Below are 72,089 nucleotides of genomic sequence, written 5' to 3'. Positions count from 1 at the left end.
AACTGTAGTGGCTACAAAATAAAAAAAGGAAGTCAACCACTTTAAATGTATCAGACTACGTATTTTCAAATTTGTAAGTATGAATATGATATTTAAAATTTTTTTTTATACAGAGCAAAGTCAAAGCAGAAACTTGACTGTATTCTCTATTCACTCTCATTGTCCATAATGATGGTTTCGTTTTCTGAAATTATACTATTCTTCTTTAACTTGTGTGAAAATCGATGTGTTTTATAGCATATTTTTAACTATTCCGTCACCAGGCAATTCTACCAAGGCCTAATTTGAAAGTAAAGCAATTCTATCACTTTGTCTGTGACTACTTCGTATCTTTCTCTTTCCTTTGTCTTTATTCCCTCTCAATATTTATCCCTCTCCCTTTCTCCTGCTCTCACACTCTCTCTGTATTAGTCCGTTTTCTTGCTGCTAATAAAGACATACATGAGACTGGGTAATTTACAAAGAAAAAGAGGTTTAACGGACTCACAGTTCCACTTGGCTGGGGAGGCCTCACAATCATGGTGGAAGACAATGAGCAAAGGGACATCCTACACAGCGGCAGGCAAGAGAGAATGAGAGCCAAGTGAAAGGGGAAACCCCTTATAAAATCATCAGATCTCCTGAGACTTATTGAGTACCAGGAGAACAGTATGGGGGAAACTGCCCCCATGATTCAATTATCTCCCACCAGGTCCCTCCCACAACACACGTGTGGGAGCTACCATTCAAGATGAGATTTGGGTGGGGACACAGCCTAACCATATCACTCTCTCTCTTTCTTTTACAGTGAAAAAGAAATAATTTATGTGGCATTAGAGGCAAAGCAAGCCCCTAGGGATTCAAAAGGGAAAGAGAACAAAGCTAGCAATCATCCATTACGTCATGTGAGTGTAACGAATCACAGTTTCTTTCTTTTACTTGCAGCAAACATGACCAGAATTGTAGAGAAAATAGTGCACTTAAAAATAATGACTTTAAGAAGAGTCATGTTTTTATCAGTTCAGTTGAAAAGACACAGTATTAGATTCTATAGTGGCAACTCCCTAAGGCAAAGAAAAGAAATTCCACTTTTGGAAACATTGAAAATATCGCTATTATTAAACTATTTTAGAAAATATGGTTGAGCCCTTCATCTAAAGATTCAGTTCATATCACTGCTATCTTAAGCGACTGCATTTGAGAGCAATGAATGATCCCCTAAAAAAGACCCAGTTGGCCCTGTTCCAAGTGGGCCATGTCATTTCAAATCACAGAATCTTAGAGCTAAGAGAATTTTAGAATGTATCTATTCCAATCTTCCAATAAATTAAAGAATCCATTCTGTAATATCTCTTGTAAATGCTAATTGCATCTCCATTTGAACTGCCCCCAGAATAGGAAACTCACTACCTTACAAGGTATCACATTTCAGTTTTTTGAATGATGTTAATTGTAGAAATGTCTTTTTTTAATTTTTTTAATCTTTAAAATTTATTTTAAGTTTTACTTTTTTAAAGTCTTTCTTATATTTAACTAAAATCTACCTTCTTGCAGCTTCTATTCTCAGGAAACGATCGTAAGCATCAGCGCTGGTCCCTCTGCCCTGCGAACCGTTCTAGAGTTCCAAATTCAGAGATACCCATCTGGCCAGCATAGGATAGGCAATGCAGATGCCAGAAGAGGGTGTGGGATGCAGGACACTGGAGAACAGGGATTCAGGACACTTTAGAATCTGGGTAGTAGAGAGTCACAGCTAGGATGATCATATAATTTATATATAAACCAAGACACATTTTTGTCTTTTTCTAATTTAATATTTTAAAATGTTTATGGGTGCATAGTAAGTGTATATATTTAAAGTGTACACGACATACTTTGATACAGGCATATGATGTGTAAAAATCACATCAGGGTAAGTGGAGTATCCATCACCTCAAGCATTTATCATTTCTTTGGGTTAAAAACAATCCAAGAATACTCTGCTAGTTATTTTTAAATGTACAATAAATTTTTGTTGACTCTAATCACCCTGTTGTGATATCAAATACTAGATCTTATTCATTCTTTCTATTTGTTTGTACCCATTCCATCCTCACTCTCCTCTACCCCACCCACACCCTTCCCAGACTCTGGTAACCACCATTCTACTCTCTAGCTCCATTAGTTCAATTGTTTTAATTTTTAGCTCCAACAAATTAGTGAGAAAATGTGAAGTCTGACTTTCTGTTCCTGACTTATTTCACTTAACATAATAACCTCCAGTTTATCCACGTTGTTGCAAATTACAGGATCTCGTTCTTTTTTAGGGATTAGTAGTATTTCCTTATTTATGTGTACCACTTTTTTTTTTATCCATTCATCTGTTGATGGACACTTAGGTTGCTTCCAAATCTTCTGCTATTGTAAATAGTGCTTCAGTAAACATGGGAGTGCAGATATATCTTCAGTTATTGATTTCCTTTCTTCTGGGTATATACCTAGCAGTGAAATTGGTAGGTCATATGGTAGTTCTATTTTTAGTTTTCTGAGGAGCTTCCATACTATTCTCCATACTGATTGTACATTCCAATCAACAGTGTACAAGAGTTCCCTTTTCTCCACATCTGCACCACCACTTGTTATTGACTATCCTTTGGATGAAAACCACTTTAACTGGGGTGAGATGATATCTCACTGTGGTTTGGTTTGCATTTCTCTGAGGATCAGTGATGTAGAGCACCTTTTTATATAGCTGTTTGCCATTTGTATACCTTCTTTTGAAAAACGTCTATTCAGATATTTTCCCCATTTTAAAATAAAATTACTACTTTTTTTCTAATTGAGTTGTTTGAGCTTCTTATATGTTCGGGTTATTAATCCCCTTTTAGATGTATAGTTTGCAAATATTTTCTCCCATTCTGTGGGTTTTCTTCACTTTGTTCATTGCAGAAGCTCTTTAACTTGATATGACCCCATTTGTTCATTTTTGCTTTGGTTTCCTGTGCTTGTGGGGTATTATTCAAGAAATCTTTGCCCAGACCAATGTACTGAAGAGTTTCATCAATGTTTCCTTTTAGTAATTTCACAGTTTCAAGTCTTAGATTTAAGTCTTTAATCCATTCAGATTTGAATTTTGTGTGTGGTGAGAGATAGGGGTCTAGTTTAATTCTTCTGCGTACAGATATCTGGTTTTCCAAGCACAATTTATTGAAGAGACTGTTCTTTCTTTCTGCAAAATATGTTCTTGGCAACTTTGTCAAAAATGAATTCACTGTAGATGTATGGGATTTGTTTCTGGGATCTCTATTCTGTTCCATTGGTCTATGTGTCTGTTTTTATGCCAGTATCATGCTGTTTTGGTTAGTATAGCTCTGTAATATAATTTGAAGTCAGGTAATATGATTCCTCCAGTTTTGTTCTTTTGGCTTAGGGTAGCTTTGTCTATTCTGAGTCTTTTGTATTTCCACATAAATTTTAAGATTGTTTTTTCTATTTCTGTGAAGAATCTCATTGGTATTTTATAGGGATTGCGTTGAATCTGTAGATTGCTTTGGGTGGTACAAACATTTTAACAATATTGATTCTTCCAATTCATGAACATGAAGTCTCTTTCCTTTTTAAGGTGTTCTCTTCAATTTTTCTCATCAATGTTTTACAGTTTTCATTATAGAGATATTTCACTTCTTTGGTTAATTCCTAGGTATTTAATTTCATGTGTGGCTATCGTGAATGGGATTACTTTTTTTATTTCTATTCCAGATTGTTCACGTTGACATATAGAAATGCTACTGATTCTTGTATGTCAATTTTGTATCCTGCAACTTTATTGAATTTGTTTATCATTTCTAATAGTTTTCTGGTGGTATTTAGGTTTTTACTAATATAAGATCATATTATCTGCAAACAACAATAATTTGATTTCTTCCATTCTAATTTGGATGCCCTTTATTTCTTTCTGTTGTCTGATTGCTCTAGCTAGGACTTCAGTACTATGTTGAATAACGGTGGTGAAAGTTGTCATCCTTGTCATGTTCCAGATCTCACAGGAAAGGCTTTTAATTTTTCCCTGTTTAGTATGATACTAGCTGTGGGTCTGTCATATACAGCTTTTATTATGCTGGAAGTATGTTTCTTCTATACTCAGTTTTTGGGTTTTTTTATCATGAAGGGATGTTGAAAATTATCAAATGCTTTGAAATAATTATATGGATTTTGTTCATTCTGTTTATATGATGTATCAATTTATTTATTTGCATATATTGAACTATTCTTGCATCCCTGGGATAAATCCCACTTGATCATAATAAATGATCTTTTTACTGTGTTGTTGAATTCAGTTTACTACTTTTTGGTTGAGGATTTCTGCATCAATATGTGTCAACGACTTTGCTTGTTGTTTTCTTTTTTTAATGTTTCTTTGTTTGGTTTTGGTATCAATATATTACTGGCCTCATAGAATGAGTTTGGAAGTATTCCCTCTTCTATTTTTCAGAGTAGTTTGAGCAGGATTGGTATTAGTTCTTCTTTAAATGTTTGGTAAAATTCAGCAGTGAGGTCGTTGGGTGCTGGGCTTCCTATACTGGGAGACTCTTCATTACAGCTTTGATCTCATTACTTCCTATTGGTCTATTCAGGGTTCAGATTACTTCATGGTTTAATCGTGATAGGTTGTGTGTGTGTAGGAATTTATCCATTTCTTCTAGGTTTCCCAATTATTGGTATATAGTTATTAAGTAGTCCACTAATAATTCTGTAAATTTCCGTGGTATCGGATGTAATGTCAGCTTTTTCGTCTCTGATTTTATTTATCTGGGTCTTTTTTTTCCTTAGTGTTGCTAAAGGTTTGTCAATTTTGTTTATTTTTTTTTTTTAAAAAAACCTTTTGTTTTATTACCTTGTGTGTTGCTTTTTATTTCAATGTCATACATTTCTGATCTTATCTTTATTATTTCTTTTCTTCTAATTTTGGGTTTGGTTTGCTCTTGCCTTTCTAGTTAAGATGCACCATTAAGTTGTTTATTTGACATTTTTCTACTTTTTTGATGTAGGTGCTTATTGTTATAAACTTTCCTCCATGTACTGCTTTCTCTGTATCCCATAGGTTTTGATACATTGTGCTTTCATTTTCATTTGTTTCAAGACACTTTAAAATTTTCTTTTTAACTTTTTCATTTACCCACTAGTCATTCAGGAGCATATTGTGTAATTTCCATTTGCTTGTATAGTTTTCTAAGTTCCTCTTATTAATAATTTTTAGTTTTATTCCCTTGTGGTCAGAAAAAATACTTGATATGATTTCAATTTTTTGAAATCTTTAAGATCTGTTTTGTGGCCTAACATGTGGTCTATCCTTGAGAATGATCCATGTGCTGAGGAGAAGAATGTGTGTTCTACAGTCATTGGGTGAAATGTTCTGCAAGTATTTATTAGGTCCCTTTGATCTATGGAACAGATTAAGTCCAATATTTCTTTTTTGATTTCCTGTCTGGGAGATCTGTCCAGTGCTGAAAGCTGGGCCTTAAAGTCACCAAATTGTATTGATTTCTTATCTCTTTCTTTAGTTTTAATAATATTTGCTTTGTATATCTGGGTGCTCCAGTATTGGGTACACATATATTTACAATTGTGATACTCTTCTTGAATTTGACCCCTTTATCTTTGTATAATGACTTTCTTTGCCTCTTTTTATAGTATTTTTCTTGAAATCTTTTTGTCTGATATAAATATAGCCACTCCTGCTCTTTTTTGGTTTCCATTTGAATAGAATATCTTCTTCCATCCCTTTATTTTCAGTCTATGTGTGTCTTTATAGGCAAGATGTGTTTCTTGCAGACAACATGTCACTGGGTCTTGTTTTTTTTATCCATTCAGCCACTCATTGTTTTTTGATTGGAGAGTTTAGTTCATTTACATTAAATGTTATTATTAATAAGGACTTGCTACTGCCATTTTGTTATTTGTTTTCTGATTGTTTTATCTACCTTCCTTCCTTCCTTCCTCTCCCTCCCTCCCTCCATCCCTCCCTCTCTCCCTCCTTTCCTTTCTTCCTGTTTTCCATTTTGTGAAGGTTATTTTCTCTGGTGGTATGTTCTAATTTCTTGCTTTTTTATTTTTTGTATATCTCTTGTAGGTTTCTTAATTTAAGGTTGCCATAAGGCTTGCAAATAACATCTTATAACCCATTATTTTAAGCCAATGGCAACACTGATTACAAAAGCAAAGAGAAAACTAATAAAAACTATACCTTAACTTCATACCCCCTCCTCACTTTTTAACTTTTTGTTGTTTCTATTTATGTCTTATTATACTATGTTTTAAAAAGTTATTGTAGTTATTATTTTTGATAGGTTCATCTTTTAGTCTTTCTGCTCAAGACATGAGTCATTTATACATAATTATAGTGTTATAATATTCTGTGTTGGTCTGTGTACTTACTATTACCAGTGAGTTTTGTACCTTCAGATGATTTCTTATTGATCATCAATAGCCTTTTCTTTCAGATTGAAGAACTCCCTTTAGCATTTCTTGTAGGGTAGATCTGGTGTTGATGAAATCCCTCAGCTTTTGTCTGGGGAAGTCTTTATTTGTTGTTCATATTTAAAGGATATATTCACTGGATACATTATTCAATGATTAAAATGTTTCCCTACAGTACTTTAAATATGTTATGCTACTCTCTCCTGGCCTGTAATGTTTCCACTGAGAAGTCTGCTTCCAGACGTATTGGATATCCTTTGTATGTTGTTTCTTTTCTCTTGCTGCTTTTCAGAATCCTTTCTATATCTTTGACTTTTGGGAGTTTGTTTATTAAATGTCTTGAGGTAGTCTTATTTGGGGTAAATCTACTTGTTCTATAATGTTCTCGTACTTGAATATTGATACTTTTCTCTCAGTTTGGAAAATTCTGTTATTTTCCTTTTGATAAACTTTTTACCCTGATCTCCCTCTCTACCTCCTCTTTAAGGTCAATAACACTTTTGAGGCTATTTTGTAGATCTTGCAGGTGAACTTCAGTCTTTTTTTCCTGTTTTCTGTATCTTCTGTGTTTTTTAAAGCCTGTCTTCAAGCTCACTAATTCTGTCTTCTGCTTCAGTTCTGCTATTAAGAAATTCTGATGCATTCTTCAGTATGTCAATTGAAATTTCTCTGCTCCAGAAATTCTGTTTGATTGTTTTTAATTATTTCACTGTCAAATTTATCTTTTAGATTCTGAATTCCTTCTCCATGTTATCTTGAACTTCACTGAGATTTCTCAAAACAGCTATTTTGAATTCTCTGTCTGAAAGGTCACATATTTCTGTCACTATGGGATGGGTCACTGGTGACTTATTTATTTCATTTGGTGAGGTCATGTTTTCCTGGAAGGTCGTGATGCTTATGTATGTTCATCATAGTATGAGTATTGAAGAGTTAGGTATTTATTATAGTCTTCACAGTTTGTACCCATCCTTTTTGGGAAGGCTTTCAAAGTGTTCAAAGGGAATTGAGTTGTGATTTAAGTCTTTGGTCACTGCAGCCATATCCACATTAGGAGGCAGCCCAAGCCCAGAAATACTGTGACCTTTGCAGACTCACACAGATACAGCCTTGGTGGTCTTGGGTAAGATCCAAGATAATTCTCCAGATTCCCATGCAGACACTCTCATTCTCTCCCCTTAGTTTCTCCCAAACTAATGGAGTCCCCCTCCATGCTGAGCTGCCAGGAGCTGGAGAAGAGATGGCACAAGCAACCGTGTAGCAACCACCACTGGGACTGCACTGGATCAGACCTGAAGCCAACATGTCACTGGCTCTTGCCTAAGGCCTACAGCAACCACTGCTTGGTAACCACCAATGTTCCCTCAAGGCCCAGGGGCTCTCCAATCAGCGGGTGGTAAGTCCTAACAGGCTTGTATCCTTACCTTCAGGACAGTGAGCTCCTCTCTAGCCCAGGGTGGGTCCAGAAATGCTATATGGGAGCCAGGACCTGGAGTTGGGAACTGTATTATTCCGTTTTCACACTGCTACCCACCTGAGACTGGGTAATGTATAAACAAGCAAGGTTTAATTGACTCACAGTTCTGCATAGCTGGAGAGGCCTCAGGAAACAAGGGGAAGGAAGGCACATCTTACATGCTGGCAGGAGGAAGAGAGTGCGTGAGGAAGTGCCACACTTTAAAATCATCAGCTCTTGTGAGAACTCACTCACTGTCATGAGAATGGCATGGGAGAAACTGCCCCCATGATCCAATCACCGCTCACCAGGTCCCTCCCTCGACATGTGGGGATTACAATTCAAGATGAGATTTGGGTGGGGACATGGAGGCAAACCATATCATAAACCTTAGGGATCTACCTGGTGCTCTATTCTACTCTGGCTGAGCTGGCATCCAAACATCAGGACAAAGTACTTCCCACTCTCCTCTTGTCTATTCTCAGGCAGAAGAAACCTCTTTCCCTGTGGCCAGCACCACCCCAGACTGGTGGTGAGCACTGCCTGGCTACTGCCAATGTTCACTCAAGGCTTAAGGGCTCTTCAGTCAGCTTGTGATGAATGCTGCCAGACCCAAGTATCTCCTTTCAGGGTAATAGATTCCCTCTGGCCTAAGGTGGGTCCAAAAATGCTGATCAGGAGCCAAAGGCTGGAATTGGAGGCCTCAGGAGCTCACTTTGTGCTCTGCCTCACTGTGGCTGAGCTGGTACCCAAGCTACAAGATGAAATCTCCTTTATGCTTCCCTATGTTTTCCTCAGGCAGAAGAAATCTGCCCCCCACCCCCCACCTGTGCCCCACCCCATGGCCACCACAGCTGGGAGTGTGATGGGTCACACCTGAAGCCTGCACTGCACTGGGTCTCATCCAGGGCTCACAGCGAGTACCGCCTGGCAACTGCTGATGTTTATTCCAGGCCCAAGGGCTCTTTGGTAAGCAGGGAACGACTCCTTCCAGGACTGGGTCCTCCCACTCAAGGCAGCAGGTTCCCTTCTGGGCCAGGGTGTGTCTAGAAATAACATCTCAGAGATACGGCCTGAAATGGGAGTCTCAAGACTCTGTCTTGTGCCCCATCCTACTGCGGCTGAGCGCTGGTATCCAAGCTGCAAGACAAAGTTATCTTTCCTTCACTCCTCTCCCCTCCCCTCCCTTCCCCTCTCCTTTCCTCTCCTCTCTTCTCCTCAGTGGAAAGAAGTAGTCCGTCTCAGAGCTGCAAGCTGAATTGTCTGGGGTTGAGGGAGGGGTGAAACAAGCACTCCCTTGGCCACCCCAGCTGGTGTCCCACTAGGTTGTGTGCACCCCAAGTCCATTGGCTCCAAACCCAGCGTAGCACCAGGATTTGCCTAGAAATTGCAGTCCTTGTTGCCTAGACTGCCTTTCAAGTTTATTTAGGACCCCAGCAGCTTTAGCCTGTGGTGGTGGGGCTAGCCAGAACTCACTTTCTAACTGCTGGGATGGGTTATTCCCCTCTGGCTAGGGTCGCTCTAAATGTTCCCTTTGTGGGCACCAGCCAAATTCTGCCCTGTATTGCTTTCTGCTGTAACAAGGCAGCACTAAATTCAATGCAAAGTCTCATAATCACTGCGCTCTCCTCTGAAGCACACAGATTCTCTCCACACCACGTGGCTGCTGCCAGTGATGCAAAAGTGGTGATGTCGGTGATACAAGACTGTCTTTCCTGCCTTCTTCAGTGCCCCTTTCCTTGATATGATATTCAAGTCAGGTATCGTGATTGCTCACCTGATTTTGTTTTTTATGAATGTGCTTTCTTGTGTGGATAGTTGTTCAACTTGGTGTTCCTTTTGGGGAGAGGTGGCTACAATTGCTGGAGGGTTCTATTCAGCCATCTTGCTCTGCCTTGTCCTCAACCAAGATATTTTGAGAGTGAGAGAGGTGTTACGAGCAATCATACCAGGACAAAAGGCATGAATTGATACTCCCTCAGGTTACATGAGCATACTATTTAAGAAAAATATTCCTGGGACAGAAACAATTACATGTGTTCACCAAAACATTTCATTTTCCTCCTGGAAAAAAAAAAAAAAAAAAAAAAAACCACTTTATTTGCTATCATTACCACTCCAAACATACACAAATACACACACTCACAAACACAGCAGATAGATACATTGAGTCATGACACATAGATTAGATAGATGATGATAGATAGATGATAGATGATAGATAGATAGATAGATAGATAGATAGATAGATAGATAGATAGATAGATGATAGATAGATAGATGATAGAGTTATGATTATAAGTCATGGGCAACTTGGTGTGAGCTGAAGTGATGTTCTCTGTTTCAGGCACAGCCATAAAACATCCTGAGTCATATTAGGACAGTCCCCATTGACCCCTTGATGATGGAAACATACAGTGAAACGAGTCAGGATTCTGAGTTTACTGCTTGGAAGAGAGCCACCAAGGAGAGCCACTGACCAGGAACCTCCTCATGAGACTCTGCATGAGCAAAAAATAAATCTTTGTGGTTTTAAAGCTCTGTGAGTTTCAGGTTATCTTTTATATTTTATAGTAGTTAGCATACCCTGAGTAGCACAGATCCGAAGCATGGAAATAACAAGATCAACCATTCCAGTTTCCATTTTTAAAATTCTACTTTATAGGGTTTATCCTTAGAAAAACCCTCTATCATCCTTAGGAAAATATTATAGGTGTACTACTCAATAAAGCAAAACTATTTATTATAACATGAAATTTAAAACAATCTAAGTGTCAAAACTATACATTGGTTAAAAATGTGGTAGATTTGTAGGATGAAATATTATGAGAACATTAAAAATGAAGAAAAAATAGACACATATTTTTTGACCAAGTTAGGCTATCTAATGCCTGACATTTACATCTATGCATAGAAAATGTATTGAAAATATATGTTCCAAAATGTTAACAGTGATTACTGTAAGTTGTGGATGTGATTTTTATCTTTTTGTTATTTTGTTTTCTAATATTAAAATTATGAATCCACATACACATATAATGTCTATAATCAGATATTTGCAAATTCTCACAGACAACAACTAGGTGAAATTCAAGAGTGGGCAGAATAGAGCCCTAGAATATTCAGTGCCAGGGAAATGGCCATTAGGAGCCATGGAACAAGAAACTACTTCTGCAAAGAAGAGGCACACAGGTACCTGTAACAAAGCAAACAAACAAAAAAGACTAAATGTGGAGCCGTTATTTCAGTCCCACCTGCTTTCACCTCTCTAAGAGCTGATAATGACCCAGTTTTTTAATTTGCTATTGATAACTACGAACAACTGAGTACCTGAGGGGTAAATTCAGAGACTACAATCAGACAGTTTTCTGGCAGAAGCATTTACCTGAAACTAACCTTACTTATGGGGTTAAGAGTAGAATGGCAGGAGAAAAGATTGGATATCATCTCCCTGCATTGCTAAATATCAGTAAGCTTATTTATTGCAACATGTTTTGATCCAAAATGATAATGCAATAAGTATCTCCCTTGAATCTTAAAGGGAAAACAGAAAATGACAGATTCCTCTTAAATTTTTTATTGTTCTCAGTTTAATAATACATCAACAGAAACAATTTTTATGCATTCAACATTCAAATCATGTCTCTTTAAGTCTCTTTTCAGACTAAAAATTGTATCTTTGCAATTTGAATACTCTAGAGAATAACATCAAAAGTTAACAAAAATGTATCAGTATTCCCAATTTGCAAACATGGTATGTAACTAAAGAAATATATTCAGGGTTTTGTCTGTCTGCTTATTTATTTGGCTGTTTTAAAATTGATCTTTATCTAGTTTCACTTCTTCCAGCAATAGGCCTTTTTTGTTTCCCATTCTTCTTTGTGACTTGTCAGAGGTTTTAAAGAGTGGTAATCCAGAAACAAAAGTCAGGGAAATTAAACACTCTAGAATTTCAATGAAGGATTTAGCAAATCCCCTTTTATAAATGTTCAGAAATTCTGGCAATTAAGTAAGAAGTACTATAGGCTGAATTTCACCACCAAGACATTTTTATAGGTATTATACCAATAGGCAACATGGTGAAACCCCATCTCTAATAAAATAAAAAAATTAGCTGGGTGTGGTGATGTATGCCTATACTTCCAGCTGCTTGGGAGGCTGAGGTAGGAGGATCACTTGAGCCTGAGAGGTTGAGGCTGCAATGAGCCATGATTGTGCCACTGTACTCCAGCCTGGGTGAAAAAGCAAGACCCTGTCTCAAAAAAGAGAAAATATTATAGCTATGCTATATTTCAGTCTTTGGGGATATTGTTAACATATATCATGATTTCTGATTGTACAATAGATCATACTTCATTCAGGAATCTCATTATGTAAAGCATTTCAAACCACAAAACCATGTTCTTTAAAGCATGAAGTTTATGAGGGGTTTTTGTTTGTTTATTTTTATCTCTTTTTAAAATCTTATCTCTGTAAGAGAAAAGAAATGAAAAGATGTCCCATGTTCATGGGTTGAAAAAATTAATATTGTGAAAATGTCTATACTACTCAAAGCAATCTACAGATTCAAAGCAATTTCTATCCGAATTTCAATGATATTTTTCGCAGAAGTCGAAAAAAAAATTCTGAAATTCACATGGAACCCCAAAAGGCCCCAAATAGCAAAGCAATCTTCAAGCAAAAAGAATAAAGCTGAAGATATCACATTACCTAATTTCAAAATATACGACAGAATTATAGTGACAATGACAGCATGGTACTGCCATTAAAAGCAGGCATACAGAACAATGAAACAAAATAAAGAGCCCAGAAATAAATCGACACATTTTACAGCCAATTGTTCTTAGACAAAGTTGTCAAGAACACACAATGGGGAAAGGACAGTCTCTTCAATAAATGGTGTTGGGAAAACTGGATATCCATGTATAGAAGAGTAAAATTAGATCCTCACATTGCACTATCTACAAAAACCAAGTCAAAATGATTAGAGACTTAAATGTAAAATCTGAAACTATAAAACTACTAGAAGATAACATAGAAAAAAACATCTTAACATTGGTGGGTGGGCAAATTTTTTTTTGGATATGACCCTAAAGGCACAGGCAACAAAAGCAAAAAAATATACAAATCAGATTTCATCAAACTAAAAAGCTTATACATAGCAAAGGAAATAATTAACAGAGTGAAAAGGCAATCTATGGAATGGGAGAAAATATTTACAAACTGATAAGGGATTAATACCTGAAGTCCATAAGGAACTCACAAAACTCAATAGCAAGAAAACAACCCAGTTAAAAAGTGGGCAAAGGAGCTGAACAGACATTTCTCAAAAGAAGACATACAAATGACCAACAGGTATATGAAAAATTGCTCAACATTTTTGTTGAGCATTATTGCAAAAATCAGAGAAGTTTCTCTAATGATCAGGGAAATGCAAATTAAATTCACAATGGGATATCACTTCTCAACTGTTAGAATGACTGCTATCAAAAAGACAAGATAGCAAGTGTTGGTGAGGATATGGAGAAAAGAAAACCCTTGTGCACTGTTGGTGAGAGTGAAAATTGCTATAGCCATTATGGAAAACAGTATAGAGTTTCATCCAAAAAATTAAAAATAGCACTACCATGTGATTCAGCAATTCCATTCTTGGGTATATAGCCAAAGGAAATGATATCAATATCTCAAAGAGATATCTGCACTCCCATGCTCATTGCAGTACTATTCATAGTGGCAAAGATAGGGAATCAACCTAAATGTTCAATGACAAATAAATGGATAAAGAAAATGTCTCATATACATTTACAATGGAATATTATTCAACCTTAAAAAAGAAGAGGCCGGGCACAGTGGCTCACGCCTGTAATCCCAGCACTTTGGGAGGCCAAGGTGGGTGGATCATGAGGTCAGGAGATCGTAACCATCCTGGCCAACATGGTGAAACCCTGTCTCTACTAAAAATACAAAATTTGCAGTGGCTCACGCCTGTAATCCCAGCTCTCAGGGAGGCAAGAGGCGGGAGGATAGCTTGAGCCCAGGAGTTCGAGACCTGCCTGGGCAATATAGCGAGACCCCGTTCTCCCGGAAAAGAAAAAAAAAAAAAATTAGCCGGGTGTGGTGGTGCGCACCTATAGTCCCAGTTACTCAGGAGGCTGAGGCAGGAGAATCGCTTGAACCCAGGAGGCAGATGTTGCAGTGACCTGAGGTCATGCCACTGCATGGCAACCTGGGTGACAGAGCGAAACTCTATCTCAAAAAAAAAAAAAAAAAAAACACCATGCAAAGTGAAATAAGTCTAGCACAGAAGGACAAATACCGCATGATCTTAACTTTTCTCCACATCATCACCAGCACCTGTCTTGTCTTTTTGATAGCAGTCATTCTAACAGTGGAATCTAAAGAAGTCAAGTTGTAGAAGCAGAGAGTAGATTAGTGGCTGTCTAGGGGCTGGAGCATGGGGAAAATGGGGAGATGTTGGTCAAAATGCACGAAGTTTCACTTATACAGGATAAATAAGTTCTAGAGATCTAATGTACAGCATGGTGACTACAGATGATATCACTGGGTTGTATACTTGAAATTTGCTAAGAGAGTAGCTCTCACCACACACACGCACACACAAAATAGATATAACTATGTGAGATGATAAGTATGTTAATTAGCATAGCTGCGGTAATCATTTCACAATGTATAAAGCATGTTGTACACTAGACATATATACAATTTTTATTTGTCAATAATACTTCAATAAAGCTGAAAAAAATCCTGTCTCTGAATTATTGTAGAGAAAGTTACTATAGTCTGCACTTCATATAAAGTCTTGGTGGCCAAATGTTTTCAACAAGGATGGAGGAAACAGGGTTATGTAGATCACCACTGAGTGATCTCTCAGTTTCCTTGTGTGTAACATGATTTGTTGTAATAAATTGTATGTTTTATAAGGTATCAATTATTTTAAAAGCGTTTAAATGCAATTGTGCAAATATCTGTAGTGTATCTAAATATGTACACTTTTCAATGATTTTACTCTTTTGAAGTTAAAAAGGTCTTATGTCCAGAAATAAATTCATTCTCAGATATTTTTAATTTCAAATTTATTTCTAATAAAATTCAGTGAAACATTTTCTCCAAGCTGCTTTACATAAACAATTCCCATTGATTATTTCACTGGAAACAGTGCAGGCAGTTATACCCTCTGCAGCATTTTGGGGGATGATGGGGACAGGGGTTCTTCACTGACAAGGCATTGAGTCATGAATCTGAACAGTACTTCTTGTCTGGACACCAAGATGAATGAATTAACAGAACTGGGGCTAGAAATCCAAAAAATATATATCTTCAAGCAAGTCCAAAGCTATAGCATCCCTTTCAGGGCCAAACTGAGACATGTGGGCACACAGGGCATGCTAATAATTTTGCACTGCTTCCAACTGATAGTCTTTGAACATGGAACATATATGAGCAGACAGGCTGAGCACTGAGAGAAGCAAAAGCAGAGAAGTGTTGGTTCAGATATCAGACTCTCCTTCAAACTGCAGAGCAATTCAGGGTACGTTCCCCACTCAAGGAACAAACATTCTCTAGAGGGCATTTTAGAAGAAAATAAATGTTTCTTTGAAAGCATTTTAGAGACCATCAAGTGATCATTTCCTACTTGAACATGCCTCTGGAGGTCACACTTCCCATCATTTCTGGTCAATGAATATTATTTAGCACCTACTTTGTTTCAGGCACCCTGCTTAGCTGGGGCTGGAAGGGTAAGGGAACAGCTTATCATATTATGTCTTCCAATCATCTGCAATTCCTCCCTGAGAGGAGCTCTGGAAAATGCAATTTGCTACAGCTCCCAGCATTTTTAGTCAGCTAGAGTGGTCTCACAGACATTTTAGTGCCCCTGGTGCTAGCTCTGCCGACCTATTCCTTATTCTGGCTCTGAGCATACTACTTCTCCATAGACAGAAATAGCTTGACCTCCAAGAAACCATTCTTATATTTCCTCTCTGCCAAACTAATTTAAATAGCAACACAGGAATGGGCCATCATTACTGTGTTTTACTAACAACTTGGAGTTGGCTTAGCAAAGCTCTGTGAAGTCAGGTGGCAGGGATGGCATCTGAGGTGTAGGAGGGCCTGAGACCAGGGTTCCTCAAGCCTGGTGTGATTGGGCCATGTGGGCTGTGAGGGTTTGCAGACTTTCACTGAATCTTTTTCCCAGGTAACATAGAAAGACAGGTGGACCACCAGGATTTTATGCAAGCCACTGTTTAACTCTCCTACCGTAAGCCGTTCCTTTGACATCTGTATTGCTGGGGAAAGACTTCCAATGGGTTTATAGATTCGAAATCTGTAACTCAGGAATGGTACAACAAATGGGCCAATAAGAAAAAAGCATAATGCCTGTTCCACCTCCTCTTATTCCCAACGAGTTCAGAACAGATAAACAGTGACTTGTAAAACAGGAGTTTTAGAGGTGGTAGAAATGCCTTTTGCTGTATCATATTGTCTCCTTCATGGGCATAATACCAACTGACACTATTTGCTGAGGTTGAACCAATTCCTGAGGCTTGCTTTTGTGGCTTCTCCTGCAGAAGCAATCCTTTGGTACACAAATGTATTGTTTTGTGGTTTCAAGTACAATCCTTCACTCACTATTTTAACCTTAAAGCAATGGTTAATTTACTCCACTGAGACCATATGCTAATTTTAGCAATTTTTCACTACCTTGATTTAATGTAAGAATCGTAAAATAAGGTTTAAAATTTCCAATACAAAAATTATTTTCAGTCTGTAGAAGGAGGCCATTTTTTACGTTAGTTTGTCTGTACTTCTTGGCTTACTTGAAGAGAACAAAAATGCAGCACACCTATAAACGAGTAAAACTGGAATTTCCTCCTTCTTAAGAAAGTAAATCACAAGCATTCTTAAGCCCCAGGGAGGTGTGTTATGTATACATTTTTGGCTGTAACATAGCTGTACTATGGAACATTAATTTAAAAAGCAATAGGACCTTAATATTATAGTCAAACAATCTGTACCTAACTTGCTTTCTCGTTTTTGCACATCATGCCTCAGCCCCCTCTAGTATCCCTCTCTTCCCTGATTCTAACTAAGGCTCCATGTTTACTGATGTGAGTTTTGTTTTTTTTTTCCTGATTTCACATTCACCACTACATTTAACTTGAACTAAGAGGTTAAATATGCCACCTCCTCACATACGTGCCCTCAAAATGTGAAGATTTAAAGACTGGGCTGGGCTTATGAATCAGGAATGCAAATTATCAACCAAATGACAACTGTTAACTGAAGTCTCAAAGAAATTTTGCCTGTTTAACAGCTAGGTAGCTAATAACCATACTTATGTAAACATGCCTTGGGTTTTTTATTTATTGTTGTATATAAACAGGGATGGGGACAGCGCGAGAGAAGTTTTTCAATGTGGTAATTATTTTTCAGTCTCTTCGTTGTTCTTCTACACGTTGTGATACTCTGCCTCCCAAATTCTGGAAACAACTCTAGTGATTTGATAGGAAGGTCGTTCATGCAAACAGATGGAGTATTTGAGAGAATAAATAAAAATATTTGGTGAAATTTCTATGCAGAAGTAGCATACCTTCTGTGAAACATCAATAATGGTTTGATAGTTAATATTAACATTGTGAAATTATCAATTATCAATAATATCCAAATTATTTTTGCTTTAAAATAAGAAAAAATTATTTGATTCTTTGGAGTTGGGGAGGTAGTAGTTAATATATTTTTTAATTTAATAAAACTTATATGCAACTGACACATGACCTCTGAAAATAAATAAAGCAGCCAAATGATCTCTATATCCTTCTGGTGCTGTTGGGTAGACGCCAAAGTGCAGTGCAGCTGGTAGAAATGCGTCTGTGCTCGCCAAATATCATTGCTGCATATTCACTCATGAATGCAGAAGCTCCGGCACATCCAGAGACTGCTGGACAAATAGGCCAGACCCACACTGCTTGCACAGACATTTAGTTTCAATCACATATAGATTCCTTTACATTGATGTGTATTTGTGTGTGTGAGAGCACAATATTACTGAACCAAATTGTTCACTTAAAGTTAAATCTTCACATGCATTTACCACAGTACCATATATGCAATACAGTAAGCACCCAGTAAATACCAATTAAGGTTGATGAGATGGATGGATATAAAAAAAGATTGACTACTTCCATGATGTGGAAAATGGTGTAATCGATACATTAGCTATGCAAATCTGAAAAAAATTATACTTCTGTGAACGTCTATGCACACAACTGCTCAAGTTACAGTTGGAATATGACATAAATGTCAAATGATATTGTTAATTTTCAAATTTCACAATGAAAGTAAAATATCTGAAATTCATAGTTTCTAAAACTGCACCAAAATATAAGAAATAAAAGATACAGTCCTGACTTTGTAATTATTGTGCTACCAATATGAAAAAATGGTATACACAAAATGCAGTTTTCAAATAGGTTTTATTACCATCTGAGAAATTTGTATGCTTACATCTCTGTGGTGCGAGGGACAGAAATGCTCAAATATTTCAGACCATTGAAAATTCACATCCAATATACAACAAAAAGAAAAGATTAAATTGTGAATTAAGAGTAAGAGAAATAGACTTTGTGAAGAGGAAAATATTTTTCTAGATTGCCAGAGCATGTGTGGTTTGTACCACAATTTCATGTTTTCCTCATACTGTTTACAACGTCAGATTTTAAAGACAATGTGACTGTATTCATTTGTTTCCATAGATTCATGTCATTACCACATAGTATTCTAGAAAACCTTTTATATGCAATTGTCTGTGAATTTATAACCAATCGTGTAATGAGAGAATTTTAAATACATATGCTCATTTTAAATAACATTTCTGGATTTAAATATATATGGACACGTGAGTAAGATGCTTATAACCTTCACTGTGATCTGGCTAAGGGTTTAGTGTATTTAACATGGAATAAATGCTAGTTGTGTGCTCAGAAATACACAAATGACTACAACATGCATCCATATTTAATGATGGAGTCCCACTCTTTGCAGCTATAAATAACTTGTCTGCAAGAAATATGAATGAATGGAAAGAAAAAGCTTGTGTTTTGCAACTTGATGTGTACAGGATCCCAGCCATAATCACTTATTCCAAAATCCGTATCACTGCAGAAAAACTTGCTTCGTGAAGAGCACACAGCTTCTGTGTGCAAGTAAGACCCTTGGGTTAGCTACTCTGGAAGTTCAAGTTACACTGCTTCATTTGCCTGCCTTTTCACTGCTTTCCTTCAGCTATGTGAACTATTTCATTTTGACATTTTAAATATCAACCTCCTTAAGATAAAATATGAGTGGGTCCTTTGGAGTGCTTCCTGGCGTGGATCCTCTTTACAAAATGGATGTGCTTTAATAATAGATATTATTCTAAAGCTACCACTGGGCTCCCACCTTTAGCAAATGTCTGAAAGAATTACAGACCTTTATTTTGGTAGTTGCCAAGCTGAGCACTGACCAACTTGGAGGGGGAAGGAGAGGTGGAGGATAAGTATGCCATATATTTACTTAGTTATTTATAAAATGGAAAGAAGAAATATTGGATAGAACCTAATGTATTGCCACCTATGACCAAGTTGCTGCTGCTATCCAAGTCAGCTTTTAAAACTAACAGAAGCAATATATTTTAGTCTTTTCATTTGCTTTTGCCTGGTATTTCTGTGAATGTTCTCCTGTGTTAACCATAGAATCATCTCCTAATGCCACACTGGGATGTCTGGTAATATCTATAATTTAGAACAGCATATGAAGAATAACAGACTATTGACGTTGTTCATGAAACCCCTATTACTATACATTCCAAAATACTATATGTAGGTCCTAAAGAAACAGTGGCTGGAGACAGCATCCAGGGTTTCCAACGTGAAGATGACAGATTGCTCTAATACAGACATGACAGGCAGTGTAATTTCTAAAAAATCTAATCTCATGCTGCATCTGAAAGGAGTATACAGGAGTTACCCAGCGGCCAAACAAAAATAAAAAATAAATAAATAAGAGGGAAAAATAAAATCTTATGAAGCATTTTTTTTTCCCACAGCATTTTTCTGAAGCAATAGCAAAGAGAAAAAGCTATCCTGACATAAAAAATAGATCTAAAACATGCAGTGGCTGAGGAAGGTGGTGAAAATGCAATTGAACACCAGGCAGCTAAAGAGACAGGGCCAACACTTTTGGAATAGCAAGCAGTTTGGTTAAACAATAAATGACACATAATTGAAGACTGCTCCAAAGAGCTTGCCTCTGGACTGTGCTGTCTCCATTTACTGAACACATGCCTGCCATTGGTCTGTGCTGAGCAGACCTGGCACTCAGGTGACCTGACTTTGACTTTGAGAGTCCCCTAAGAAAACATCTCAACATCTCACTCTGTCTCCTTTCTCCTGCTGTCTTGACACCATAGGTTAAAACTGGAGGGTTTTCATATTAACTTGCTTTTCATTTTGAAATATAGAATATTTTGAAGCTGTATAAAAATATTATGTCAATTTCCTATTGTAAATACTACAGGCATAGACATTTAAAACAGACATACGGATCATGCTTAAATGGATATTTTAAGTGCAACTATTGGAGGGAAAGTACTCATATCAATAACACTGCTTACAATAAAATTCCCAAGCTTTTTTTCAAGGAGAATTTGGGGTTAACTAGCATAAGGGGAGATTGCAGAGAATGCAAGAGCCAGGCATTACAGGCAGGAACTATGTAACCCACTGCCCCTGCTCATGCATCTGGTGGATCTCTGAAACTCAGACTTGCATTTTAAAAGCTGTGTCTTTCCTATAGCCATCATGGGCTGACACCAGGGCCTGGTGGCATCACATGCACTGCTAACAATTGGTGAGACTGTGGGAGGATAAAATGAAACCCACAGACCTATCAACCTCTTTAACCACCAGGCCTGCAAGATGCTCATAGTTGAGATTGTATCTTCTCATCTGTCTCCTTGAAGTGAAATTATTTTCATCCAAAAGAAAAAAGTATTCAGTGTTCATAGTGAGGAAAAAGTGCCTGGTGGAGCGTGTTTTTATTTAAAAAGAAATTAATTCCTAGCCAAAAAAAAAAAAAAAGAGGTGAATCAGTTAGTTCTGACGGAGATAACAAGAAGTAGCAACAAGCTACTTAAAAAGTTATTAAAAGAATATACTTTCCCCCAAAATTATACCTTAAGTTTATTTTTGATTCCCTTTCCCTAGTGTGGTATTTTCATTAACAGTGGAAAAGCCAACCATGAAGTCCCAGAGACAAGCTTCCTTTCAGTTTCTTAATTCAACTCAAACATACACTGAGGCTAAGGTACCTGGCAGAGTGGAGGAGATGGAGAAGAGGCCTTCACAAAAGGGTAGGAAAATCTGCAGGAGAGGATAGGCATGATTAGTGACCTCTCAGCCAGGCAGAACCCCAGCCAGTCACAGGGAAGCTCTCTTCATATCCTGATGTGTCATGACTAAGCCTGTCTCTGAACTATTAAGCTGGTTCCCCATTGGGTTCCTGTCGGCCTCAATGAAGGTGCTCAAAAGCAAGTTCCATCAAGAGCAAGCAGCTGAGAGATGAAGGAGAAGCTAAAGATGCTGTTCATCCGTAAGCCAGATGAGCAATACTAGAATATATAAGATTCAGTCTCAGCCACTTTTCCAAAAATAATAATATCAGAAAGGAAATTGTCTTCACATTTCACAGACATAAAACTTAGATTATCCTATTGGGAAGATTAAATATTGTAATGATACAATTCTTCCCAAAACAATTTATATCTTCAAAATGCAGTCCCCAAACAAATCCCAATGGAATTTATTTTGTAACTTTGGAAAGCTTACTGAAAAATACATCTGAAAAAATGAACAGTGAGGAACTATCCAAAATAATGAAAAAGAAGAATTAAATATTGAAACAAGAGGACTTACCCTGTTATAAGAGCCAATAATTTAAATGGATAGGTAGGTAGATGGATAGATAGATAAATATACTTACATACATGCATAGATACAAAGATGCATAGGTGCTTGGATAATAGATACACTCTGAGCTGGATTGCCAGTATTCAATGTTCAAAAAAAATCTATAAAAATTGGAAGAAAATGCTACTAAATATTGACCTGATCTCAGGATATGGGGAAAAAGTTTTAAACATAAAAGCAGTTGGAGAGTTTGCATCTTGGAACTAGATATCTGCACATTACATGTTCTTTATTGTCATAAAGAATAAAAATAATACCGGCCAATCACTAAAAGGGTTTGAATAATCCAGTGGAAATGCGTAGCTTGCTAACGAGTGTAAACTAGCCACAAAGAGTGCAATTTCCACGTTCCTGAGAATATAACTAAAACCCAAGCTTCTCATTTGTTTTTCAAATTTGATAAAGCATTTTTATGGCTTGACAGTCACAGACCAGTTGGCTATTTAGCCTTTGGGTCATGTATGGAGGATGCGAGTTGTAGGATTCCTACTCTGTAGTAATGTTAGATACCTGAAGGTAAGCAGAGCTTAAGGGCAAGGCAGGAGAACTTCCTCCCACTGAGGAGGAAGGCCTGAGACAAGGTGAGGGAGTGGGAGTGGAGCCTGCTTCCCAGAGGAGGGCAGTGAGTAGGTCAAGCTGGCCGAAGAGCAGGGAGTTGAGAAACAGGGAAGAGAAGTGTGGCAAGGGAGGCAGAGCAGACCTCGGGGAAGGAGGCAGAGGGCCAGCTTAAGCTTTCGGGCCTTTATTCACCGTCAATGGACAGGCTCTGTTGGTTTTAGAGGGTAGAGCCAGAGTGGAAGTGAAATTATGAGGGTTTCCTCCAGAGTCCTTTTCCAGTATTTTCCCTCCCCTTCTGTTACCTGTCTTGTTTTGGCTCAAAGCAGCAATGACTTAAGAAAATCCGTTTATAACTATCAGCATTTTCAATGATCCAGCAAGATACTTCTCTGCTTTATTTTAAAGATCTTGGATGATGACTTTTATCAATGGCCTAAATATACAGCCCTTGAATAATATGCTCTATTCTCTGGAACACTATTATCTTCTGTCACAAATGCAGTATTTCTCTTCCTGTTCAGTATATTCACTAAGATTTTACATGTATTTTATCATGTTCATCTTTTTATTTTATAACTTACTTCCCCCGCTCCCCAATCCTTAGTCCTAAATATCTAGGACTTAAAGTTTGCATAGTTATCTTTCCTACCAACCATACGTGTCCTTCTCTCCTCTTTCTCTTTCTATAGCCTCACTTATATAGCTTTACATTCTTAAGTGAGATTAGATGTGCACAAATATATATATATACACACACACACACATTTTATCTTTTCAGATTTCTTTTCTATTTGGATCTCTGCCAACCCTATATCCCCATTTTACATTTCAGTGAATTAATTCAGGGGCTGAAATTGTTCTCCCTGGTGTTTTATGTCTTCTGTCTAGCTCAAATTCACTAGTGAAGTATAAAAACTTTATCTTTTCCTTTAAAAAAGAAGAATTGGTGGGTGATGCAAAGCATGTTTAGGAACCAAGGCAGCAGTAAACAAGATAGGCAGCAACCTGCTACCTTCTAGGGATCAGCTCTGTGGGGTGTCCCTAGTCCCTGCTAGGAAGTGGTCTCCCCCGCATTCCCCACCTTCCATCTAAGGCACTTCCTGGCCTTAGATGTTCCTTGAGTGATTCGTGATTTAGGAAATCCCTTCTCAATCTTCCCACACTGCTTCAACCCTTCATTCCTATCAAGTGAAGAATTTGTGGTCTACAGTTTTTCTCTTTATCGTGGTGGATAATTCAAATACTACATAAACATGTAAAGAAAAGACTATAATATTAATGAGAATTGATTTTAAAGAATTAACCCAGCCTCTCTGTCACTCATCAATATGTCCAATTGTCAGCTTGACTTTACTTTTATAAACATGGTTACAATTGCTACCATCAAAAATACTTTGCATAAGTACAGCTAATGTAGCTGTAGGGCAATATTTAGTGTAACAGCTGGTCTTAAACACACACAGGTATTTGAAAGAGTAGAGGCTGAAATACTAGTGTATCAAGCGTTGCCTCTCTTTCATAATCCCAGATGGATTCCTGGCTTGGTAATTAAAGAAAATAATATATTTTACCTGATCTTAAACCTTCATTTTCCCTGAATTAAATAGACAATTTTCTTCTCAGTCTGAAGGAAAGTCCTGCAGTTTCCAACCTATTGTGAACAACATATGTTGGTCTTTACATGCTCAAAGATAGGCACACGCAGGCTGAAAGAGCCAATGGAAAGACCCAGAATTCTTATTTCTGTAATCATGGTTTGGTACAAACAGGATGCTATAGAAGTTTTGTGTGCACAGAATTCTGCTTTTGGAATAAAGCAGCTCAGACGACAAAAGAAAGACATCAATGTGTAGAAGCCAATATAATTTAGATTGGCTAATTCTCAAAATACATTTCCTTAAATTATTTTTGATTTAATAGCTCCCTATCTAATGTCAATGAATTTCTTAATTTTCTTCTAGCATTGAAACAAACTGAAATGAATTTGGTTGTCTTTATTCTGCTTGTGTATAAGGAAAAAACATTCTTAATTATATATTTGTATATATACACAGAAAAGTTTCCATCATGCTCACCGGAAGAGATGTCCCATCTTCAACTGCACAGAAAGGCAAAAACTAGAATTATGTCATATGTACAGTTATTAATCCAGGTTGGCAATTTAGAGAGACAGTGTGGTCTAGCTGATAGAACACCAGATGGTGAGGCATGGGACCTGGTTTCTATTCCCAGTTTTTTCACTGTTAGATGTTTGGCAAGGGATTTCTCTCTGTGTCTGTCTTCCCGTGTCAAAGTGTTTATAATTCCTACCCTCTTTTGTCCTCACAGGTACGATATGAAAGGCAGCCCAGAAAATGGCTAAGGATTCTCAAATAGGTATTAATAAATATAAAGGTGTTTTCATGTTGAAGTGTTATCTGACTTTCTACCTCACTCTCATTGAGCTCCAAATGCTTCCTCACCACAGCAGGTGGGTAGCTAGTTTGCTTGTGGTTGTTGACAAGCTCGGTCATGGTAACATTGGCTCAGGCTTGAAAATAGCTTTCAAAACTCTTTAGCCTTCAAATATGTCTCATTTATTTACTTTGTACTGTTTCCCTGATACCTTCCTAAGTCCGTTCTTTTATGTTAATATCCACCTTCAACAACTCAACCAGGGCAAGGAAAGCATCTTTATTTTGCAGTCAATGCTAAGTTTATTGGCTTTTGCTAAGTCTGTGGGACTGCGGTGGATACAATAGGGAACAGAGAAAGTCTAATACATCTTTCTCCATGAGAAATGATACAGTCAAATTTGGGAAGTAGACCTAACACAGATGAAACAATTAGATTAATTACTTGGTATTAACTATAAAATATGACAAGAGTTTACAGAAATAAAAACTGTAGTGGACTAAAAGGAAGGCTTCACAGAGTGTATGGAACTTGATCTGGGCAAAATTAATAGGATTTGGGTCAGAAAACAGAACAATAGAGGGCCATTCTGGAAAGCCGAAGTAAATACAGGAAGGCAGAATTAATTAAGGATTAGAGGGAAATGGGTTTCACATAGATGCTATAGCTCCATTATAGAACACCTGGTTAATTATGGAAATTTTTATGCTCAAGGTTTTAAATAACCTTTTGGAAGTTTTCAAAAGAAGAATATCCTGATGAAAGGATTGATTTGGGCAAATTAGCCATGAAATGAATATTATGCAGGATGGCCTTGGGAAGGTCTGGATGTTGGCAGACCAAGGGAAGGAGAAGTGAAGTAGGAGGAGAATATTCAAGGCGCATTTTTAAAAAAGAAATGACCCTATGATTAAGAGCTGGTTTAAATAGAATAAAGATGCTCATAAGAAAGAATGGGCATGAGTACCAAGAATTCCAAGGTAGGAAGAATAGCCTTCCCACATCAAGGGTATGATATTTTAGTTAATAGCGTGAGGGGTTGAGTGATCATAGATACATGGAGAACCAAACTGATGGATTTGGTGAGAAAACATGACAATTGGCATATTCAGAGAGGGACATTCCAAGGGAAGTGTTCATCTGAGGAATGGTGCTATGTAATGGTCTGGAAAGGAACCACACAAGAACGCAGTGACCAACGTAAAGTAGACAGGGATTTGCAGTCACTGTGAGACGTAGGAATCTAATGTGAAGTCATTTGGGGGTGTATTAGTCAGGGTTCCCTAGAGGGACAGAACTAATAGGATATATATATATATAGGATATACATATATAAACTAATAGGATATATATATATATATGAGCTAATAGGATATATATATATATATAAAGTAGAGTTATTAAGCATTAGCTTACATGATCTCAAAGTCCAACAATAGGCCTCCTGCAAGCTTGGAGGAGCAAGGAGAGCCAGTTCAATCTCAAAACTGAAGAACCTGGAATCCGATGTTTGAGGGCAGGAAGCATCCAGCATGGGAGAAAGATGTAGACTGGGAGGCTAGGCCAGTCTTGCTTTTTCATGTTTTTCTGCCTGCTTTATATTCGCTCGCAGCTGATTAGATTGTACCCACCAGATTAAGGGTGGGCCTGTCTTCCCCAGCCCACTGACTCAAATGTTAATCTCCTTTGGCAACGCCCTCACAAACACACCCAGGATCAATACTTTGCATCCTTTAATCCAATCAAGTTAACACTCAGTATTAACCCTCACAGGGGGTAATTGCAGGGGAAAGACTCATATAGGTTCCATGAAAAAAGCAATCCAGAATGGAAGAGAGGGAAGAAATGTCTTTGGTTGAAATTCTCTTAATATTAGTATTGGATTCCTACTAAGTTGCTACCTTGGTTTTATTGGAGATAATTTAAATGTCCTTTAGACCTTGCCCATAAGAGACAGAGTTTATTTTGGTGCGAACACTGGCTGAACTGATTTTTTGCTGCAAGAACTAGTGAGTAGGGTCAACAGCTGGCAAGAAAATTCTATGGCCATATGATGGCCAATCATCCATCCACCCATTCATCTATTTCTTTACTTATTCACTAAGCACGTCTTACATTCCAGAAATATACTAGTATAGGAAAACATGACACTGCTCTCATGGAGCTTAAAGTATATGGGATTCGTTTTTACAAAAGCTTAAGTAAAGACTGCTATGAAAATATGTAGCAGTGGACACTGTGCTAGCCCAGAGTTTCAGGGAATGGTTCTATGAGAAAATGTTATTTGTAGTAATTATTAGAAAAGAGGGTTAATATAAGAAGAGGAATATATAGCAAATCCTGAGACTATGATAAGAAATAAATTCTAGGTCTCTATGTGCGTCTAAAATCTCTGTGCTTAATCTCCATTAAATGCGTATCTATGCATATAAGCTAGTTTCTGCAGGCAATTGACTTCAGGCAGGAGCATGGCAAGACATCTTGGAGAATCAATACGAAATAAGGTGACTTCTCAGAGATCAGAAATACAACTACAGTAAAAGTTTAGATTCTAGGAAATACAGCACAGCAGCACTGGGAATGAACAACACAGGGAAATGTGCTCTAAAGATTTCCAGAGAACTAGGATAAGGAATAGACCTTATGAACAGGGCATTCCACTTCTGTCTAAGTCCCATGATACAAGGTCAGTGCAGCTTTGCCTGGAGGCAGAATGATGGCTATCAAAATTTGTTTTAGACATGTGATAGAAACAGCACTGGCAAAATGCATGAATATTATACTTAATTTAAGGAATACTAGGCCTCTAATTTTTATTATTTCACTTTTATTCATTTTAATGTCACTTTTCTAATTACCAAAATAATATTGAAAAAAATCACCAGCTTTTGCTAGAGTCAGCTATATCTTTGTAAATACCTGATTATATTCTTCCCTCTGCCGTGTGTGTGTGTGTGTGTGTGTGTGTGTGTGTGTGTGACAGAGAGAGAGAGAGAGAAAGAGAATAGCACATTTCACATTTGAGATTTTGCTATATATACTGATTTACACTTCTTGAGTATATTTTGGTAATCATAATTGGGGAAGAGAAAAATATAGTATCTTAGCAGCTGTCATTTGAGTTCCTTTTAGAGAGAATCTACTGTCTATTGGAAAATTACCTTGATAAGCCACTGGTATAGAAGATGAGATCTGGAAGATATGGGTGTTAGCAGAAGCCAAGATTTTAGATATATGCATAATAAAATGAAAGTATTATTATCCTATGCAGTGCAGAAAGAAAAAAGCCAGAGCATAGAGAAGGAAGAGGTAAGAGAGAGAAGTTAAAGAGATGTTGAGACAAGGATATGAAAAAATGCTCAATATCACTGATCATTACAGAAATGCAAATCAAAACCACAATGAGATACCATCTCACACTAGTCAGAATGGCCACTATTAAAAGTCAAAAAATAACAAATGCTGGCCAGGTTGCAGAGAAAAGAGAACAATTATACATTGTTGGTGCGAGTATAAGTTAGTTCAACCATTGTGGAAAGCAGTATGGTGATTCCTCCAAGAACTAAAAACAGAATTCCCATTTGACCCAGCAATCCCATTCCTGGGTATATACCCAGAGAAATATAAATCATTGTATCATAAAGACACATGGATAGGAATTCACAATAGCAAAGACATGGTGTATTAGTCCATTCTCATGCTGCTAATAGTGACATACCAAGACTGGGTAATTTATAAAGGAAAGAGGTTTAATTGACTCACAGTTCCCCAGGGCTGGGGAGGCCTCAGGAAACTTACAATCATGGTGGAAGGGGAAGCAAACATGTTCCTTGCATGGCAGCAACAAAGAGAAGTGCAGGGGAACTGCCCTTTTTAAAACCATCAGATCTCATGAGACTTACTCACTATCATGAGAACAGCATGGAAACGCCTACCCCCATGATTCAAGGAACTCCCACCAGTTCACTTCCATGACAAGTGGGAATTATGAGAGCTACAATTCAGGATGAGATTTGGGTGGGAACACAGTCAAACCATATCACATGAAATCAGCCTAAATGCTCATCAGTGACAGGTTGGATACAGAAAGTGTGGTACATATACACCATGGAATACTATACAACCATAAAACAATTAGATCACATCTTTTGAGGAATATGGATGGAGCTGGAGGCCATTATCCTTAGCAAACCAATACAAGAACAGAAAACCAAATAGCACATGTTCTCACTTACAAGTGGGAGCTAAATGATAATAACTTATGAACATAAAGAAGAAAACAACAGACACTGGGGTCTACTTGAGGGTGGAGGATGGGAGGAGAGAGAGTAGCAGAAAAGATAACTACTGAGTACTGGGCTTAATACCTGGCTGATGAAATAATATATACAACAAACCCCTGTGACACAAGTTTACATATGTAACAAACCTTCACATGCACCCCTGAACCAAAAATAAGTTTTTTTAATGAGATGTTGAGTGTATTAGCCCTTTATAATGCTGCTATGAAGAAATACCAGAGACTGAGTAACTTATAAAGAAAAGAGGTTAAATTGACTCACAGTTCCTCATGGCTGGAGAGGCATCAGGAAATTTACAATCATGGCGGAAGGCACCTCTTCACAGAGTGGCAGGGCCGATAATAAGTTTGAGCATGGGAAATGCCAGATGCTTATAAAGCCATCAGATCTCACGAGACTCACTCATTAATACGAGAACAGCATGGGGGAAACTGCCCCCATGATTCAATTACCTCCACCTGGTCCCTCTCACAACATGTGGAGATGATGGGGATTACAATTCAAGATGAGATTTAGGTGGGGACACAGCCAAACCATATCATTGAGAAACCAAAGCTATGTTAAGAAAACAGCTAAGAAATTTCCCCAGTGATGTGGTTGTCAGGTGGCATTTATGCCTATTATTTTGTTTAAAGATATTCAACTTGATCATCCAATTTCAGCAAAATCCTCTACACTTCAGAATACCCTGCAAATGTGATTTCAATTTTTTGGTAGAAACTGAAGGGGGGATAAATTTTACATCTGAGTCAACATGGTAAAGAAGACAATCAGCAGGGGACCCAAGGACAGATGTGAACAGAGAACTTGAGTTATCCAGAAATGTTCAGAAGTATTTGAAAAGGCTTTGGGCTGTCATAGGATTTAGACAAGGGAGTTCCACCAGAGTATCTACATCTCTGTAGGACAAGAGAACTCACTTGCATTTCAGTTAGGCTTATTTTCCTAAAACATTGTCTATTTCATTGAAATATTCATACTTATTAAAATTTGTCACATTGTATTCTTTTAGAATTTCAAAATATCTATTATGATATGTTTTTGTCATACATAATATCCTATATTTATATTTTCTATCATTTTTATTCATAGTTTGATGTCTTCCAAAAGACCAAAATCTTGGATTAGTTGATCTATTCTCATCATTTTTGGTTTCTAATTCATTAATTTATAACTGTATTTTAATTATGTATGCACATATTGGTCTTACGAATTTTTAAGATGTGTCAAAACATGGAGAATAAAATAATGTATACTCATCTACCATCCTAACTTTAAAATAATGCTCTTACTTTCTCAAATTGCCTTTTTATATCTTTTTGCCTATTTTCTGTTGGGTTGTTTGTCTTTTGTTACTGATTTTAAGAGTCTTCATATTTCTGGAACTTCCTTCTGTTATGTTGGTTATATTTGTTGCAAAAAAAAACTTTTCTAAGCCTGTGTTTTGTCTTTTGCTTTTTTAAAAATGGTGCTTTGTGATGTATATAAAATTTTAATATGAATGTGATCAGAGTTGTCAATTATTTCTTTATAAAACTATTTTAGGTTTGTAAAAGAAATCCTTCTTGGCCTCTATGGTCATGAAGATATTTTCCAATATTTTACTCTTCCACTCTTGTTTCCGTTACATTTATTTGATGAATGTATAAATTTTGTGTTTGTGGTAAGAGTAGTTCTTGTACTTTTCTTGATTGATTAAAAAATTCGATTCATAAATGTTCTGTCTACATCCCCTTTGTGTATATATATACAATATTGTCATTTTTCCCTAAATATTCTGTACATACAGCTTTTATTTCTTACTTGTTCCTGAAACGATTTAATCAAACTACTTTGTTTAAAATTTTGTCAGTGATTTGTTTTAATTTAAAAATGCCATCAGGATCCATCTAGGTATTGATTATTATCAGTTTTTTTCTTATACACATGGTATCATTCTATTTGTGGAATCTTTTGTCTCAGGAAATTTCCTGTAAACTTGCTTTTAGGATTGTTTGTATAGTAATGTTTACCAGTGATCTGTATGCTGGTGCTTCACTTCTAACCTTTAGATCTACCATCTTCTCTCCCATTTTGTCCTTTTGTTCCTATTCTCTGTCTCTATTTTGGGAAAGCTTTTCTTTTACTCCTTTTACAACAAAAATTTATTTTTCTGCAGTGTCATTTCTGTCTTATTCTGACCATGGCCTTAATTTTGTGATTATACTTATGTTTTTACAATTTTTCCTTAGGCCATTCAATTTTTTTGTCATTTTAGTTGTGGTCTTACCATGCCATCCTTTTTCTTTTGTTTCGTAGCATACAGATTTCCATAAATGTTATCAAGAGGACAAAGATTTCTAACATGCACTCCTTTTAAAGTTAAAAAAATCCTTTGTATCTTACATAGTAAATCTGTTTTCATCTTGAAACATGTGGAGACTTTTCATAGACTTCACATGTTCTTTTCTTTATTTATAAGAAGCATAGTCTGATATGGATTACTAAGGGTTATTCAGGGTTCCCCACGTTGACCTCCTGATTCTTGCAGAATCTTCTCATATAACGGGCTAAGAACTAGTTAACGTTCTCCAGCCCTAATATTGGCAGTCTGTTATTTAGAATGGATCTGTTGGACAGGGGAGGAGGTCTCCTACACCATCTGCCACGTCATTGCATAATCAGGAGTTGTAGAGTTTATTCTTTGATGATGAAGCATGAGTATAGTGATTTAATTGCCCAAATCAGAAAATGAGAAACTAATTTCCAGAATTGATTATGCCCCTGGTTCTTCCATTCCAATTGCTTGTCTTACAATCCCTTCATGTAAAGATTCTATTATTCTGTAATTCTGCCTTTAATTGCTACGTATTTCTTCTAATAGTAACAAAGGAGAGGTAACAGTAGGTTACCTTGTAAAGTTCCTCCCAGGCAAGTAGGTGGTGATTTCTCTTCCTCAGTTTCATGTCCTTGCCTGGGAAATCGGGGTTTCCAGTAGGAGTGCTTGGCTAGAAATCAATGATCAACTTTCCTGCACTGTTCAACATATCTGTCTGAGAGATTTTATCCAAGCTTTGGGTATTAAGAATTTCTAACATCCAGTATTTTAAGGGTCATATCCTTTATTTCTCATCTAAGTTGTGGTTAAGCATTTGCATTTATCTTTTTGTGTGTGTTTTAATAGCATACTGAAAGACAGAGAATTGGTCATCTTAGACTTCTGGCAAAATTAGAGCGTTTGCTATTTGGTCTCAGGTCCCCTTTACACTCTTAGCAAATATTAGGTCCCAAAAGAATCTTTGTTTACATGGTTCATATCAATCAATACTGGCCATCTCGGAAATTAGAAATGATAAATATTTTAAATGCATATTTATTAGTTCACCTAAAATAACAATAAACCCACTATATGTTAACATAAACAACACACTTTTATTTTTAAAAATCTATACTTTCCAAAATAAACAAAATAACGGTACTATTTCACCCTTCTGCAGAACTCTTTCATGAGTAATTGAATGGAAGACAGTTCGATTCTTCTACATTCAATCTGTTGTTATAAGTTACTTTAATTAATGTATATAAAACAAATTTGTCTTTATAAATACTTAATGCGAAAGTGAACTCCTTCCCAAGGGATCCTTGGACCACACTGAAAAAAATATTTGAAAATGTGCTTTTTCATGTTGACATACCTCTGTGCAACACAGATAATCTGATTACAGAAGAATAATTTAGAAGTATCAAGTGACTTGCCTGACCAGTAATTAGTAAAAGCGAAACTTGAACTCAGGGGATCTGAATACAAAACCTTTTCTTTCCTGCATCTAAGCTTCATCTAATCAAGAAATAAATCAGGCTCCAGCCATCTTGCTATTATATATTTCATGTTTGCATAACTCCATGTAACTGGATGATAGGAGAGTATCTCATATTTAAATTAATCTCAGGTTTCAGAAACAAGATTCAATATTGCATGATGTTCATCTTAGACATACAAAAAGTACAAATCTTTCACTTGTTCTCAATCATCGAATTACAACAGAAGGAAGGAGAGTCAACGGGCAAGCTCCTTGAGGAGGGAAAACCTGTTCACTCTCCATTTGGTTCACCTTGTGCCTAATGCATAGCATATACCCTGACAGACAGATGTTTAACAGGGAATTATCAAGAATAAAAAAATTCTTATCACTGTGTCCACAATAAGGAAAGTTTTCAATCATCCTAGGAAGGAAAAAGCACAGGAATTGCCCTCAGTTAAGGAAAGGCACAGATGGTGAGATGGGATTTTGGAGCTAGATCACTCATCAGCTGGCTGGCAATGAAAACCTAATAACTGGATTAGGAATAGCCATTGGTGTAAGGTAACATGGCAATTGTTAAACTTTTCACTAAAGGTGAACTGGAATGGTACAGCTGTGGAGGAAAGTGCACAGGCAGATGCAGGTGCAATGTGTCAAGTCTTTCAGAAAAGAAATGGGGAAATAGTAACGATGAAGATAATAGAATTGAATGGCAACTGCTGGGGACAATTAATGTTCTGGTGAAAGATGACAAAGGCTAAAGGTGATTACTCATCAATCACAAGCTAAGTGTGAACACCAGAGGGCCTCCAAGGCAGCATATAAAGGCTTTCATTTTCTGGAGCAAAGATAAAGAAAGCTGAGGACCAAGCAGATTCCAACGTTGGTAAAATCTCAACCTAGTCAGGTCCTCTATGCTAAGGGTAGAGGCCTAATGGGAAAGAATGGGACCTAGAAACATGGGATGGGGACATTTGGGGTGATGAACTAAAATATCTCAAATCTCCTAATTCCATTAAGCCCTCTAAGCCTGCACAAGTAGCTCACCCCTCCCTATAAAGACTTCATACTTTTCTCATCACTTGCAGACAATGCAGAGGCCCCTTTACTACAAGACAAGAGGCACCCCCCTCAGGATCTGCCACTATGTACTCCCCTTGGCTCCAGGCCAACATATAGGGTTAAGGTACAGCATAAGACAACTAGAGAAGTGTTGGGCTTGCCAAGGAAGGAAAGCGAATATACACACATGGAGTCAATATGCACCAGAAGGAAACTGGAGAGTACTATGTGCCTGGATTCTAAAGGTATTTGATTAAGGAGAGGTGGGATAGAATGTAAAAAAGGACAAGAGAGCATTTACTATTAAAGCCCTCTCCAAGGATATAGGATGCGATACCCTGGCAAGAATCTTGGACAAAGTATAAATGTTCTGCTGGGATAGCTTGTGAAACTTGGAGAAAGCAGTCACCCAAATGAAATGAACTTGAAATGCCAGAAATATCATGGCAGGCAGTAAAAGTAGGGAGCAAAAGGGTTAGGAAATTTGGCATGCAAGAACATATATACTGTGTAGGTCTAGGAAATACACCAGATGAATACATCCTATGGGAAGGCCTGGAGGGCACGGCAATTACCAAAGTGAGTGAGATGGGTACCCACATCACTGAGAAGTTCAGGAGAGACATTCTCCTGTAAATTAAGGCTGATAGTAAGAGATGCTGTTTTGGAACTGGATTCAATGATGGCAATGTGGATGATAGGCTCCTTCCTCCCATCTATCCAAAGTGGCCATCATTTAACCATAGGAGGCAAGATGGGCCCAATTATCAAACGAAGTGGCAAAGGCACAGTAGCATTCAGGGACTTGATCCACAGAAAGCTATAAAGATGATTAATAGAACATGGTATTCTCAGGGGCAAAATAAATGTATAACCTGCAATGATGTTGTAAAATCTACAAACAAAATAGTTCAGGAAAGGATAATCAAGAGGATGAGGGCCACTACTACAATAAAAAGTCACAAGCCCTGTCCAGTTTCCACATTTGCCCCAGTTTTCCAACTCAGAACCCACTGACTTAAAGAGAGGTGAGTTTTCCAGAGGGAACAGACCTGCAATACTATGGCAAATGCCTATGGTAACAATTACCCTGATTCATTTCTTGATTAGATGCAGCTTAGATGTCATTTACTTAGGTAATTATAAACTCTGGAAAGGGAATTTTGAGAACAATTGTACACATTAGACATTGATACTTCATCATCCGAACATCGGGGCCTCCCTGTTAGAGTAGGGGCACCCAGAGTGGGTAGAACTCAGGTAATAAATTATAATCCTGGCTTAGATCCAGCTTACAAAAATCCAATAGGTTCACATAACCACCATCAACCATTTCATTAGTAATATGTGATTGATTGGATATAAGTGGTAGTTTGCCCACCCTACTCCCAACCTTCGTTGATTGGACTATGGGGTAAGAGATAACATTCTATAGAAAATCAAGTGGAAAACAAGAAGCCTCAGTCAAAATAGTCAAAAACAAGACCACATTCCTGGTGAATGGGCAGAGATTAGTGTCATTCTTAACCACCTAAAGGATGCAGAAGATATAGCCCTTAATATATCTCCAACAAATTTATCACTCTGCTCCCTACAAAAGTGAAATGTTTCCTAAAAGAGGATACTAGACCACTACAACCTTACCCAAACATTAGCCCCAAGATTCTGTGCTAGATGCACTATCCCTGCTAGGGCAGATTAGCATAGCTTTGCTACTGCATGTAACTTCAAATCTTATAAATTTATCACTCTCCATTTTGATCAGAAAGGGTGTAAGGAACATGGTTGTGCTGCAGCCAAGCAGGCATAGGGCAGCAGGCATAGGCTGAGGTAAACAGCCTGGATGACTCAACAGGTTCGTGGCACAGGCACACAGTCCCATGTCTTATATAATCATAGCCATGTAGACATAACATAGAGAAGCTCCCCACCTGGCTCTCAGCCACTATTGTTTGTATAGTGTAGAAATGTAACACTGATCCTGTGAAAAGGCTGCTGAATAAAGCCATGTCTCATCTACCTGCTGTCTCTCGAATGTTCTTCCAGCTCCTTGTCCCACATCCACCCACTCCCCTCAGCCCTCAGCTGGGGATGGAACCTGACCCTGAGCATGACAAAGGGGAATCAGAATCAATTCATGTTCACTCAGAAGGATCAAGAGTGAATAGTCTTGCCCAAGACTATGATATCTATCTTGACTTCTGTCATGTTATCAGACAAAGATCACTTTGATCAACTATATTGATGATTTTATACTAATTAAACCAGTAACACAAGAAGTTTGCAAGTGCTTTGGAGGCTTTAATAATACATAGAAACTACAGAAAGAGGAGCCCCTTCTCAGGAAGAGTTAGGGGTCTAACGCAGCAGTAAACTTTTTAAAAGTCCAGTAGTCTGGGTCATGCCAGGATATGCCTTCTAAAGTAAAAGACAAATTCAAATTATTGCATCTTATGTGCCCTACCACAAAGAAGAATGCACAACAGCTGGTAGATGTCTTCAGGTGTTAAGAGGGCACATATTCCACACCTGGGCATAGTTCTCCAGCCTAGATATCAGATGCAAGGAAAGTCTGACAGCTTTGAATAGGACACAGCTGGAAAGGGTTCTGCAGCAGGTCCAAGCTGTACTTATGACCTTATTTCCCAGCAGATACAATCAAATAGGAGATGCATGGTGTGAGAAAAGATTCATGAGATGGAAGTGTGAGAGACCCCACTTAACATCCCTCCAAGTGACCCACTATGTGGATCTGAGCTGCCCCTCCCCCAACTCTAGATACTGTGGGGATAGAGGTCCTGGTTCTCAAAGAACACATCCACCTAGGCACACAGCAGAAGTCCCGTTGAACCTTAAGTTACAGCCACTGCCCACACACTTACGGTCCTCCATGCCAACAGACCACAGCCAAGAAGACAAGTCATCATTTCTGGAAAGAGTAATTGGCCCTAACCATCAGGAGAAAGTAGAAATCCTGTTACACAGTGGGGGCATAGTGGAATAGGGTTGGCACCCAGGTGATTCATTTTGATGTCTCTACTTATTCTCACTCATGAACAAATGATACGCCATGGCCTGAGAAGGGCATGATGGTTATGGGCTCAGATTCCTAAGGCCCGAAAGTCTGTTTCACAGCCACCCGAGAATGGAAGATGTGCTAGCTGAGAATGAGCAGCATGCAGAATGGATAGTAGAGGGAAAAGCTGATGAGTGACAGTTGTGGCTACAAGTTCAGCTCAGGTGTTGAGAGGCTGTTGTTTGTCCCACTTGCCTTCCTCTAAGTTTCTCCCAGGACAAGAGGTCCACCAGAATTTGCTGCTCTCAGAGTCTACACAAAGAATTGGATCGGGACATCATAAGGGGTGGTCAGTAGTGGGTGCTCTGATGCACCACTTTGATCTCCCTTTAGTACTAAGGGACATAATCCTTATGCTTCTGGGAGTGCTGTGGGATGACAGATCCCAGCTGCCAGCCTCACAGGAATTACACTCACCTGGGGAGGTACCTTGCCAAGGCCACACTCCTCCCTGGGAGAAGCCTATAGCCAATGAATGGTATGAATGGTCAACACTGTGGTATAAAGCTCAGCTGACTCTCTCAAGCCGGGAATAACTTTGAAGGGCCATCCCAGCTGTAGAGCCCTATATGGGTTTAATGAAGAGCTTTGCTGAAATTTCAACATAACCCAGCTCCTCCCTCTGCCCCATCTTGTTTTCTTTTCTTCTGCCACAGAGCTTGATCCTACAAGTAGTTCCTATTTTCTGCACATTAATCTCTATTTCAGAGTCTACTTCCCTGGAAAGATGACCTGCTGACCTGCATGACCTACAACATGCACCTAGCAATCATTTATGTATTTGATATATTTTTTAATTTGAGCAACTATTATGTGCCTGGCATTCTGTATGGTAAGGGCAATGATTCAGAACGCAAGCATGAAACATGAACTTATAAACAATTTACAACCAAGTTAGAGAAGTGCCGTATATACACAGAATAAGACAATGTCACATAAAATAACATCAAACACTGGAATGACAGGAAGATAATGGTGACCAGGAGCTCAGCCCTCTCAGACGTGAGGGTCTGGGTCACATCACCAAAGGAGTTGCTTGGTAAGGATGAGAAGAGAGTTTGATTGTACACAATGAGTTCCTAATTGCATAGCAAAGCAGCAAGCAAAAAATGATTCTTTTTCTGGGAAGATATGGACTGTTATGCAGTTACCTTAGCAGAGCCTGCTGTTATCCCCAGCTATTTGTAACTGTGTGGGTGAGGCTGTCCATTTTATAGGTAAAATATTAGCAAGTTCATCTTGACACTTATCCTCCCACACACTTTTTAAAAACTCCACCTTATCCAGCCTGCCTTCATCAGTTAAAAAAAGAAAAAGCTGACATTTTAACTCTCCATTTACTTACTCTCTAATTGGTTCTAACCTCTGATTCAGTGTAGCTGGTGATGGCAATTATTAACTCCCTATGATCCCAGCTGACTGTTTAAAAAAAAGTAGCCCGATTTCTGAGTATCTGGTTATCATTAGGGGAGAAACCTATGTTCAATTATATATGGGTAAGCAGCCCTCTTCATCGAAGGTGGGTCTCTTTTGAAAAGAGAATTTATTCCACCTATGAACCTTTTAGAATCTTCAAATTTGAAGGTTATGCCCAAGATAGCAGGATTATTTTAAGAATAACTATTTGGATACAGCTAAAATCGTGAAAGCCTATCCTTAAATATTGTAAGGAAAGAAATTTCTGTTTTTTCCCCCATTCTCTGTTTTTTTATTACAGAGATTATTTTCTCTCTCTCTTTACCTTGTTTACACACACAAACTCACACTCGAGATAGAACTGAAACTAGTGTGTGTAAATATAGAACATCTACTAGCACATTCGTTAATTAAAACCTCATTTGTTTATTTTTTGCTCCATTTAAACTATAAGGAAGATACTACAGTATCCTGGAATGATGATTCTATTAAAACACTAAAGAAAGATCCTTAAGGGAAACTGTAAGCATTTGAAACAAAAACAAAAATTATCTCCTGCTGAGGTCATGAGGAACACATAAACTTAGGAGACCTTGCTTAAAGCAACAATTATTATAAATTAAAAATGACTCTTAATAATGGTTGTATACACTGTAATTTTTCCTAAAAAGAGATCATTATGTCCTCAGTTACTATATCACTTAGAACTCAGAAAGAAGACCATTATGAGTGACATGGAAGTACAGATTTGTTACAGGAGCTAGATGACGCATAATTTTTGAGACTGAAAAAGTCTATGGAAAGCTGTTGATGCTACATCGGTTTATGGTTTTGACGCTGTTGTAGGTCATCAGGGCTGCCAGTCAAGAAAAAATGCTGGACATGAACTAGCATATAGCAAGGACCAACTGGAATCTGCAAGGAAAAAGTGGAACCCACGCCTGTCTCACCACCTCAAACCTTGATGACATGGATGGGTGACCCACAGAAGAAGCTGGTGCCCTTTCCCACAGACCTGCAAACGTGCCTAGTACAGGACATGGAAGAGCTGAAGGATGAGATCCAATGTGAGCTGAGACAGCTACAAGCCCAGTTACTGGCTACAAGCTCAGCTGCTAGCTCACCTTGGCACAGGACTGGCTCAGCAGATCAATGACGATGTGCATGAACTTCAGGGATGCCTGGAACCCTACATCATCCTTCAAGGTGTAATGGCTGCTGCTTTACTTTTACCTTCCAAAACTTGTGCAAATTTCTCTTGTGGCCAATTTTAATCAGGAGCCATAGAAGGAAGGGCATTCTCAGAAATGTATTTCTAGCTCAGTTAATTTGACACTGAGCAAAAGAAGAAAATATGAGAGCCCACTCCTTGTCAACTTGGTACCCTTACAAACTTCTTTTAAGCATATTTATCTTCAGGTAAACATGTTAGAACATGATGCAACTACAATTTTTACAACCAAAAAGACACTTTCTCTATGAAACAGCCCTATAGTCACACTCTCCCTCTGATATTCTGTAACTTAAATATTGAACTGTGACATTAAGCACTATTAATATGCTTTATATTGGATTATAGAAAAATAGAAGAGGGGGACTAAGTAATTTTTACACATACACACATATACACTCATGCACCTTATAACAATGTTTCAGTCTACAATGATGGTCCCATGAGAATATAATGAAGCCGAAAAATTCCTATTGCCAGTGATGTCTTGATGATCTTGATTTTGTGCAGGCCTAAATTAATGTATGTATCTGTGTCTTCATTTTTAACAAAACATTTAAAAAGTAAAATAAAAATTAAAGAGATAAAAGCTTTTAAATACAAATTAAAAAGAAGATATTTTTGTACAGCTATCCAATGTATTTGTTTTATGGTAATTGTTATTACAAAAGAGTAAAAAAGTTAAAAAATTTAAAAGCTCATAAACTAAAAATAAGCTATAGTAAGCTAATATCTTATTGAAGGAAGAATTTTTTTAAAGTAAATCTATTGTAGCCTAAGTGTACCGTGTTTATAGAGTCTACAGTACTGTACACTCACGTCCTAGGCCTTCACATTCACCCACCGCTCACTCACTGACTCACCAAGAGCAACTTCCAGTCCCGCAAGCTCCATTCATGGTGAGTGCCCTTTGCACATGTACCATTCTTCATCTTTTATACTGTAATTTTTACTGTCCCTTTTCTATGTTTAGATAAGCTTAGATGCACAAATTCTCACCATTGTGCTTCAATTGCCTACAGTACTCAGTATGGTAACATTCTGTGCAGGTTTACAGCCTAGGAGCAATGGGCTCTGCCATACAGCCTAGGTGTGTAGTAGGCTATACCATCTAGGTTTGTGTAAGTACACTCCAAGATGTAAGTATGATGACAAAATTGCCTAATGACACAATTCTTAGACTATATCCCTCTCGTTAAGTGAAGCATGCCTGTATATAAAATTAAGAAAGAAATACTCATAACTATTAAGTCCTTATTTCTGCTATTGGCCATATGGTCATAGCTTGTATTGATGACTTCCTTCTTGCACTGCCCATCTCATATTTCCCTTGCCCTCAGCAATCACCTCACCTTGCTGTGATCCCATGCCTGGTGGAGTGATTAAAACTCCATTCCTAAAGTGTCAGCCATGAGAAGTCCTGTCTTTATTGGGCTACCACGGTTTTATATTAACTTTTACCACAGGATAAGGGAATAATAAGCAGTACCCAAGGTGACCAGGGTATTCCAGAAAGCGCCTACTTCCATGCCCACTGTATGCTGGAAACCCAGTTTACCCCTTGATAGCATCAAACACTTCAGCCAATCCAGTAGCCACTTATTTGCATGTTGATTTACTGGCATCACAGTTTTCAGTGAGCAGTCTCGACTTCCAATTTAACAGGAGTGTTACTGTGTTTCCTGGTGGAAGCATTATTCTTCTGGAAAAGTAAAATGCCCTAAAGCAGCAGAGCCCAAAGATGCCAGAACTAGAAGCAAAAATTCTGTTACTGGATCATGAAGGGTAAACTAAGAGCAGCTGATCTCATTCCCATTCCTTGATCATGTTATGGGAGAAACAGCACTGTACTTTGGTTGCTGATTTGGGATATGTACTACATCCATAGGACACTACCCCAGCCCTATAAGATGATGTCCCCCAGTTGGGAACATAACAAAATCTTCAAAAGTCCCTTCCTTATCCACACTTCATTAGCTGTGAGATGAGTTCCTTGGTCAGAAGTAATGCTACGTGGAATATCGTAACAGTCAATAAGGCATATACAGTTGGTGGTTTTAGCAGAACAAATACGTACAGTGAAAGCATATTCATATTCGAACCAAGTATCTGTTCCAGTGAGGACAAAATGCTGCCCTTTCCACGATGGAAATAGTCCAGTGCCATCATCCTGCCGACACGTAGCTGGCTGACCCCTCCGGGGAATGGTGGTGCCAGAAAATCTTGTAGGTCCTTTGCTAAACCAGACCCAAATATTTTCTTGTTCAACAATGATCAAAGGGAACTCTCAAAGAGGCAACACCTGCAGTTGAGAAAGAGAAGGACATGTAAAAGGTGTATGAACGATGAGCTTTTGTACAACTTGCTTACAAAACTTACCTGTGCCTTCATGACCTGTACAGGTTGGATCTTATATTAACCATTTCCATTTGATGAGCGAATGTTGCTGTGCATACCCAACTTCATGGTTTGGTAAGACAACACCTAGTTCATGTTGGGTACCTCAGGTGGCACAGAAAATTGATGAATAATGGTCTAGCATTTAATCTTTACCAGTTCCCAGTAACAGACCAGAAACTATTTCTTAAAGCAAGAATTGATACCTGCAGAAGATGGTATAGCCTTATTGCGAAATGATAAGAGTCTCCACAGTTATTTACCTATAAGTGCATGCTATGGGCTCTTAACATCATTCCATTGCCCATGGACACTTCAAGCACCATAAGATCTGCTAGGTCCTAGGGCCCAAGTGGTACAGCAGCTTACACATCAGTCTGGACCTGTTGCAGAGACGTCTCTTGTGCTAGGATCTACACAGAAAGCTGGCATCCTTTCGAAGTTATTTGATAAATGAATGTAAGAAGCACACCCAAATGAGGCATATGATGTCTCCAAAATCCCCCTCTAGGTATGTCCCTTTTTTTAGTGGTAGGAAATGTAAGACACAGCAACTGCTTTTTTTAACTTTGGAAGAGATATCCCAAAATCTTTAGTCCACTGTTTCTCTAGACGTTTCTAGGGATGGCAGATCCTAATTTTTGTGGGATCTATTTCCCACTACTTTACATGCTTCTGTCTTATTTCATTATCCAGAGTAGCTTCTACTTCTGCTCATAAGTTCAATCAGCATGACATCAACAAGGTGATGGCCTACCATGATGTTCTTTGGAATTGTGAGGCAATTAAGCTCCCTGTGGACCACATTATGACATAGGGCTGAAGAGTTAGTATAGCCTTGAGGTAGGACAGTGAAGATATATTGTAGCCCTTTCAAATGAAAGCAAACTGTTCCTGAGATCTTTGCTAAGTGGCATAGAAGAAAAAGTATTTGTCAGAACATTAGCTGTATGCATACCTGGCACCGATTTTTCTCCAGAAAGAAAATACATCTGAAATAGCAGCTGGAATTGTAGTCACTACCTTTTTAAGGTTGTAGTCACTCACTACATACTGCAATATTGGTCCTCTGCACTGGCCAAATAGGCACGTTAAGTAGAGATCCCCAACCCTGTATTTTTCAAGCCTTTGATATTGGCAATAATTTTTGCAGTTTTTCCAGAAAGCCATTTGCTTTTGGTCTACAATTTGGGTAGGTAGAGTCACTTCCAGTGACTTTCGCTTGGTCTTGGTCTGTTCTATCATAATAGCCCTGACTGCATAGGTTATGGAATCAATGTCAGGATTCTGCCAATAGTTGAGTCTATTATTCTATCTATGTATTTATAAGTGAGGAAATCACCCCAGTGTAGGTTTGGGGGCCCCCTGGACCCACTGTAAGAGGAAAGCAGGCCTGTGAGAGGAAAGTGTTCACCTAACATCCTTTGGTCTTTACTCTGAGTGGTGGACCACAGTGATATTCTATGTCTCCAAAAATTAAGATCAGAGCCAGGGACCAACAATTCTTCTGAGAAATGGCCACGTGTCCCTTCAGGGCAAAGCTGGGGAAGAACATTTACAGTGTAAATTTTTGGCTGTACGGCATGATGCTTCCTCATGCATGTCCTGGCCTCCCCTTCATTCAGGGGCTCTGGGTCTATAAATCAGCTCAATTCTGGAAATGGCTGAAAGGCATGATCATTATAATGATTAAAGTTAGACTTCCATCCATCAGAAAAAATTGTTACCATATATATATCAAATATTTTTAAAGTCTGCCAACCTATTTCTGTTCTAGTGACACTCTATTGGCCAACTCAAAGATTTCTGTGGACCAAACTACTCTGTCTCCAGCCATTAAGTGCCACAACTTGGTCCCTGTCACTGCAGGATCACATCATCCCCACTGAATTTAGAGTCAAGTTGCAGTAGTATCCACTGATATTTCTGGACTACTAGGAATACCCAACCTGGAGCTCCCTCACAAATGTATGCTGCAAAGCCTGAGTGAGAGAATGTCCTCCAGACATAGTAGGGAGGTGAATGAGCAGGTCCTCTTCAGTATTCCAACCTTGGGTGGGTACCACCATCTCCAGAGTACCAAGGAATTCACTCATCTAACCAAGATGACTATTAGAGCCATTCCCAGCTGCTAACACATTGAATCTACAATCTCTTTTAAGTGCATCCATATCAGCAAATTCAGACTAATATGGTCTTTGATCCTTATCTAACACCCTTAGGATCCATTCTCATTATTATCCAATTTGTATCACCATACCTGGAAACATGTTTCCAGGTATGGTGATACAAATTGGATAATAATTTTGTTTGTTTGTTGTTATAGGCAAATATTTTATTTGTTTGCCTTTACAGGTACCCCTGGATCCTTGCCAAGACAGGATTTTAATTACAGGCCTAGACGCAATAAGACATGGTGGAGGCAGGCTCTGAAGAGGATCCACAGTCCCCAGACAGGCAATTATCACAGGGGAGACCAATGCAGGTTTTCCAGGCAAGGACTTTGACAATGCGGGTTACCCACTGAAGAAGCTAGTACCCTTTGCCAAGAGTCTTTCATGCGCCTGGTCCAGAAATTGAAGAGCTGCAGGAGGAGATCAACTAGGCAAGAGCTGGAGGAGCTGCAAACCCTGCTGCTTCCCAATGACAATCTGGCGAGCCAGCAGATCAGGGAGAACATGTGATCTCCAGAGGTGCCTGGAGCCCACACAGACAAATAGGGCATAAAGTCTACTTCCAAATCTCACACAAATTTCTCCTGTGGCCAACCCTAAACTGAATTTACACAAGCAAAAGAATTCAGGAAAATATGGTTCCAGCTTAACAGAGTTGATGCAGTAAGGAGGAAAAAAAATCACAGTTACATATCCATGTGAGTGCGGATTTATATTTAAACATACAGTGATACTTAGAAAGAACCCTTTTTTCTGTTTGGTTTTGAACTTGATTTACATGAAGTGTCGAATTCTGACTACTACTTTCTTAGTGTCCCACTGGATTCTAATTGAATCCCTTTGTTTTCTTGCTTGATTATTGGATAAAGTATTTGTATGGTTTCAGAAAAAAAATAATGTGGAGTTTGAGCTTTGAGTTTCTAGAGAAAATCTTTGACTATGGGCAGGGTTTCCCACATTAATATGTAGCCTCAGTCTTCTTCAGAATTCTTATCAATCCACATCATGATTATTTTTGCATGTAGACTTAAAAGCACATTTATGTGTTGACATAGCCCACTGAGGAGAAACATTTCTCAGATATACAATGCATATTTTAATGGTAGAGATGAGATCCCTTGCTGCATCCTCAAGCATGGCTGACACATTATCAAATGCTTTATTCATTCAATTCAAACAAAACTCTAATTTGTCCCCATTGTTTTCATTCACAATATTAGAGATGGGAACTTTCTAGGTCTAATGTCAGGTCCAATATTTCTGTGCAGGGGAAAGTTGATTGGGAGGGGGAGTCTGGAGCTTCTAGAGATAGTACTTTACATGATATGAGGAATAAAAATGGTCAGTGAAGAGGGAATTGTAGCGGTCAAGAGGGAGCCTAACTTCCCCACTGAGCCACCCTGGATGCTGCCACTATTTTTGTTTGTGGCTTGCCATTATCTAAGCCATTATCCTTTGAGATATCTCTGATGTGCTTAACTTCTCGGTTAGTATAGAACAATGACTTGCCCCAAATGGGCTGGCTATAAGAAGGAAGTTCAATCCAAATCGAAATCCCTTCATTTATATTTCCTCAGCGACTCTTGAGAAGTTGTCAAGGAGAAAGGAAGAAAAGGAAGATATCAGGAAGGAAGGGGGTCCATGGTTGTAACTCCTTGATTTACCAGACCTATGACTTTACAATACTCAGGTTCTCTCTTTCTTGCAAAGTTTTGCATGCAGTAAACCACTCAGTAGAATTTCATTTAGTTGAAAACATGGAAGTGATGTGCAAATGTGTGAAAGGATATCATTTTTAGGATTTCACATTCTTGAATAGTTGCAGATTTGAATCTATGGTACATTCAATAGAAGAAAAATAAAAGGCCACCTCAATCCTGTATCCACAGGTTAGATGGAAGGGAGTTGAAAGTGAAGGAGGTAAGAGGTAGTTTATTGAGGCTGGGAAGTAATTAAGCTTTTGCTTCCCTTTGAAGCTAGTCTACTTAAACACGAAAGATCCTTTAGACACACTTATGCAGTGAAAACAAGCCACTAATTTTTGACAATTGCATTTTTTGTGTAGATTAAGTACAAAGTCTCCAGCACTTAAAGACTTTCCAAACACAGATAAATGTTAATATATACCCTTATGTCTATTTGTGCTATTGGCTCCTTAAATGAAAATTCTAATGAATGTTTTGACTCCCTCATTTTTGCACATAAATGAAACAATATGTGGATTAGAGGTTATACTGCCTAAGCAGGTTTTTTCTTTAATGAATTATTTAAATCAGTCAGTATTCAATGTCAGCTATCACACATATGTGAATTTGGATGGTCCAGAAAAATAGTGGATAGAAACCACTTGTTGGAATTTCTTATGAAGAGATATAGATAGATAGACAGATGATAGACAGATGATGATAGATAGATAGATAGATAGATAGATAATAGATAGATGGATAATAGATAGATAGATAGATAGATGATAGATAGATAGATAGATAATAGATAGATAGATGATAGAGATAGAGATATAGTTTCTTCATATATATTGTTCTTTATATTTTGAATTTCAGGAGCTTGTGCTTCAGAGGATGGATAAAGTTTGTCTTGAATCAGGGATTGTTTGAATTATTTAGATACTCCCACTGGAAGCCAAAACATTGCTGAAATTCTGAATATAATAAGACAATCTCTTAATGATATGGTTTGGCTGTGTCCCCACTCAAATCTCATCTTGAATTCCCATGCGTTGTGGGAGGGACCCGGTGGGAGATAATTGAATCAGGGGGGCAGGTCTTTCCAGTGCTGTTCTCATGATAGTGAATAAGTCTAATGAGATCTGATGGTATCATAAGGGGGAGTTTCCCTGCCCAATCTCTCTCTTTGCCTGCTGCCATCCACGTAAGATGTGACTTACTCCTCCTTGCCTTCCACCATGATTGTGAGGTTCCCCCACCATGTGGAACTGTAAGTCCAATTAAACCTCTATCTTTTGTAAATTGTCCAAGCTCAGGTATGTCTTCATCAGCAGTATGAAATTGGACTAATACACCTCATCTTTCGGTGTCCCAGCCACCTCAGTAAACCCATATTCTTCGAAAACATGGTCCTTTTGAAAAGGTAATTACATCTGGTCCCTATCTATGATTTTCCTTACGCATGTAACCAGATCAACTATTTTGGCCATTAATTTATTTAGAAGATAAGCCAATTCAGTCTGAAAATATTCAGTTAAATCAATAGTCTGACTTAATCGGCTAATTTTATTTTGTTTTGTTTTGAGATTGGATTGTGCAGAGAAGGTATTTTGGGGAAATGGCCTGATGAATAATAATATGGGTTCTGTTGAGATAACTTTTCCAAATAACACACACCCCTTTGCAAAACAGATGTGGGGAGAGAGAGAGAGGAGAGAAAGAGAAAGTTGGTTGTTGTTGTTTCCATTTCATGAAGTAAATGAGCAAGAATATCTGACAATCCAAATCTGTGGACAGAAGCAAGTCCCAAGCTATCTCACTACTGTCCTCAGCCCTTGCCCAGTGATGCCCAGGCAGCTCTCCTGCTGAAATCCAAATAAATGGAAAGAACTGCTGAATCAGCAGGGGTTAAGTGACATCTAACAGAAACCAGAGAATAAAATGGATACTATAAACCATAATATCTCCTGCATCTGGATTAATTCCTTTAAGAATTTTCTCTTACTAAGTTCGGTAGGGAGATTACTCCAAGGGTAACAAATGTTCACAAACTGCAGATCTTTTAAAGAAATAATTACTTTGCCCACATGAGACCTAAGAGAAATGTCTGCCTGTCTCTGCTTGGCATCACTGCCACCTCATGGATTAATGAATTCTGTGTCCTCCAGTCGCCTCATTATGTACCCCTGTTTCATGCGACTAGCCAAATGTATCAGAATTCATTTTAATGAATGTGAGTCATTCCTCATTTTTTATAATTTAGACTCACTGGTTTGTAAGTAAGCCATTAACTAAGCTAAAAATAATAGATACTACCTGCTGGAAAACCAGTGTAGTAAAAGGGCTTATTGCCAAGAGCACCAAAGAAAGGGGTGAGGATAAAAGGGGCTATGATGGCAGAAAAAAATACAGCCCCCACCATTTTTAAGGTTAAAGAAACACTTCTTTTACCAGAAAGCTTAATTTTATAGTGCCGTGGATTCACAGAGCCAAACAATTTTGTGACCATATTCAGAACCACACTCAGTCTATTTTATAGTAAAGAATTCAAAACATCTATGTTTGTTTTCTCATAGAAAAAGAAGGCTCAGTCTTTCTGGTCATGATGACTCTCCCAACTTCTGTAGTTTAGCATCCCCAAGAGGAGCAAACAGGAGTCTGTGGTCTGAATTAGATGTTTCAGTATTTTAGTAGCTGCTTCTGCTAAATGATAGCTGCTTCTTAATAGTTTCCAATAAAACCCAAAGTCCATAAAACACCTTTCCTTAAAAGGAGAGTCTCTGTCTGTCCATACATGTACGTGTTTGGTTCATTATGTGTCTTCCCCCTTAGAATGTAAGTTCTATGCCAGCAGGGATGTTGTTTTGTTAACTGCTATGTATCTTCAGGGCTTCACTGGGGGATTTGGCACATAGTGATTTATCCATAAACATAGGCGGGTGGATCACTTGAGGTCAGGAGTTTGAGACCAGCCTGACCAATATGGTGAAACCACATCTCTACTAAAAATACAAAAATTAGCCGGGTATGGTGGCATGCACCTGTAGTCCCAGCTACTCAGGAGGCTAAGACAGGAGAATAGCTTGAACCCGGGAAGCGGAAGTTACAGTGAGCTGAGATTGCGCCGCTGCACTCTAGCCTGGGCAACAGAGCGAGACTTCATCTCAAAATAATAATAATAATAATAAAAAATAAATAATTGGACAGAATAGGAGGTTATAATATCAGAACTGACTACAAAAAATAAGTTCATTAAGTCAAAAACATGGGAACTAATATTTCTCTTAATTCTACTCAATGATATGGTTATTGAGTATAGAATTTGTAAATGAAAAGGGGAGAAATTAATTCCATGATTTTAATTTGAAATGTGTAACTAAAATGGACTTCTGAGATCAGAGTTATTTTAAGATAAAATGCCATGAACTCCATCTCATTATATTGATTAGCTTCTTTGGCCAACTAGTGTCTGCAATTAAATAAGTCCATTGCATTAGCAGTTTCGTTCATTAAACCAATTCATATTAATACCTCTCTATAAAAGGCTCTCTGCTAGGTATAATAGATACAAAGCTGGAAAAAAGAAAGGTCTTCTCCCCAGAATAGCTCGTGGTCCAAAAGAGATACAGTAAATCAAAATTGTAGCAGCCAGTAATTCCTATGACAAATGTTCATGCAGCTCGCTGCCTGAGATGAGAAATCACACCAATGATTGTGGAGAGTCCAGAGAATGCTTCCTGTGGGAGATGATGCTAGACTTGCCACTTGAAAGATAAGCAGAATTTGAGAAGAAGAAATGGAAAGGGACACTCTGGATAGAAGGGAATGTGCGTTGAAAGTAGAGTGGCCTGAAACATTACAATACAATTTGAAAGCTGGAAGGTGTTTTCTATGCCCCCTATAAAAGCGAGGAGATAATGTCCTGCTTCTCATGTGCACAGCCTTCACCAGTCTTCAATAATCATCTTGCCAGGCCAAGGTAGGGAACCCACATGATACATAGATACATTTCTGGTTCATTGGTTGGTTGGTTTTGAGTACCATTTATATAGACTATAAAGGAGATACGTGGCTTTTCTCATTTTTTCTTTTTGAGATGACGTTGTGACATTGTGTCTGGTCATTTTACCTGTGTCATCAGTTGAAATGGTCATTGTCAGGTATTTACTTACAAATAAACCTACATAAACCTAATTCTGCTGCAAGAGTGGTTTACTATACACGTTGGAATGGGTTTCACTGATAGAATATTGGGCCCATATCTCACATTGGAATTTTTCCAATCTAGCTTAACAGTGTCCTCATTATGAGCTGCTCACAAACTCTAGGGTAGCCTGTCAATCCCTCCCATCAGAACTCAATACCCAAATTTTCCAGTTGTAATTATTACCACAATGTATATGTAACATAAATGAATTAAAAAGTCATTTGATTTTTGCTATTTGTAAATCATAAAATTGTAAGACTACATTTAATAAGAAGCATCTTCAAGCAGGAAAGGGTATGACAGGTATAGAAAATTTGAATCCAGTAACACAAGAAGAAGAGAAAGAAGTGGAGGAGAGGAGGGGGAGAGGGTGATAAATGGATGGCAATCTGCATGATATCTGGAGTACAGGACACACGTGGTGTGGTAGAGGGAGATTTGACTGGAGAGGGAGGCAGAGAGAATCATGAAGGACCATGGACATGAAAGCTCTGGGCATAAGTTAAAGGGTGTTTACTCATTGGAGTGGCATGTAAAACTCTTCTTTTAAAACTTCAATATTAAAAGAAAATGCTGCCAGCAAGGTGTAAAACAGATCTTCATTAAATAAAATTATTTTCAACATTTTCTTCCACCAATGTTTAATGTCATCAGATGACTTGACATTATACACTACTGTCAAAAGAATTTAAGTGTTTCTCCACTGTCTTCAATATAAGTATTTTTCTATTAATATAAATAGCTATTATATATGTATAATGGAATATTATTTTGTATAATATCCCATTGGATTAATTTTTCTTTGTGTTCATGAGACTTCTAAATAAATCTAATTTAAATTTGTGTTGTAGCATACATGCGTGCCTCCTGCTACACATGTGGATGGAAGAAACATCATCAGTTGTTTTTATTTTATTTAAATGAAGAAAGAAAGTTGGAAGAAAAAGCTTCCCTTCTTTCAGGAAGATAGGTGCTTTTGTACCAAAAAACATTTGTTGAAGCATCTGTAAAATCTTATGTTTAATTAAGCACATTTTTGTCACAATGAGTAAAACAGAAAAGACAGGGTTTTTCAACCTAAGAAAAAGTAAAATAATAAATAAAAACAGCAACATGAAAGCTGGTCTTCTATCCACCCACCTGGGTGGAGAACGAAAACAAACAATGACAACTAATTAGTATTGGCCCCAGTACTGTTCTAAGAAGCCAAAAATGAAACACCCACAAAAGAAAATGATTCCTTGTTCACTGCATCGTTTGTTTTTACTTTTGAATGATGAATAAATAAAATTCCAAAGAGTCAAGATAATGCAGAAAATTTGAACACAGAAAGGGTTAGAACAGGAGACTGTTTAAATTTGTCTTTAGTCCACAGCCAAACCTGTAAAATTTTAAAGTAAAAAATTTAGAACATTCTTCTAAGATTTTCCAAATTGAATATTTTACATCTCCCTTTCTCAATTCACAGAATGAATAAAATTTCTAAAATAAGTGAAAAAGGGAAAGAAAATAATACCCAACTCTTCTGCATCACAACACGGTTGAATTTTGCTGTTGTCTTGAGGTGAGAAGCCAGTTACCTTAGCCACTCTCCTAACAAACCTCACAAATATTTTACTTCCTGTTTTCTTTGTCAACAAACCGATGTACCATGTGCGTTACACAGAAGTCCTCTGAAAAGCTTTAAAACTGGATTTGACAAATTTATTACTTTCACTTCCATTTAAATCTCTGTCTCCAACGTCCTCACCTGTTTGCACTCTGTTGCTCTCGGGCCTGACCCTTTCCTTTGTCTGTAATCCCATTCAGAAAGCTGCAAGTTGGCCCGGCGCGGTGGCTCACGCCTGTAATCCCAGCACTCTGGGAGGCCGAGGTGGGTGGATCACGAGGTCGGGAGATCGAGACCATCCTGGCTAACACAGTGAAACCCCGTCTCTACTAAAAATACAAAAAATTAGCCGGGCGTGGTGGCGGGCGCCTGTAGTCTCAGCTACTCGGGAGGCTGAGGCAGGAGAATGGCGTGAACCCCGGGGGGCGGAGCCTGCAGTGAGCCGAGGTCGCGCCACTGCACTCCAGCCTGGGCGACAGCGAGACTCTGTCTCAAAAAAAAAAAAAAAAAAAAAGCTGCAAGTTCAAAGTGGAGATGAAATCTGAAACTTTTAAAAGACAGACACAAGGACAAAGAAGACCATTTTATTCAATGGCCCTAACAGAAGAGCCAATCAGCTCAGAAATATAATAAATTTAAGATGACATATTTAGGGATGGATTATTTGGGAGCTAATGTAATATATATATATATATTTCTATTCCTTTTCCAGCTCAAATTGAGAAGACGGTAAATTAAGTATAATTATTTGTATTTTGTGAAGAATAATAACAGAGATTCCTTTTCCTTAAGAAAAATGAAGTGATAAAATCAATCTTTCAAATAAAATGCCTTCACACAAATCTAGGCACCCAGAGAACACTCAATAGTTACTGAACGGGTACTGTTGATCATGAGAGAAACCTACTTACAACAAGCTGCAGGGGACTTGCGAAAAAACAGCAATGTCTTGTTTGCCAGACATAGGCTTGCCCACCCTCCAATGCTGGATTAGTAGCAAACAGTAAGAGTGTTTGAAGCAGTGAAACTGAACTTGGAATTCTTATTGAAATTCAATCACAGCTACCATCAAAACACAACTTTTGGATACTCATACATCCCTAAGTGACAGTGGCACAGCTTTTATTCTCCACTCACTTTAAAATTCAAACTAAAAAGAATTCTATTCCCTATCATAATTATTAAATGCCATCATTTTCCCTCGGAACTTTGTGAACTCCTCAAAAATGGTGGTTCTCCACTATACTAGTTAGTTTGCCCTTAAGAGGACTTGAAAACACTTTTCAGCATTGAAAATGCTGTTTGACATTTCTCTTTAAATGTTTTAGTAAATGATGCTCACTATTGGCAGAAAAACAATATTGAAACCATGGGTGACTTTTTGCCCTTTTGAGTGAGTGACAGGTGTAAGTTGCGCTCTACTGCTGGAGGCAGGAAGAAATGGAGATCCTGAGGCTCAGCATATGCTGCAGCCAGGAATCATTTTCACAAAGGGGAAACCCATTCTGCAGAAACAGAGGGGGTATTTTGCATCTTGTCACCGACCCAGGTGTGAAAGGGAGAAACTAGACTCAGCAGACTCCAGAATAGGAACAATGAACCTAACTCAAAGTGGCTTCACCCAGAAGATATCTTTGAAAGATCAGCTTGTCTTTGACAAGTTCAGTTTCCACTAAAATTAGGATTACTCTATATTCTGTTCTGGTATGATAGCTTAAGGGCAGGAAACAGTAATGTAAATTTTAGAAAATTATTAACATTCTGTACTGAAAAATAAATAAGTCTATAGTGCAAAGAGCCACCTCATCTCATGGACAGTGTAGGGTGGGCTTGGCTGTAGCTGCTCTGAAAAGGTTGCTCTGTACAACACAGTTTTGCAACTACCTTGGAATTCTCTTTATCATCTACAGTGTTCTCTTCTGAGTATCTTCAATGCTGCTGGGGAGTGTTTTCAATCCTGAGAAGAAATCAAGTGCTAATAAATGCATTCTATTGTTTGAGGTTTAAAAGATGTGAAGCTGTAAAGCAAAGGTCAAACTGCAAATGCCTATAAGCGCCAGGAAGATAAAGAAGCAGACCAGGTATAAGTGTGCTTGACATTACAAGAGTGTTGTGGCCCATGGAAAGGACCAGAGCACTCATACCCAAGGCAACAGCAAGGGTTGCCTCCCTAGCCAGTTACTGCCATGTGAGATGCATATGTGATCTTGATAAAGAGGGAACAAAATCTGGCATTTTAATATTGAGTATTACTTTTCTATTTGTGTATGAGAAATTGCCACAAACTTAAATTACCACAAAAGCTTAAAACAATAGAAATTCATCTTCTCATAGTTCCAGAAGGCAGAAATTCCAAACCAAGTTGTCAGTAGAGTTGGTTCCCTTTGGAGATTCTGCAGGAGAAACCATTCAATGATTGTCTTCAGTTTCTGGTGACTGCCAGCAGCCATTGCTGCTCCTTGGCTTGGGGCTGCACAGCTCCATTCCCTGGCTCCTCCTTCACAAAGCCTTCTTCTTTCTGTCTGTTCTGTTATCACCTTCTCTGCCCACACTCATTCAGGATCATCTCATCTTGATATCCTTACCTTAATTACATGCAAAGATCCTATTTCTGAATAAGATCAGATTCTGAGGGTCAAGCAGACATATTTTTGGCAGCCACAATTCAACCCACTACACTTGGCAACTTAAAATAATACGACTTTATTATCTCAAAGTTCTTGTGGGTCAAAGCTTACATGAGTTAGCCGAATCTTCTCTGCATCTCACCAAGCTGAAATCAAGATGCTGGCCAGGACTACAAAACAATCTCAGCTCCAGGTCCTCTTCCAAGCTCACTGGCTGTTGGCTCAATTCGGTTCCTTCAGGGCATATGACTGAGGTCCCACCAAGGTAGGAAGATCACTTGAGCCCCAGGAGGTCAAGGCTGCAGTAAGCCAGGATCGCACCACTGCACTCCAGCCTGAGTGACAGAGCAAGACCCTATTTCAAAAGGAAAAAAAAGAAATCAATGTCCTTATTATATGAATCCCCCAGCTGCTATGCTACAGAAGCTGAAAGGTGGCATTGATGAATAAAAGGGGTTGGGAGTAACACCAAGACAGCCAAGTACCTCATGTGGCTGCTACAGGTTTCATCTCTCCCTTCACTCAAGTTTTTACCAGGTTTCCACCATGAAGAAAGTAAGAAAAGAAAGAAAAAAGACACTGTGTGTGCTACACTCACTGGCCAAGGAATGCCCCAAAGGCCAAGAGGTGGAGGATTGCTCAATCCTTTATGAAAACTCCTCTCATTGTTGAAAATAAAAACCTACTTGGCCACCAGCACTTGCTCCCTGGAGTACCTCATAATCCTGAGAACACGATAGAAGATTATGGATGGTAAAAACTCCAAAGACCTCAAGAAACCTGATGGGTCATTGAACATTATTTGAAAAATAATGGCAGTTAAGTTACAACTATATATTAAGACTTAACTAACTTCAACCTCACTAATCACCATGATTTTATTGACGAAAATCTTAGACAGAAAATCAATGTTCTCGTTCAAGGCAGAGAATTTGTTTAATTAGAATCAGCATTTAATAAGGGATAAACATTAATGTCTTACATAGGACCATCACTTTTTAAAAGCCAAGCCAAATGAGTTGATTGCATTAACTTCCCTTGCCAACAACAACAAACACCAAAAGAGGGACATCTTTGTCATAAGCATCTTTGTCATCGAAGAGCTGAGCCTTTTCTCTGGGATAGTTTAGAGAGTGTCTCTGTACCCAGTGGCAAAGCCCAGAGGTATATTTGCAAATCATTTGCCTCTCCTCACTCAGGCATGCGCTGTTGCATCCAGAGCACAGCATTCCTCACCCCACCAGAAACAGAGGCCAATAATGTGGCCAGAGGAGAGGTCTCAAGAGTTCATATTTGCCCTATGAATATAAATGAAATTGGCAAATATTTTAAGAGAAATAAATTCTTAACTGAGGTGCCAGGAAGAAAAGGCAAACCAGACTCTGTGAAGGTATTTACAAAGTGGGCAAGTTTGCATAAAGCAGTGTGTCAAACACCAAGAATGCAGATAAAATGGCTTTTCCCCTTGGAGGCTGCAGTAACTAAGGGAACTGGGAAGGACTTAGCAGCCACTTAGGTGTTATTCTGAAGAGTTCCCTGCAGAGAGGCCCTTCTGCCACTGCAGCTATGGTAACTCTGACACTGTGAATATTTGAAGTCCTGGATCTATCAGGAAATTTCCCAAAAACTCTGGAGCAAATACATTCAATTTGGCACTTTATAAAGAAGCTATAGCCAATATACATCTAAGCAACCGTGCTGCAAATAAAAGGCCAAGGTCAATGCAACACAAACTAGAATTATCCATAAGCAAAAAAAAAAAAAAAAAAAAATGGAGGTTTTGTTTACGTAACAATGTGGAACGATAATTCCTCATTTTGTGACTGATATGACTAGTTTCAATATATACTTGTCTCCAAGAGCCAAATTAACTATACATTTTCCTGTTCCTTATATCACTTTGCAGTATACAAGCCAATGTCTAAAAGACAGAAAGTTAATTTATGTATCCTTCCCTTGCCAAGTGTGATTAATTGATGTAATATGTCAGTTCCCTTTATGCAAATGTTAAAAGTGGATTTTCATTTATATCTATATATATTGTAGATAAATGCTTTCGGAAGGAATGATCTCACTGGGGCAGTCATGGGCAGTAGTTTCTTCACAGTTCAATTTAGGAGATATTTATTGTACTTACTACTCAAAAGGCTCTGTGTTTTGTGCTATGGAGGACATAAACTCTTCCTTACTCTCAAAAAGCTTAAAATCTAGCAAGAAAGATTAGCTTCGCCCCCTACAAATCTGTCCTCTGCAGCCTCTTGTCTTTTGATCCCAGTAAATGGAGCTACTATCCACTATTTCACTGAAGCCAAAAATCTAAAAGTCATCCTTTATACTCTCTTCTTCACTCTCTACATCCCTTTTCCCAGCAAATCTTTTAGATTCTAACTCCAAAATATATCATGAATCTGCCTTCTGTCACCTTCTCTAAAACCACTTGTTTCATTTTGGTTTCTAAGAAACACAATTACCCCAAAAGTTAGTTGCATGAAATAATCTTTTTAAAAAAATGCTCACAGATTCTGTGAATTAGGAATTCAGACAGGGTACTACAGTTTGTGTTTGTTCGTGATGCCCAAGCTTTAGCTGGAAGATCTGAAGGCTGAAGGCAGAGAGGATCTGAAGGCAGATTCATTCGGGTGCCTGCAGAATGACACTGCCTGAGGGCTGGAGGTCTCACTTCCTTTTCATATGGGTCTCTCCACATGAGTCCCTCCAAATGGCCTCTTCACACAAGATAATTTGGGCTTCCTTATAGCATGGTGGCTGACTGCCCATAGCTTGAATGCCCCAAAGAGAGATAGCAAGGAGGAAGTTGTATCCTTTTTATTGTCTAGGCAATGAAGTGACAGCATCAAGTCTACCCTACTCTATTGTTTGGAGCAGTCTTAAGCCATTATTCAGTTTAAGTGGAGAGAATATCAACTCCACCTTCCCATGGAAGGAGGATCAAAGCCATGTGATGGAAGGTAATGCCTGGTCATTTATCTGGAAATACAATATATCATATCTGGACTATTGCAATAACCTTCTAATGAATCTTCCCCACTCTACCCAATCTCAAAATCCACTTTCCCCTGCAAAGGCACTGATCATTATTTTTATATTACCATATTTATAACAGAAACGTCCGTCTTCATCTAGAGCCTGTAGATGGATTCCCATTGCACTTACAAAAAAATCCAAACTTCTTAGTGTGGACCCCAAGCCCCTAAACACCTCCCTCCTCCTTGCTTTAGACAAAAATCATCTTTCATTTCCTCGGTGTGCCAAGCTCTTTTCTCCTCCTGGACTTTTGTGCTCTTTCCTCCTCCTGGGCTTTTTTATATCTTTGCCTCTGCTTGAATGCTCTTCCTCTGCTTCTTCCATAACTGTATCTTCTGATCTCTACCTCTTACCTTCAATTTCATCTTCTCAGGGAGGCCTTCCTTGACCAAGTATCTAAAGTTCCTCAGCCTCGGGGATAGTTCTAATTTGTTTGGCTGGGGGATTTTTTGTAGCATTTCTTACAATAAAATTTCATTATTTATTTGCTTCTTTTCTTCTCTCTCCTCTTGCTTCCTTTTTCTATGTTTCGGTCTATCCCTACCACTAAAATATAGGGTCTCCGAAGTTGTTCACTATCATAGTCTAACAACAGCATTTTGCCTAGCACATAGTAGGTGCTTAAGAAATATCTGTGAGCTGAAAAACAATGTAAGTATATTTTCTAATAATTATAGAAGAATGTGTAATGTGACTAAATATATAAAATTTAAAGTCGGATGGATTACATTTAACCAGAAGGATCAGAAAAGGTTTATAAAGACAAGTTTGAATTGGATTTTAAAGTATGTACATAAGAAGAGAAAGATATTATGATAAGGAAAGAGAGAGTTATTCATGTAAGAAAAGCAGAGACTGTTAAGGGAAATTCAAAGAAGCAAGAGTAGACAGAAAATAGGGTGTTTAAGAAGTTAGAAAATAGGGTGTTTAAGAATAGTGAGGTAGTATGAAGCCAGACAATGAATGACCTTCAATGCTATATTTAGGGATTTTGACATTATTCTGTAAGTAGTAAGGCCTTATTTAATGGTTTAGAGCAGAGATTGAGACATGAGGTGAATTGTATTAAAAGACCATCCTGGCAATAGTGTGTAAGATAAACTGCATAGGATGAAATTGATTAAATATTGGGTAGAGGTTTTTTTCCTACATATATTATCTGACAAAGGCCTAAATTTTTCTTCACAACTTTTAGTTAAAACCCAATGCAGGAACATGAGGGAGTTATTCTAGCACACAAACTGGAAATATGACACCATTTCTACTTTTTGCTACCAGAGATAAGGGATATTGCCAAATGGATCCTTATTTACCCTGGAATTTACAAACCAACTACTAAAACTCCTCCTGTCTAACATGGATAGGCTTGGATTCCAAGTGTTAACATTATGATTTGTCAGCTTTCCTCTTAGATGATAGCATCATTTGCTCTATTAGTCCATTTTCACCCTGCTATAAAGATACTACACCAGACTGGGTACTTTATAAAAGAAAGAGGTTTAATTGACTCATGTGGCTTAGGAGACCTCAGGAAACTTACAAGCATGGCAGAAGGGGAAGCAAATTCAGACCTTCTCACATGGCAGCAGGAGAGAGAGAGGTGCCAAGCGAAGGGGGACGAGCCCATCAGTTCTCAGGAGAACTCACTCACTATCAAGAGAACAGCATGAGAGAAACCACCCCCATGATTCAATTACCTCCACTTGGTCTCTCCCTTGACATGTGGGTATTATGGGGATTATGGAGATCACAATTCAAGATGAGTTTGGATGGAGACAAAAAGCCTAACCATGTCATTTGCCTAAATAAAACATGGATTCAGGAACATTATTTCCCTCAAATTCCAGGCTTTAGGCCTAAGTGGAGGAAAAACATTGTGATTAAAATAAGAGAAATGCTGACCATTACAACAATTGAGATAAATATGTCTAAATGCAGAAACCATTTTTGAAAGGAAACTAAATCTCAGGACCCTCAAATCACTAAGCCAAGGGAAAGGTCAAGCTGGGAACTGCGTCAGGCAAACCTGCCTCCCATTTTATTCCTAAATAAGATAGCTACAAAGATTTTTTAAAAACTGCATACCTCCCTCACAATTTGTCCACAAGGAAATTCTTTGTAGACAAGGGACAAACAGAACTCAAGGTCATTCCTCTGCTCACGTGAGACAAGTGCACATCTGATGGCTTCTTCTGCCCTCTTGTTTCACTAAGCCAGACTAAGGCGTAAATGACTATTCCTCTACCCACTTCTCACATTAAATTGTGCATTCAGCTAATCAGAGACTCAGAAGAATGCAAAAGGTTGTCTCTTATCTACCTATGACCTGGAGGCCACTCCCTGCTTGAATTGCCCCGCCTTTCTGGACCCAACCAATGTACATCTTACACAAATTGATTGATGTCTCATGTCTCCCTAAAATGTATACCACCAAGCTGTGCCCCACCACCTTGGGCACATGTTGTCAGGACCTGCTGAGGCTGTGTCTCCTGCACATCCTTAACCTTGGCAAAATTGAGACCTGTCTCAGATACTTAGGGTTCATACATTCATTTGTAAGTTTCCAAGTTCAGGGAATAGCAATTTGTTACTTCTCATTTTAACTAAGCTTTCCAAGCAATACAGGTAGCACTCCTTCCAAAAAAATGACCCTTAAGTTTTTTCTATCATGGTTTCCAATGTAAAAGCCACCTCACTTTTGTCAAATCTATTTACCTGACAGCAGGAGACCTGAAGGCTTGGAGCAGTAATGGTAATGCCACAGCTATGGATTATCTCAATAAGTCGGATTTTGTCCTGTGGTGCTCTTTTCTGAGGATGGATATAAATTCAAGAGGATAATAGCTAGTCAAATATAAGCACAATATTACATTTGTTAAAAGCAATCCATGAACAAAAGCCTGTTATTGATCTTTTAATATTTAGACCATTTCTGCGTATTGTCACCCTTTGAGTGGATATATTTAGGTTTCTTTGCCTCTTGACCCCTTTATAGCTGTTGCTGCAATTGTTTTACCCATAGCTAAACTCAGAGCATCACAAGGGAGCCAGCTAATATCTAACAAATTGGCTACCTAATTTCATAAATAACTTTTGTTGGAGAAAATCATTTTAGAACTATCTCCTGAGAGAGGCTTTTCTCCATATCTCTTATCAGTCGATTATTTAGAGAATACAATTGGTTTTGAATGCCCCATGTTCTGATAAACAAGGTGCTAACCTCCTGGCTTTTAGTTCGATATGAATATTTTTGAAGCAGAGAAAAAAAAAAGAACCTGATTAAGTTAGCACGTGGCACTTAAACTGAAGTATAAAAACTGCCTACGAATGTGTTGAGTTTAACAAATGCCTTATTACTTTTAAAAACTCGCAAAACCTGGAGTATAATAAATTCTAGTGGGAGGCCCTGGATTTGGCAGTGAGGACTAATAATTATGGTAGATTTTGGAACACAGTTGCTGACAGCATGGCTCTGGGTAAGGTTTATCTGTGAGCACAGATCTCTATTGACATGTGGGAAGCTCATTCTCACAGCTCTCTGCCCCCGAGGCACCCCACACATCGCTATCATGGCACAATTATAGCACATTGTTTTATAACTGTTTATTTGTCCATCCTTCCCACTAGACTGTGAACTCTTTGAAGCCAGATTTTCTTCCCATTTTCATCTTATTGGGCTCTGTAGTCCTAGTAACTAGCATAAGTTTGACCCATAGAAAAAAATTATCAAAAATTTGTTGTGTATATGTGGGTTTTTTTTTAATAACAGGCACAATTGTCCCTAAAACTATAACTAAACTGCTTTTTCTAGGCAAGATCAATAACATCTTCAGTCATTATTCTTCTTACTAAGCATTCACTTAAATAAGGACCCAGGAAAAATATTTTACCCTCTGGGTTATATAAATTTAGGTAGATTTTAATCCTGGCCAATCCTTGCCAATCACTGCAATCTCTTCCTCGGCAATACATTTTGTGATCATTCAATGTGTCTTACTCTTTAAAATCTTTAGATTCTATATATTTTCTGAATAGTACCTGAATGGATTACTATGTTTTCCTCTTCTTGGAAAAGGAAATGAAATATTTTGAAGGTGTCAATAAAACTAGAGAACTATATAATGTACTCACTACCCAGTTTTATCAAATCTTAACATTAGGTCACATTTGCTTATTACTTTTGAGAAGTTGAACACTATATATATAATTGAGGGTCATCGTGTACTTTTCCTGGTGACTTCTTCCTCTCCTTAACATCCTATAGATGTTTTTATACTTTTCTTATGTGCTTCTGTTCCTTAAGCATTGTAGATTACTACTTTGCAGGTTTAAATCTCCATATTAATGATATAACATTTCATATATACTTATGTAATTCACACTCATTGTCAATTTATTTATTTATTCAACTAACATCTATTGACCTTCTACTATAGGACAACCAAAGTGCTGAAGATACAGCAGTAAACATCACCAGTAAATTGCCCTTATAGCACATTCAAGAAGGAAGAGACAGAAAATGAACAAATAAGTGACACTTAACCTAATATGTCAGATGGTGATAGATATTACAGAGAAGAATCAGGCAAAATAAAGGAGATCCTAGTACTTAAAGAGGGCATGTGTTATCCAATATTTGTTATTACGTAGAGATTTCAGGAAAGAGTTTATTGATAAAGAGACACTGGAGCACAATTTGAAAGCCAAGAGTGTGAACCAAGAAGACAACAAAAGAAAGAAAATTCCAGACAGAGAGTCCATCATGTGCAAAGGCCCTGAGGTAGAAAATGACCTGGGATGGTTGACGATGACAACGATATGTTGTATCTGGAGTAAGGAGCTATGTTATGAAAGGACTTGTAGCCATTGAAAGGATGTGGCTCTTACTTTGAGTGAAGTGGACAACCTTTGAGTGATTTTGAAGAGAGAAGTGGTGTAATAACACATTATATTTGTTTTAGTCTGGCTGCGATGTAGAAAAAACAGACCATAGAAGGGCAATGGCGAAAGCAGGAAGATCCAGTTAGGAGGCCATTTCATAATTCAAGCTGAAATGCTGGTGGCTGGTAAGAAGTGGTCAGATTCTGGACATGTTTTTAAAGAAGAGCTGGCAAAAGTTGGTGATGATTGGATGTGAGGTTTGGAAAATAGAGGAGTCAAGGATTACTCCAAGGTTCGAGATTTGAACAACTGGAAAGAGAGAGTTACCAATAACTGTGATGGGGAAGACTGGGAGAAAAGTCAGGCCCAGAGATAAAAACTTGCAGATTGATTTTAGTCGTGTTGCGTTAGATATATATGTCTGTTAAGCAGCCAAGAGTGTTCAGTGGTATATATCTGGAGTTCTGGAGTTCAGGGGGACGTCCAGTAAAAATACGCAAAACTGATAAAGCTGGAATTCAGCCCTAATGTGTGTGCAAAACCAAGAGACTGGATGAGATAACCAAAGAAGGAGGTACAGATAGAAAAGAGAAAAGAAAAGGCTAAGAATGAAGCCCTGGCATATCCCAATGTTTACAGTTTAGGGAGTTAAGAAAGAATCAGTACAAGATATCTAGGAATAAAAAGAAATATGTAAGATTATATGAAAGAAACTTGCCAGAAAAAATATACAAAACAATGTAAAAGAAATGAATGACACACCAAGCTCTTGGATCAAAAAACTCAGTGTTACAAAGATATTAATTCTCTGTAAGTTAATTTATAAATGTAATGGGTTGCTGACAGAAAGTACCAATGAGATTTTTGTGGCACTAGACACCTGTGCTATCTGTGGGTGGAAAAATAGACAAGAATAGTGAAGGAACTCTCAAAAAAAGGTGGGGGGCAATAATGGAGGAATTAGCCTGATTAGATATTAAAATCTACTTGAAGCCTCAACCCCTAAATTGAAACAATGTGTTAGTGGTATATAAATAGACAAATAAATCAATATATAGAAATAAGGAAATCTAGAAGTAGCCTAAAGTTGGCCTTTAAAAGATGGAATACTCAAAACAATGGAATAACCTGGTAGTCATCTGGAAAAATAAAATAAAATTAGATCTAAGCCTTATACTGTATTCTAAGCATAAGTTCTAAGAGGTCCAGAGATTTAAATGTTTTAAATAGCAGATCAATAAAAGCACCAGAAGAAAAACTGGAGAAATTGTCTTATAATTTGAGCGGGGCCAGTTCTTCTAACCAAGATACAATATCAAGAAGTTACAAGACAAAAGGAAACTTCTGCATGGCAGGAAAAAAAAGTGTCAACAAAGTAATAGCAATAGAAAAGTAAAAAATATGTCACAGACAGAATGGCTATTGCAGCTTCTTTTATTAGCTCCAATATTTAAAGAGCTCCTAGAAATTGATAACAACAATAACACAGTTTTTTTTAAATCGGCAAAGGATAAAAACAAATAATTTGCAGGAAAAGAAATACAAAGTTTTAAACATATGAAGAAATATTCAACTTCAGCTAGAAAAATGCAAGTTAAAACTAGTTGCCATTTTCTCCTATAAGAATTAAAAAATTAAAAATTTTGTAATAACACTTCTTGGTGAGGTGATGGGGATGCAGGTACTCTCATACATTGCTAGAAGTTTAAATTGTCACAATCCCTTGGAAAAGAAATTTATCAATATCTAAAACAAATTAAATGCCTTTTTTCTTTGACCTAGGAATCCCTCCTCTGGAAATTGATTTACATATCCCTACACACATACAAAATAGTATATACACAAGGTCATTTATTGCAGCATTGTAAATGCAAAAGTATGGAAACAATTGAAATGTTCATCAATAGAAAAGTGGTAAAATAAATTAACTAGACACTTGTTAAAAAATAATTGAAAAGCTATTTTGTGCTGATATGAAATGGCCTCCAAAACACATCATGAACTGAAAAAAAGAATTATGCAGCAGTCAGCATAATATTCTACATTTATGTAGAAAATAGAGGAAAATAATATTTATTTGCATTTTCATGTGTTATACAAATAAACTGAACTAATACACAAGAAAGAAATAATAGTTGGGAAAAGAGAGTGGAAATTGTGTAGAAGACAGATTGGGAAAATGGAAGTTTTCACTGCATATAGAATCTTTATATTTTAAACTTTCTAAAATATGAGTCTATTATCTATTGAAAATATTTAATTAATAAAATAAGAATAATTGAAATTTGCAAATAATATTTTGGGAGGCATCTATTATTGATAAAATAAGAATTTACAAATATTAAGCAAGAGAATGGTAGAAGAATTGGAAACATTAAGTATAGTCAGCACTTCAAAGAGTTCTACTATAAAGGAAATGGGATAGTAGCTGGAAAGGAATATAGGATAGTTGTATGCTCATGGGAATAATCCAGTTGAAATAATAAATTTGGTCATGCAGATAAGAGAGAAATTCTTAAAAGTGATGTGTTACAGTGAGTGAGAAGAAATGGGACCTAGTGCACTAATCATGATTAACATCATGTTTTTGATATTTATCCATGTTGATGGACATAGCCCTTGTTCTTGTTCATTCATTGTACTGAATGTAGAGTTTCTTTATATAAATGTACCACTATAGTATTTATTCATTGCTCTATTGAAAGACATTTGGGTTGCCTCCAGTTATTTACCATCATTAATGATATTGTTAAGAATATTCTTGTATGTGTCTTGCAGCATTCATACTAAATCCCTATGATTTATATTTTGGGAGTACAATTGCTGGATTATCTAACATGAGCATCATTAGTGTTCCTTGATAATGTTAAATTATTCATTATTCCCCAAATTGGTTGTAGCAGTTTACCATTCTTCTTCTTCTTTTTTTTTTTTTTTTTCTTTTCTAGAAACAGTGTCCAGCTCTGTCACCCAGGCTGGAGTGCAGTGGCCTGACCTTGGTTCACTGCAGCCTCAACCTCAGGGGCTCAAGTAATCCTCCCACCTCAACTTCCCAAGTAGCTGAAACTACAGGCACATGCCACCACATTCAGCTAATTGTTGTACTTTTTGTAGAGATGGAGTCTCACTATTGCTGCCCAGGCTAGTCTCAAACTCCTGGGCTCATGTAATTCTCCCTCCTTGGCCTCCCAAAAAGCAGGGATTATAGGTGCAAGCACCGCCCCCTGGCTGTAATTTATATTCCTAGCAAGTAGTTTGTTGGTTTTCTATTGCTCTACACCCCTCCCTACACTTTGAATTTTGACAATCTCATGAGTATGAAATGGTATTTCCTTGTAGTTTTAATTTATATTTATCTGATCACTGGTAAGTTTGACTATCTTTTCTAATAGTTATTGGACGTTTAAGTGTCCTATTCTTTGAAATGCTAAACTATATATTTGCCCATTTTTCAATTTATTTGTCTTTTTCTTACTTATTTTTAGTATTTCTATATATATTTTAACACCAATTCTATAACATAATATCTAACATTACTAAGTGCTTATAATATGCCTGGCCTTGTTTTGGGCACCTTATGTTAATTAACTCATTTGATCTTTACAACAGCTCTAAAAGATGGGGAGATTTATTATCTCCAGTTTGTGTATAGGGAACTGAAGCACATAGATGTTACATACCTTATCCAAAGTTGTCCAGGTTATAAGTGGTGAAATCTGGTTTGAACTCTGGTAATTTAGTTCCAAAGAATATTTCTCACTGTTTCTCAATCCTGCTTTCATTTTGTATATTGAAAAGATCTCTCAGTCTCTGGCACGCCTTTCCATTTTGTTTATGGTATCTGTTCATATGCAGACTTTTTCTCTTTTTGTATTTTTATTTTTTTAACTTACTCAGATCAATGTCTTCCTTATTTTTAAAAACTCGTTCCATTATCTTAGGATCATGATGATATTATTAGTTATTTTCTTTAAGTTTTCAAGTTTTGCCTTGGACATTTTGGTCAGATTCCCCACCCCACCTTAGAATTAATCTTTTCTCTTTGTATGTGGTTTGATACAGGGTTCTATCATTATTACTATATTCTATGTGAATTATGAATTTCTCCATCAGCATTTATTGCTTAGCTCACTGGCTTATAACGTTATCTCTGTCACATATCAATAAAAAGATTATTTTTCTGGCTCTCTATTCTGTTCTGTTTGCCTATTTGTCTGCCTCTGCATAATACACACTGTCTTAATTTCCAAAGCTTTCCGAGTTTTGTTATCTGCTAGGACTTGCCCCTCCCAACTTGTTCTTCCTTAGATTTTCCTTACTATTTTTGGCCTTTTGCTCTTCTACATTAACTTTAGAAACCACTGTTTTAGTTCCATGAAACACTCTGCTTAGATTTTTATTGAACTAGCATTGAAATATATTGATTACTTGCCTAGAGTTTATATCACTGCAATATTGAGTCTACATTTAAATTAACGTCATGTATTCTTCCTTTACATACTAGCTTCTTTTATGTTATTAAGAATTTTTGTAATTCCTACATAAATTTTTAGAGATTTTTGTGATATTCAGTATTACATGCCTTTAATATTTTGTAGCTTAAAAATTAGTTTTTTCTATTATATTGTCTGAAGGGTTATTGTAAAAGAAACCCATTGAGTTGAGTATGTTGGGTTCATATCTAACAATTTAGCGTTCATATTAGTTGTAATAGTGTGCATATTATCTAATTATACGATAATTATATTGCCTAAGAAAAAACATTTTATCTTTTCCTTTTTTTTTTTTTTTTTGAGACAGAGTCTCCCTCTGTCACCCAAGCTGGAGTGCAGTGGTGAAAACATGGCTCACTGTAGCTTCAACCTCCAAGTGAGCCTTGACCTCCCAGCCTCAAGTGATCCTCCCACCTCAGCCTCCTGAGTAGCTCAGATCACAGGCACATACCACCGCCACACTCAGCTAATTTTTTGTATTCTTTTGTAAAGACAGCACTTCGGCATGCTGCCAGGCTGGTCTTGACCTCCTGGGCTCAAATGATCCACCAGCCTCAGCCTCTCAAAGTGCTAGGATTACAGGCATGAAGCAATGCTCCCGCTCCCAACCTATCTCTTCCTTTTTAATTCTTAACATTCTTACTTCTTTGTTTTGCCCTATTATAGTGACTGGGATGTTAGGACAATATTGAATAGAAATGTTGAGTGCAGGCATTATTATTTGCTTCTTAAATAAGAATGCTTCTAGAAGCTTAACACTAAGTATGACATTTGCTACAAATTTCTGAACATGTATTTTCACATCAAAATCTACTTTGTCAGAAATTAAACTGTATAAAGCTTCACTTTATTCTTGCTTTGTAAAGCATTTTTATCATGAATTAGTGTTAAATGTTATCATTTCTTTTGAATTAATTGAGATAATATGTATTACATTACTATATTCTGCTAATGTTGTATCTTCCTTCCTTTCATAGAATACTCAGCCATGATATGTTTTTAATACATTTTAATTTGCCAATTTTTAATTTATATATTTTTACATCTGTATTGTCAAATGATATTGGTTATAATTTATTTTATTGTACTGATCTTATCCTGTGCTTTATTGTCTTTATAAAGGTTATATTTACCTTGTCTCTTTTTCAATTCTCTTTCTATTAAAACTGAGAATTATTGTTATATGAAAACCTGGTAAAACTCATTTATAAAACAATGCAAATGGACCTGTGGAGGCAATATTCGATTCTTAGTTGCTATTAGTTTGTTCATTTTCTTCTATTCTTGAGTTAGATTTGGTCACTGAAAATAATATTAACAAATATTAGAAAATATTTACGAAGCACATAATATTTGCCTGGTGGTGTTCTCTGCATGTTACAACCATTATTATTTTTATCTTTATATCAACTCTATGAGGTTCTGTGATTATCCACATTTTCCAAATGGAAAAGCTGAGAATTTAATTAATTTGCTCAAGATCACACCATGAGTAAGGAGTAAGCTGAGATTCAGGCCCAGGAAATATGACACAGAGGCTACAGTTTTAATCATTATACTATGCTGCTTCTAAAGAAAAATAACAACAAACATTTTTTCTGGAAAATTCTTTCTTTCCCTAAGTATTCTAATTTACTGAAATAAGATTGTTCATGATATTTTCTTAGGAGTTTTAAGGCTCAAATGCATTTGCACTTGCCCCCTTTCCATTCCTAATCTTGTTGATTTGTGCCTATTTTTTTTAGAACAGTATTGATTGAAGTTTGTCCATTTTATTAATCTTTTTAAACAACCAGCTTCTGGTTTTGCTGATACTTGGTATTATTTGTTTTCAATTTTATTAAAATATGCTCTTATCTTTACTATTTCCTCCCTTCAACTTTCTTTCACTAGCACTTTATTATGTGATTCTCTTTGTAGCATCTTAAATTGAAAATTTAACTCCTTTATTTTTGATTCTTATTTTTAGATAAATGTACTTAAAGCTGTACATTAATTACAAATATGGATTAAACTGGGTCACAAATGTTTTGATATGTAGCTTTATTGTCGTTAACTGTAATTATTTCCTAATATCTATTTTACTTCCTTAACCAATAAGCATATGATTAAGTTAGTAAATTTATGTGGGTTGTGGGAGATAATTTATACTATTGTTTTCTAGTGATCAGAGAAGGTAGCATACTAGTCTTTCTTGAAATTATGTTGTGACTGGTATTTTTAAGTAGTATATAATCAATTTTTAATAAATGCTCCATTTGTACTTGAAAAAATATGTATTCCCTGCTGTGAAACATTTTAATATATTTATTATATCAAGCCTATTAATTGTACCTTTTTTTTTCAGTCAGGGTCTCACTTTGTTGCCCAGGCTGGAGTGCAGTGGCACAATCATGGCTCACTGTGGCCTCGAATTCCCAGGCCCAAAAGATCCTGCTACCTCAGCCCTCCAAGTAGCTGGGACTTCAGGCACATGCCACAATGCTTGGCTAATTTTCACAATTTTTGTAGAGACAGGGTTTCCCCATGTTGCCCAGTCTGGTTTCAAACCCCTGGGCTCAAGCAATCTGCTCACCTCAGCCTCCTAAAGTGCTGGGATTACAGGTGTGAGCGACCATGCCTGATCATAATTGTACATTCTTGCACAAGCCTTTTTTGTAGACATGTTTTCATTTCCTATGGTTAAATACCTAATAGTATAATTTCTACATCATAGGATATTTGTGTGTTTAGTTTTATAATAAACTGCCATTAGTTTTCCAATGTGGCTGTACCATTTTGTATTCCCACCAGCAATGCGTGAGATTTCTTGTACCATATCCTCATCAATACCACTTATTGTCAGTCTTTTTACTTTTAGTTAGTTGCAGTTCATTGAAATTTTTTTTTCTAACTATTGATAAGGAACATCTTTTCATATGCTTATTGGCCATTTGTATATCTTCTTAAATATCTGTTGGAGTCTTTTGCCTTTTTTTTCTTTTTTTTGAGACAGAGTTTTGCTCTTGTCACCCAGGCTGGAGTGCAGTGGCGCGATCTTGGCTCACTGCAACCTCCATCTCCCGGGTTCAAGCAATTCTCCTGCCTCAGCTTCCTGAAGTAGCTGGGATTACATGTACTCACCACCACGCCCAGCTAATTTTTTTGTATTTTTAGTAGAGACGTGGTTTCACCATGTTGGCCAGGCTGGTCTTGAACTCTTGACCTCAGGTGATCCACCTGCCATGGCCTCCCAAAGTGCTGGGATTACAGGCATGAGCCACTGAGACCGGACTTGCCCATTTGTTAATTGGGTTATATATTGTATTGTAAGAGTCCTTTGTATATTCAGCACAGATGTTCTCTTCTCTCGGTATGTACTGCCATTTTGATTTTCTTAATGATGTCTTTTGATGAGCAAAATTTTTAGGTGTTATATAATATTGTTTATAAGTGTTGATAAATCTTTACCCTTAAGTTGCAAATTTTTCTTCTAGAAATTTTATAGTTTTAATTTTTACGTGTATGTCTGAGATTCATTTTGAATTAATTTCGTGATGAGGCAGTTAATCATAGAAAGTCCTCCTAGTCTCTCTCTACTAGGTGCAGCATGGGGAATCTAATTTCCTTGAACTTTGAGCTATCCCACAAACAAAGTATGCAGAAAATAACTTTACACAGACATAGATCTAGAAACATTAAAACTATAATATTAGCTAATGCAGTTGCCATAACTGCTGCATTTTCTTCCTAACATCACACCCAAATCTTGCTCTCTCAAAACGCCATTCAAATGCTATCTCTTCCATGAATTTTTTTCATGAACGGATTAGAGAAGGAATGACACCTTCCTTTAAACTCCCAACACACTTCATCCCTGTGTTTCTTCAGGAGCATAGCTCTTCCTGCCACATAGCAGAGTTATTTGATATTTGTCTCATTTTCCCTACAGACAAAAAGCTCCTTGAGGGCGGTTCCCTTGTCTTATTTATTTTGTAATCTTGAGGCCCTGGGAGAGGATGTGTTTTGTCCATTTTTGTGGGATGCATGGATATGGTGGCAATTGATATTCTGTGGATGACAACAGCTGGTATTCTCTTGTGGGAAAATAAATCTTCATTTCAGTCTGGATTTCACCATTCAATCTTACTTATATTACTAAATAAGAAAATAATTCAGTTTATCAAACACAAAGATAACATCTAAGTATTTACAGTGAGCCGCTAATAGGTAATATTTAGGAACAAAAAGAAAATGGCCATATGGCCATGTGAACTAGGAGTCAGTTTTTATAACATGTGAAGCTTTTATCTCCCTTTCACAAACATCCCGTTGTTAATCATTGTAGTTAACAACCACTAGTCTTAATAAACATTTATTGTCAACCAAGCAGTGTTTAAGTGTCCTATGCATATTATCTCTCCTTCAATCCTTATAGCAATCTTGTGAAGTAAATAGGATCATATCACAATTCCCATTTACTCCTGAGAAAAATTGATGCTTAAAGAGATTAAATAATATACCCACAGTCACAGAGCTAGTTGGTGGTAGAGTCTGGATTTGAACTCAGGCCATCTAATTCCAGAGTCTGCTCTTAACCATTACCCAAGAGGGCCTCCCATTATTGTCATGAAGCTAGCTGCCTGGCAAGTATGCATGCTAAAATTAAGCCTGCAGAGCAATTATTCCATTATTTTAGTTTAATCACACATAAGATTTTAAATATCTGGTACATATATTTGGGCTTGTACAAATAGTTTCTTCTTAAAATTTAATTCTTCAAAATTAAACTGATTGAAGTATACTTCAGTTATATTACATTCTCTAATAAAAAAATAGCAAAAAAATTGTATAAAACAATCCTGTAATGTAACATTTTTTGTGTGTGTTTAATTCTGAACTCTACTCCTTCCCTGAAACAATCCTGACACTTTCGTGGTAAAAATTTCCCTTAAAGTTTGCCTTATCATGGGCTACACAGAGTTAGAGACTATTTTTCTTTCTGATTTTCAGACAGAAGGTATAACTCAGAGCACAGAAGGTAGGGAGGTTGCTATCTCAAACTGCAGGGTGAAGGGAGCCATCAAATATGCGTTTATTAGAAAAACTCTCTACTGTCTTATTCCTCGGGTCTGTGGATACAATGGAGAGAAATAAGAGAAAGATAATTTCAAATTCGATATCCCAAGTTTGATAGAAGATCTTTTTTTTCTTATTGAAAAAACAAACCAAAAAAGGACCTGATGCTTTACATGAC

General features: G+C 37.5%; 1 long non-coding RNA gene across 1 annotated transcript; it reads right to left on the bottom strand.

Moving 5' to 3' along the window:
- Nucleotides 1-41,769: 41,769 nt before the first annotated feature.
- LOC131383135 (uncharacterized) lies at nucleotides 41,770-42,815 on the bottom strand. The gene is made up of 2 exons (XR_009212924.1): nucleotides 42,396-42,815; nucleotides 41,770-42,037 (listed from the first exon to the last, which is right to left on the bottom strand). It is a non-coding gene; the product is annotated as an uncharacterized LOC131383135 (long non-coding RNA).
- Nucleotides 42,816-72,089: the final 29,274 nt, after the last annotated feature.

The sequence above is a fragment of the Hylobates moloch genome, unplaced genomic scaffold (assembly GCF_009828535.3).
Source record: "Hylobates moloch isolate HMO894 unplaced genomic scaffold, HMol_V3 SCAFFOLD_3, whole genome shotgun sequence".
In the NCBI taxonomy this organism is placed as follows: domain Eukaryota; kingdom Metazoa; phylum Chordata; class Mammalia; order Primates; family Hylobatidae; genus Hylobates; species Hylobates moloch.
The sequence above is the reverse complement of the archived record's forward strand: the minus strand, read 5'-3'. Positions and strand labels throughout refer to the sequence as shown.